This window comes from Ahaetulla prasina, chromosome 3 (assembly GCF_028640845.1).
Source record: "Ahaetulla prasina isolate Xishuangbanna chromosome 3, ASM2864084v1, whole genome shotgun sequence".
NCBI classification, from domain to species: Eukaryota; Metazoa; Chordata; class Lepidosauria; order Squamata; family Colubridae; genus Ahaetulla; species Ahaetulla prasina.
In genome coordinates this window covers 85,431,516-85,503,604 of record NC_080541.1, presented here as the reverse complement: position 1 = coordinate 85,503,604, position 72,089 = coordinate 85,431,516, and the positions used below count along the sequence as shown (strand labels likewise).

The 72,089-nt window shown below is 40.9% G+C and overlaps 2 protein-coding genes across 2 annotated transcripts; one reads left to right on the top strand and one right to left on the bottom strand.

The window, feature by feature from the left end:
- Nucleotides 1-30,713: 30,713 nt before the first annotated feature.
- LOC131194971 (serpin B11-like) lies at nucleotides 30,714-42,463 on the top strand. The gene is made up of 7 exons (XM_058176601.1): nucleotides 30,714-30,770; nucleotides 32,888-32,938; nucleotides 35,085-35,228; nucleotides 35,603-35,720; nucleotides 36,544-36,686; nucleotides 36,918-37,073; nucleotides 42,050-42,463. Exons 1-7 carry the CDS (start codon nucleotides 30,714-30,716, stop codon nucleotides 42,461-42,463), a joined length of 1,083 nt encoding a protein of 360 aa, XP_058032584.1.
- A 14,368-nt stretch (nucleotides 42,464-56,831) lies between these two features.
- Nucleotides 56,832-70,840, bottom strand: LOC131194392 (serpin B3-like). The gene is made up of 8 exons (XM_058175324.1): nucleotides 70,737-70,840; nucleotides 69,539-69,720; nucleotides 68,652-68,702; nucleotides 67,651-67,785; nucleotides 62,473-62,590; nucleotides 60,687-60,829; nucleotides 60,274-60,429; nucleotides 56,832-58,051 (listed from the first exon to the last, which is right to left on the bottom strand). The coding sequence occupies exons 2-8, from the start codon at nucleotides 69,704-69,706 to the stop codon at nucleotides 57,650-57,652; spliced, it is 1,173 nt and encodes a 390-aa protein (XP_058031307.1). The 5' UTR covers nucleotides 69,707-69,720; nucleotides 70,737-70,840; the 3' UTR covers nucleotides 56,832-57,649.
- Between the last annotated feature and the right edge of the window lie 1,249 nt (nucleotides 70,841-72,089).

Below are 72,089 nucleotides of genomic sequence, written 5' to 3'. Positions count from 1 at the left end.
TTAAAAACTTTTTTTCCTCTGGCCCACCCAATCCCCCCTCCTTACTTATTTAATTAAGTAAGCTCCTTTTGGGCTCCCTTTCCTTCGGCTTCTCCAATCAGTTGCATCAGCTGCAACTGATTCTGCCTTCCTGCAATCCATGTCCTCAGTGCCTTTGCTGGCTGAGGAACTCTGAGAGTTGAAGTCCACAAATCTTAAAGTTACTAAGGTTGGAGGCCCCTGATCTAAAGAATATAAATAAAATAATAAAATATTTGTGCAGCTTTCTGAGATTTGGTGTGTTTCTGTAGTGTTTCACTCTAACTACACAAACACACAGAATCTCACAAAGCTGTATGTGGCATTTTGTGTGTGTGTATGTGTGAATCAGTTGTGTTGTGTGTGAGTCAGAGGTGGGTTTCAGCAGGTTCTGACCAGTTCTGGAGAACCGGTAGCGGAAATTTTGAGTAGTTCGGAGAACCGGTAGTAAAAATTCTGACTGGCCCTGCCCCCATCTATTCTCTGCCTCCCAAGTCCCAGCTGATCAGGAGTAAATGGGGATTTCGCAGTAACCTTCCCCTGGATTGGGGGGGGGAATGAGATTTTACACTATCCTTCCCCTGGAGTGGGGAGGGAATGGAGATTTTATAGTATCCTTCCCCTGCCGTGCCCACCAAGCCACACGCACAGAACCGGTAGTAAAAAAAAATTGAAACCCACCACTGGTGTGAGTAAAGTGAGAAAGTTGGTTTTTGAGCTTTTTGTGGCTGTGTGAGGTCCCTGCTTGTTGCAGGGGCCATTTTGGGTGAAGTACAGTTGCTTTTGAATTGCGTGTGAATCTGTTGTGTTGTGTTGTGTGTGTGTAAAGTGTGAAAGTTGGTTTTTAGTACCTCTTATTGTTTTGTATACTTTGTTTATTATTTATTTATTTATTTATTATTTATTGTTATTAGCCACGGCCACCCAGTCACATGATGGCCAAGCCACTCTCACCCAGTCACATGATCGCCAAGCCAAGCCCAGTGGCACATGACCATCAAGCCACACCCACAAAATAAGCCACACCCACAGAACTGGTAGTAAAAAAAATTAGAACCCACCCCTGGATCAAACATATTATTAGGCATTCCCTAATGCTTTGGGGGCCCTTCCTTCTTATTATTATTGCTATTTCTGATTTATAGTGATTAGATTAGATTCGGCCGTTAGGTTGTGAAAATGAGAAGGAAATGCAGTTTCTCACCCCAATTCCTCCTTAAAGCAGCAACTCTACTCACGTGCTTCTCTGAAGCAAATCAGGAAGAAATGCAGGCAGTTTCCACCCATTGCTTCTTGTTCTACCCTCAGGTGCTTTGGAGAACAGCCTGACTCCCTCTTCTTTGTGGCAACCCCTGAGATATTGGAACTCTGCTATCATGTCTCCCCTAGTCCTTCTTTTTAATACCCATCAGAAAGAAGCCTAATCAACGCCATCTCGGATGGTATGAACATGGGGCTAGCCTCAGAGTGGATAGCTCAACTACACAATGAACGTGCACCAGAAACGATGTTCACGGATTTATGGCACTGCTTCGCAACTGATTTCAAGATGATGACCTAATTGCAGAATGTGAAACCACCTTAAAAACGATGAAGCAAGGTAACAGGCCTCTAAAACAATTTGTATGGGATTTCCAAAGGGTTGCTGGTAATCTTAGACATTGGCCAGATCGCATCCTCCTCCACTACTTCAAAGAGGCAATCGATCAAAACATCAGAAAAGCCTGCTCCACCAGAGGAATCCCAGAAAAACTAAATGACTTGTACAACGTGTCCATAGCTCTGGACAGAGAATTCAACCCCCTCCAAACCTAATCACCAACTACAACTCCACAACGACCACCTATAAGACCCTCCCTCTTAAGACCAACCACACCCTCCACCTTTCAGCCTTCAACAATAATCAAATGCTACCATTGTGGAAAACTAAGACATCGGGCGTCAGTTTGCCTAGCCCCAACACCCCTCCCACAGTATTTATTTATTATTTATTTTATTTTATTAGATTTCTAGACCACCCTTCTCCCAAAGGACTCAGGGCGGTGTACAGCCAAGATAAAAATAAACAATGTACAATTAAAAATAAATTAAAAAACTTATTATACAGTTAGGCCGATAAATTAAAATATATAATCTAAAAAACCCCAATTTAAAACTAAAAACAGTTAAATTTAAAATCTACCCAATTTAAGAAAGCCCCGCGCGAACAAACAAATATGTTTTCAGTTCGCGGCGAAATCGAAAGTATCGCCCACCAACTGCTACCCGACCACGCAAACCCCCTCGAAAAAATCCGAATACCAGTCACTTTGCAAGACAAGCCATAGACCTCCCTACTGAAGTATCCACTAACCTTCCGTCATCTGATTCACCTGCTAACGACTCAAACCAAGCAGAAAACGACCCAATGGTGAGTGCACCCATTCCTCCTTTTGCTATCAAAGTAAACTTAATAATTCCAGGGGGAGGGGCCAAAAAAGATTTAGAGGCTATTGTGGACACAGGATGCACCAGATGCCTAATTTCAACCTCTACGGTCGCCCAACTCCGTATAAAAACATTTCCCTTGAAACACCCAATTAAATTCCACCAAGTAGATGGAACCTTGATTGGCGGCATTCCAGCGACCCAAATCACACAACTGGTTCGCTTAGAAATTGGAGCCCATCATGAACTTATAAGATTCATAGTAATTCCCAAGATGTCAGAATCCATCATCCTGGGTTTAGCTTGGTTGGACAAATGGGAACCCACAATCAAATGGGAGGATGGATTCAGGAAAATTATATGGACTTTCAGACCCTTAGACCCAATTCCCCCTGCCAAAAAAAACCTTATCCAAAATGATCACCAGAGGGAACCAACAACCACCATATCCAATCCATCTCCTAATGAACCACGCATCTCTAAAGCATACATGGATTTATCAGACGTTACTTCTTACCCCCCCCACCAACAAACTGATTGCGCAATTGAATTGCACCCGGGGGCAAAATTACCAAAACCCAAAATGTACTCAATGACGCCAGCTGAAATGTCTGAACTAAGAAAATACATTGACACTAACCTAGCCAGAGGGTTCATTGAACCAGCAAAATCACCTGTAGCTGCGCCGGTGCTATTTAAACAAAAGAAAGATGGTTCGCTTAGATTGTGTATTGACTTCAAAAATATCAATGCAATTTGCATACAAAACACATACCCTTTATCACTTATGCACGATTTGTTGAACCACTTATCAAAAGGCAAAATTTTCACCAGATTGGATTTAAGGGAAGCCTATTACCGGGTCGGCATCAAGGAAGGTGATGAATGGAAAACGGCTTTCAACTGCCCCTTGGGCAGTTTCCAATACCGTGTCATGCCTTTTGGCCTCCAAGGGGCTCCAGCTGTTTTTATGCAACTAATTAATGAAACCCTGCACCCCCATCTCTACAATGGGGTTCTTGTCTACTTAGATGATATTCTTATCTACACAAACAATATCGAACAACACATCAAATTGGTCAGACAAGTCCTTAAAAAGCTCCTAGCGGCCAAGCTATATGTCAAACTTTCCAAATGCGAATTCCATAAGGAATCCCTAGACTACCTAGGTTACCGGATATCAAACAAAGGTATCGAAATGGACCCAGGAAAAGTAAAAGCGATGTTGGATTGGCAACCGCCACGCACACGTAAGCAACTTTAAAGTTTCTTGGGATTCGCAAATTTTTACCGCAAATTCATTCCTTCTTTCGCAGAAGTAGCTCTACCATTAACAGAATTGCTAAAAACTGGGCCATTACCCACCAAACCCAAACCTAACTAACCCCTACCTTGGACAATAGACTGCCAACGTTCCTTTGAACACCTGAAACGCCTATTCTCGATGGAACCAATTCTTCAACACCCGGATCCAAATAAACCTTTTGTGGTCCAAGCTGATGCAAGTGATGTAGCAGTAGCCGCTGTCTTATTACAATGGAATACCGACAACAATCTTATGCCCTGCACGTACGTGTCTAAGAAACTGACGGACACTGAATACAGATGGGCAGTTTGGGCAAAGGAAGCCTTTGCAGTGTGCTGGGCACTCCTCTCCTGGAGACACTTCCTTGAAGGAGGAAAGGAACCATTCGAGGTGTGGACGGACCACAAAAACCTCGAATACTTAAAAACCCCTCGAAAGCTTTCTCCCAAACAAGTTCGATGGGCTCAGTTTTTCAAACGGTTCCATTTCACCCTCAAATACATCCCCGGTGACCAAAATCTACTGGCTGACGCCCTATCTAGGAAACAGCAATTTGACAGCCAACGCAAAGAGGTAATACATGCGATGATTCCCGATAGCGAACTGGCCAGCCAAGCACTTACTCGACCGCGATTACGCCATGGTACTAACATCCCACCAAATAAACTACTAGCGGAATTAAAATCAGCACTCACTGACGATGCTTGGTTTAAAAAAACTTGCCAGACTTCACCTTAAGGGATGGAATACCCTGGAAGGGAACCAAGATTTATGTACCCATCGCTATGCGGCTGCCTATACTACAGAGAAGCCACGACTCTCGCCTAGGAGGTCACTTTGGATTTTTAAAGACTCTCCACTTGGCTAGAAGACAATTCTGGTGGCCAAAAAATGAAATCAGATGTCAAAGACTATGTGCGGAGCTGTGCTACCTGCGCCACCATGAAGTCCAGACCAGGGAAACCCCCTGGACTCCTACAACCCATAGCCGAACCCAGCAGACCCTGGGAAGAGATTGCCATGGATTTTTTTTTTTGTTTACATTTATACCCCGCCCTTCTCCGAAGACTCAGGGCGGCTTACAATGTATAAGGCAATAGTCTCATTCTATTTGTATATTTTTTACAAAGTCAACTTATTGCCCCCCCAACAATCTGGGTCCTCATTTTACCTACCTTATAAAGGATGGAAGGCTGAGTCAACCTTGGGCCGGGCTCGAACCTGCAGTAATTGCAGGCTTTGTGTTCTAATAACAGGCTTCTCTATTGCCTGAGCTATCCCGGCCCCTGTTCATTTTCATTTTATTGTTGAACTCCCATCTAGTGGGGGAAATACGGTGATATGGACCGTAGTGGATTTGTTCTCTAAACAGGCCCACTTCACTGCGTGCAGCGGATTGCCATTGGCGAGAAAATTAGCAAAGCTCTTCGTGAAACACATCTACAGACTGCATGGAGTTCCTAAAAGGATAATATCCAACAGGGGTGTTCAATTCACAGCCAAGTTCTGGAGGGAGTTCCTACAGTCCATTGAGTCGTCTCAAGGACTTAGTTCTGGGTACCATCCGGAGACCAATGGGGCGGCTGAAAAATTGAACTCGATGGTGGAACAATACATATGGTGTTATGTAAATTACCAACAAGAAAACTGGTCAGATTTGTTACCATTTGCAGAGGTCGCATATAATAATGCTGTACACAGCAGCATGGGGTTAACCCCTTTTCAAGTAACCACCGGCATGGACTTCGTTCCAATTCCTGAACTCCCTGTGCAACCCCCCACTTCCTTTTCTCTAACGGACTGGATGAATTCGTTGAAAAAAGGTTGGGGAAAATACAAAAAAGGCCTTAGCTGTGACAGCTCGGAATTACAAAGCCCAAGCTGACAAACACCATTCCCTTTAACCCCCTTTTCGCATTGGAGATAAAGTCTTTTTATCTACTAAGTATCTGAGGTTGAGAATACCCAGCAGAAAATTCGGTCCAAAATTTTTGGGCCCTTTCCCCATTGTAAAAATTATTAATCCCGTTACCGTCCAACTCAAGCTCCCTCGAATATTGGGGAAAATACACCCGGTATTCCATACCAGCTTATTAAAACGTGCTAGACAATCTGGTCTGAGACCTCAACCTGCCGCTCCCCCACCACCCTTGATAATCCAAGGTGAAACCCACTATGAAATCAAGAAAATCCTTGACTCTAGACTATACAGAGGTCAATTACAATATTTAGTCCATTGGAAGGGATATCCATTATCTGAATCTAATTGGGTCAAAAGTTGGAAAGTAAATGCGGACAATTTGATTAAACAATTTCACGACACTTTCCCTGACAAACCTAAAAAACCTCTTGGAGGGGGGAGAGGGGGTAGAAGGGAAGTATGGACCACTGACACTCTTCTTTATTAATTCTTTGTTTTCTTTCCTAGGATATAGCTTCTTTTCCAAGGGGGGGATGCCTGTCAGGCCTGGAAACCATACTAGACTTTAGGGTTCCAGAGGCTGCCACATTTTTCCCCTGAGGGGAAGAAGGGGGGTTGAGGGGTATGGTAACATTCTTCAAACGGTCAAGGTCGGATGGTGTTCACATCTGCAGGAAGAGTGGCGAGAAGATATTCGAATGAACTGGGAGAACGTGGGACCATGTGACCATCAAAGGGGTCAGGGGGGTGGGACTCTTGGGGTTTGTATAACTGGGAAAAGAATCCGGAAGTTCAGTTTTGGAATTTCACTCATCATGTGCCAGTTTCCTCATGCTAGTAAAGAACTCTGAAAGACAATGGCTTCTGAGTTTTTTTTATGCAGAAGAGGTTTTTCTGGAACCCTGACAGCGATAAGATAAGTCTGGCATGATCTGTTTTTGACAAACCCATGTTGGCTTTTGGTTATTACTTTGTTTGCTTCTAGGTGTTCGGTGATTCATTGCTTCATCAGCTCTTTTCCAGTCCTCTGGCAGCTCCCCTGTGCTCCAGGATCTTTGAAAGATATAGTTCAGTGGTTCTGAAATCACGTCTGCCAGTTCCTTCAGAACCTTGGGGTGTAATCCATCTGGTCTTGGTGATTTGAACTCGTCTAGGGTAGACAGGTGTTCACTTACCATTTTCTTCCCTATTTTAACTTGTGTTTCTAATCTGTTTTTTGTAGTGCTGTTTTTGATAGGTTGAATTGTTTTTTCCTTTTGTGTAAAGAGAGATGCAAAATATGGGTTAAATAGATCTGCTTTCTCCCTGTTGCTTGTCATCTTCTTGCCACTTTCTCCCAGCAATGGGCCAATTGTTTCCTTGACTTTTTTCTTGTTTTTAACATGTTGGAAGAAGCTTTTTTTGTTATTTTTTACTTTTGTCACTAGCCTTTGTTCATTGTGAGCCTTAGCTTTCCTCACTTCATCTTTACAGGCTCGGGCTATTTGCTGATATTCTGCCTTACTTATTTGCCCCTCTTTCCACTTTTTATATTTGTCCTTTTTGTCTTTCAATTTGTCAGATAGTTCTTTATGCATCCATGCTGGTTTCTTTTGAGATCTATTATTTTTCTTCTTCATTGGTATTGTGTTAGACTGCGCTTTTATAATCTCACTTTTCAAAATTTCCCAAGCTTCTTGAGTTGTTTTCCCCCTGAGGATTCTCATCCATTGAATCCTTCTCAAGCTCTCTCTAAGTTTATTGAAATTAGCTCTCTTAAAGTCCAAGACTCTAGTCTGACTTTGTTCTACTACTTGTATTTGCTTAATGTCGAATTCCAATATTGCATGGTCACTTGCCCCCAAGGTTCCTGTAGCTTCAACACCTTCTATCATTTCATCTCTGTTAGTGAGAATTAAGTCCAGTATGGCAGATCCCCTTGTCGCCTTCTCTATTTTTTGGGAAACAAAGTTGTCTGCTAGGTTTGTTAGGAACCTGTTGGATTTTCCACTTGGTGCAGAGCTTGTTTCCCAGTTGATGTCAGGGTAGTTAAAATCCCCCATTACTACTGTGATGTGCTTCCTACATACCTTAGTTAGCTGACTACCAAAAAGTTCATCTACTTCCTCTATTTGGTTGGGTGGCCTATAGTATAGACCTATGGCAATATCGTTTTTCACCCCTTTTATATTGACCCAAATACATTCAAGATGATTTTCATCATTGTTGTGCTCTATTTCTGTAGAGATGTAGTTATTTCTTATATATAGTGCAACTCCACCTCCTCTTTTATTTGGTCTATTTCTTTTAAATAATTTATATCACTCTAGCTGTATGTTCCATTTGTCAGTTTCATCCCACCAAGTTTCCGTAATGGCAACAATATCATATCTGCCCTCATTTACTTGAATTTCTAATTCACCCTGTTTATTCCTCATACTCTGTGCATTGGTGTATAGATATTTGGGTCCATTTGGATTGACCTTGTGTTTACTGTCTACATAACCTGTGTTGACTGCCCCTACTTTCTTGCCACCTGTTGGTTTAGTGCACATGGTATGGCACTCACTGTTAAATGCTTGGTTTTGCTTGATAGCAGGGCTGATAGTCTTACCCGTACAGACATCTATGTTACATGCACTGATAACCCTTTTAGTTTTCGATTGCTGGGGACAGAAATTTTCTGTATCAGTTAATTCTCTGTCCCCACTGTTCAGTTTAAATGTTTATCCAGAAAATCTGTGAATGTATTGCTAAGTAACTCAGTACCTTTCTTTGATGGATGCAATCCATCTCTTTTGTACAATTTTTCATTGGACCAGTTGCAGATATCGTGAGTAATAAAAACAAGGCCTTCCCTTTTACACCACTCCTTTAGCCACACATTAAACTCCACTACACGCTGGCCTTTACCTTTTTGTTTCTTATGTACTGGTAAAACCTCTGAAAAGTTAAGCCTACAACCTATGCTATTAAGTTCATACCCCAAGCTCTGGAAATCATTCTGCACAGAAAGCACATCCTTTTGGGACAGATCATTTGTGCCAAGATGTATAATAGCATCAACATCAGAATCCTTACTGGCATTCTTGACTATCTTAAGAATATGCCTCTTGTCTCTGCTGGCAGTAGCACCAGGTAGACACCTGACATCTTTCAAAACCTCCATATCCTTTCCTAAATTTACATCCCTTACAATTGAAACACCAATCAGAAGGTGGCTTCTCTTTTTGGATACCGTGCTCTTCTTGTGTGACCGATCTGTAATACTTGATACACACTTTTCCAAAGTAGGTTCACACTTTTCCAAAGTAAGTTCTTCATCTCGGACCATAATCCCTTGATTGTTTGAGTTATCAGTATCACAACTACCTTGATCTGTCACTTTAGTGTTCAATTAAGGTCAGCAAGGGCATTATATCTGTTATACTGGGACACTGTAAAAGCTTTGTGTTTATGGTTCACAGCTCTCACCCTGCCAGATCCCATGGTTGTCCATACTGCCCTTTTCCTGCAGGATCTTTGTGGTAGAGGGGGCTGATGGCACAGCAGCTGGAATGGTTGAATTGGGTACCTAATGTCTGCTTGGAGAGCATAGATTAAAGATTCTAGATATGTAATCTGTCCACGTAGACTGCTAATTTGTTTACAAAGAGGACAGTACCCAAATTTGAAAAGAGTACTGCGAAAGACAGCTGCAAAACAAGTATTGCACTGAACTAAGCCAGTCATTTTGAATAGAATAAAATCGCAATCTCAAGTGGACCAACCCTGAATATATTATTGCTATTTCTGATTTATAGTGATTAGATTAGATTCGCGCGCCGTTAGGTTGTGAAAATGAGAAGGAAATGCAGTTTCTATCCCCAATTCCTCCTTAAAGCAGCAACTCTACTCACGTGTCTTCTCTGAAGCAAATCAGGAAGAAATGCAGGCAGTTTCCCACCCCCATTTCCTCCTTAAAGCAGCAACTCTACTCACGTGCTTCTCTGAAGCAAATCAGGAAGAAATGCAGGCAGTTTCCCACCCCCAATTCCTCCTTAAAGCAGCAACTCTACTCACGTGCTTCTCTGAAGCAAATCAGGAAGAAATGCCAACATTAATATACATGAAGTTCACACATTGCAATAATCTAGAGTGAAATTTATTTGATTTTTGTTTCTTGTGCTGCCTAATTCCAGTCACTGGGCCACACTTCATGGCCTAGCTGCTGTGTAAACCAACCAGAGGTGCTTAACCAACAAATAACGATTAAGCTAACTATGACTTACTACAGTGTATGAATCAGGCTGCTGTGCAAGTAAAGATGAAATTACTAATATTACAGCAACTATTTGTATAAATCTTTGCAAAACAAGAGACCAAATTGTTCTCAGTGGTTTCAGTTTGCAGATTCTTACCTCAACCGATCAAAAGATATTATTGGGCGATACAGTTCATTTCCTCTTGATATTTATTTAATGTTTTTTCTAGGAAGGATAAAAAATGGAAAGAATGGTGGGAAAATAGGAGAGGGTAATAAGTGAAAGAAGCTACTTTAGAAACCATCTGTAAAATTCCCTGAATGAAGCAGGATGATTTCACAACAAAACCTTTCTTCCGGACTTCCTGTTTGGCACCGTAGGTGATGGTGGTGATCTTTACGATCACCAACCTCTGGATTATGTGGAATCGCTAGGACAGCTTAAATCTGCTGTCCAGCGGTTCGAAAAACCCTCTCTTCGGGAGAAGAAGAGATGGTGAGCTGAGGGCAGAGGTAGAATTTCCCTAAAGCCCCTGAGAAAAATGGGGTTTGAAGGGTTAAGTTCCCTCCAGCAACCCGAAGTGCTCCAGATCCGAGGATTTTTCTGCTTTGGCGGAACCAATCACCACGACCAAACACCGAGATTTATTTTGGACAATAAAGGATTATACCGGACAGAACGAAAGTGGGAGAACTTTATGCAAGTAGCCAAGCCAATTCCCCGATACTTTGTAACAAGCTTGAAAACAGCAAGAAAATGGAGGCGAATTGTTAACAAGCTAATGAGTGGAACGCGAAAGTGATACTTTTAGCGTTCGGCCGCTGTTTGCTGCTGGTAAATTGCATGTTATTTGCTACTTTAACTTTTTAACTCTTTGCTGCCTGCTGATAGAATCTAGGGGAGATTTTTAAATATTGCTTTAAAAGACTGTGTTTCTCAGAGCTTAAGAAGATTTAAAGTGAAAGTGAATATTAACTTGGAAATAAATAAATAAATAAATAATTTTATAGAAGATGGCAGCCAAGCAATTAAAGTCTACTGTAACAAAGGGCTCTGGAATTTCATCAGCTGGTGCTTCTCCAGTTCATACAGCAGAGACTAGAACATTGAACTTAGAGGCAGTACAAGAGAATTTAAAAGACTTTATGCAAGAAAAATTTAAAGTAATAACTGATGAGATGTCTGAAATGAAAGAGCAGATATCAGAAATTCAAGTGGGAAATAAAGAAGTTAAGGAAGGATTTGTAATTGCAGTACAAAGTTTGGCAACAAATGTGATTTTATTAGAAGAGGAAGTTGAAGAAATTAAACAACATAATTCAAAATTAGAAAATAAAATGGATGAATTTCAAAGTAAAATGGAAAAAACAGATGATGAAATAGTTTTGATACAATATAGAAATATGGAATTTGCTCTAAGAATCCGTGGTTTGAATGAAAATAAAGAAGAGAATTTAAGGGGAATTTTTCTGAAGTATTTGCTGAGATATTAGCAGCTCGTCCAGCAGATGTGGCTTATCAAATTGATAAAATATATCGTGTGAATTCTTGGATAGCAAGGCAAAAAAAGTTGCCAAGAGATGTTGTTATTTATTTTACAAGCAGAACAGTGAGAAATCAGATTCTGCAAGCCTCATATAAGGGGGAGAAGATTCAGGTTGCTGGTCAAGATATTTTAATATTAAAGGAAATCCCACCAAAAATGTTAAGGGCTAGGAAGGAATTTGCCTTCCTGGTGAATGAACTTAAAAAACATCAGATTGAATATAGATGGGATATTCCAACTGGTATAATAGTATATTATGCAGGGAAAGTACATCGTCTCAATACAGTTGGAAAAGCAAGAGAATTTTATGTTGAGGCATTAAAAGTTGGAAGTCTTCCCCCATTGGAAGCTAGAAGAAGGGAGGTTGAAGTGAAGGAAAGAGAAGTGAAGCAGGTACAAGAACAGATTGTGATGGAAGAAGATTTATTACAAGTGTTGGAAATACCTACGACGGGTTCAGATTCAAAAGAACAAAGGCTGACAAGAGCTGCTGCTAAACGCAAGGAAAAAGAGATGAAGGCACAACAACAACTGGCAACTACTACAACGGAAACAATGGGAGGAGCAAGGCCTAAAGCAAAATGTGATCTGCGGCTAGTGTTCCAAAAGTTTCCTTTGGCCGATAATGGCAATTAAACTATTATCTTGGAATGTTAATGGTTTGAATTCACCGCAGAAGAGAAGGAAAGTATTTCATTATTTGAAACAATTTAAAAATGACATTACCTGTTTACAAGAAACACATATTAGATCTTTAGACCAGAAATATTTGATAAACTCAAAACTGGGAGTACATTTTGTTGCCTCCTCTTTGGAAAAAAAAAACGGTTTAGTTATATATATAAAGAAGGATATATCAGCAAAATTAATTGAGGTGGATAAGCAAGGAAGATACATTGCTATTGAACTTTTGTTGGAGGGAAAGAAGATATTATTAATAGGAGTTTATGCTCCGAATCAACAACAAGAAAATTTTTTCAAGTTTTTACATAAAAGAATAGTATTTTGGGATTATAAATCATATATATTAATGGGTGATTGGAATGGTGTGTTGGATACTCAAAAAGACAAAAAAAGTTTAAGGAAAATGTCAAGCGAAATTACCAAAGGCTTTTTTTGAAATGATGGAGGACTTGGAATTAAGAGATATTTGGAGAGAACATAATACAGAAGAGAGGGATTTTACCTTCTTTTCTGACAGGCATCAATCATTTTCGAGGATTGATTTTATTTTGATTTCTAATGATTTGTACTCTAGAGTGAAGAAGACGAAGATTTGTTCAAGAACTCTATCTGATCATAGTCCGGTTTGGATTGAATTTGATCGGGAAAAGGAGGCTAGGAGATCATGGAGGTTGAATGAGAATTTGTTTAAATATGAACAAATGTAAATGAATGTAAAAAGCAAATGAAAGAATTTTTTATTATGAATATGAAAAAAGAAACATCTATAGAGATGATTTGGGACGCTAGTAAGGCGTATATGAGAGGAAATCTTATACAAATGAATATTAAATATAAAAATAAATTGCAGAAAAAGAAAAAGGAAGAGGAAGAGGAAATTAAAAAGAAAGAACAGTTATTGATAAATAGCCCAGGAAATAGTAAAATAAAAGAATCAATAAATATATTAAGAGGTCAGTTTAACATGTTGATGGCAGATCAAGTAGCAACTAATTTACAACATGTAAAACATAATACGTTTAATAATGCCAATAAGCCAGGAAGATGGCTTGCTTATTTAATAAGGAAAAAACAGAAATCACGAACGATTGATAAAATAGAATATAGGGGTAAGGAAGTTTATCAAAAGAACTTGATTAAAAAAGCATTTTTAGAGTATTATAGTAAGTTATATACTAGGGATATGATTGATGATACAGAGATAGAAAGATATTTACAACAACAAAATATTTGTGAGCCTACAGAAAATCAAAGAGAAGAACTGAATCAATTAATTACTTCAGAGGAAATTTTGTTAGCAAGTAAGCAACTTAAAATCGGCAAAGCACCAGGTACAGATGGTTTAATAGCTGTTTATTATAAAAATTTACAAAATGAGATGGTTGAACCACTTAAAGAGTTATTTAATAAAATTCAAATGGGAGGAGATGTTCCCCCTTCATGGAGGACAGCCTTTATTTCGTTAATACCGAAGATCGAGATGGTATTAAAGCAGAGAATTATAGGCCTATATCACTTTTAAATACTGATTATAAGATATTTGCCAAGATACTTGCTAATAGATTAATGCCAGTGATGAATCAAATAATTCATAATGATCAGTCAGGATTTATTAAGGGTAGGCAGATGAGATATAATTTGAGGAAAATTGTAAATTTACTTGAATATTTGGAACAAAACAACCAAGTCTCAGCGGCGGGTTTTTTTTTGGATGCTGAAAAAGCTTTTGATAGATTGGATTGGCAGTTTTTATTTAAAGTAATAGAAAAAATGCAATTTGGGGATTATTTTATCCATGCAATTAAAGCAATATATCAGAAGCAAACAGCACAAATAATATTAAATGGTGGGTTAACAGAAACTTTTAAAATTGGGAAAGGGATGTCCCCTGTCTCCATTACTTTTTATTTTAACTTTAGAAATCCTTCTGAATAAAATACGTGGTTCCGATCGAATAAAGGGAATTAGAGTTAAACATCAAGATTACAGATTAAGAGCTTTTGCAAATGACTTGGTTGTTACTGTATCTCAACCAATATACTCAGCTACTGGTTTAAAAGATATAATTGGTCAGTATGGCAAAGTATCTGGATTTAAGGTGAATCAGCAAAAGACAAAGATGATAATTAAAAATATGAATATACAACAAAAAGAAGAGTTAGAAAGAACTACAGGTTTTGAAATCGTTAAAAAGGTTAAATATTTAGGAATATGTATTACAGCTTCAAATGTCAAATTATACAAAAATAATTATGAGGTATGGTGGCAGAAGGTATGGAAAGAAATGGAGAGTTGGGAGAAGTTACAACTATCCCTGTTGGGAAGAATGGCGGCTATAAAAATGAATGTTTTGCCCAGATTTCTATTTTTGTTTCAAATGATACCGGTGCTTAAGAATGACACCAAATTACAGGAATGGCAAAAGGGGGTTAATAACTTTGTATGGATGGGCAAAAAGCCAAGAATAAAATTAAAAATAATGCAGGATATAAGGGAAAGGGGGGGGTCTTAAAATGCCTAATTTAAAATTGTATTATGAAGCAGTTGTCTTATCATTAATTACTGATTGGATTAATTTGACTGAGGAAAGAGTTTTGAATATAGAAGGTTATGGTTTGTTATATGGGTGGCATGCCTATTTATTATATGATAAGAAAGTAGATAAAGTATTTAAAAATAATATAATTAGAAATGCATTATTGAGGGTTTGGAGGAAATATTAAATATTAAATTAGATGGAAAGATTCCAATATGGGCAATCCCGAGACACATGATAGAAAATATAAATATATATCAAAAGATGGAGGTAGTTACCTATAAAGAACTTCTTTGTATGGAAAAGGGGGAATTACAATTAAAGTCCAGAAAAAAGATGGGGGAAGAAGGGAAAAGTTATACATGGTTCCAATATGGACAATTACAAGCTAGATGGAAATTAGGTCAAAAAATAGGTGTTAAGCAAACTGAGGATAACTTGTTAAAACAAATGAGAGATCAAGGTCAACAGCATATTAAGAGGTTGTATAATGTATTAGTAGAAATAGACTCAGAGACTGAACTGGTTAAGGATGATTAAGTGGGCACAAAATTTTCAGCAACCGATAATGTTGGAAACTTGGGAAAGAATTTGGGTGAGGAATGTTAAATTTACACAAGCACAAAATATGAGAGAAAATTTTTATAAGATGTTTTACAGATAGCATTTAGACCCCAAAAAGTTGTCATGTATGTATTCTAATGTACAGGCTAAATGTTGGAGATGCGATTGTGAAGATGCCACTTATTACCATATAAGGTGGACTTGTAAAAAAGTTAAAGCATTTTGGATTAAAATATGGTGGATCATGCAGAATATTTTGAAAAAGAAGATTAAGTTTACTCCGCAGTTCTTTCTACTAGGAATAATTATGGATTATTATAGAGACTAAATTGTTTTTGAACTTAATAACAGCCGCAAGACTTTTGATTGCTCAATATTGGAAGAATTACCTACAATTGAAGAATGGACACTTAAAGTATCAAACCTGGCAGAAATGGCAAAAATCTCTGCTTATTTGAAAAACTATACACAAGAAAAATATATTTTAGAATGGAAAATGTGGATTGATTATATTCAAAATAAGTATCAGATAAAAAAATATCAAATAGCATATGAGTAAATTTAGGAAATATTTTGTATTAGATATATTTCTGAAGGAGAGGGGAATTGAGAGAGTGATTAAGTGTGGAGTGACTAGAGATTATAATTTAGGAATTATTTTAGATTATGATTGTTAGTTTTGATACCCTGCATTTTGTTCTGGGAAGTCGGGGTGGGGGGTGGGGGGTAAGGAGGAGGGGAATTGGGGGGTTGAGGCTAGAGATGGAGTGATGGTTAATGTACAGGGATTATTGAAGATGTATAAATATAATTAATGTAGGGTTGGGTCTGCCCAGTTACCATTTTAGAACGGTGGGGAGGGAGAAAAGAGAGAGTAGGAGGTAGGAAAGAGGAGAAGAGGAAGGAAGAGGGGTAGAAGAGGGAGAAGGAGTGTAGGGTGGAGGGAGGAGAGGATGTAGATAAGAGAAGGAGAGGAAGGTTTGGAAAATAAAAGAAGGTAGAAGAGGGAAGAGTGTTAAAAAGGGGAGTGGTGACTGGGCAAGCCGAACTAATTGTATATAACTGTACATTGGATGAATTATTTGATATGATTGTAAAAATAAAACTTTTTTATATAAAAAAAAATTCTTCCTCAAGTAAATGTTTGTGGAAAGCCTTTAGACATTTGAAGAAATCATTCATTTAATATCTTGCCGCTGGTCTTTAACTTGGACACTGCATTAGTTTTAAAAGGATTGTTACTAATACTATGATCATCTATCATCATATCTAATAAAGCTTGTAATTAGCTTTATGCAGAGGTGGGTTGCTGCTGATTCGCACTGGTTTAAGCGTACTGGTTGTTAAGATTATGTGTAGTTTGGCGAACTGGCAAATTCCATCACTGGTTGACCCTGCCCACCCTGCTTACCCCACCTACCCCACCACTCCTTATCTCATCTTGCTGCCTTGGCCGGTGCCTAGAGTCATGCCTGAGGCATAGCTACTTCTACTGTCTGGTTCCCTCACTTGCCTTGACCACGCAGCCCAGCTGATCTCTGCCTGATGAGTCTTCCTTCGTTTCTCGCCCAGCTGCCTCCCAAGCAGTCCCTATGGCCCAGCCTGCTTGCCTACCTTCCCACGCAGTCCTGGCAGCCCAGCCTGCTTCCCTGCCTTCCCTGTCATGTTGTCCCCGTGGCCCAGCCTGAGAGAAAAGGTATTCCTGATTCCTGGGCTTAGTGGCTTCTTCTAGGTAGCTCTTGCTCTCAGTGCCAGCCAGCAAAGATGAGGTTTTTGTGGGCAGAAGAGTTTTCCCCACCCATCACCGCCCAGATGCCCTCACTTTCCCCAAATTCCCCAAGGATTTCTTTGCCTGTATGATTTCCAGCACCACTGCATTTCTCGTCATCATCTGCAGGGGAGGAAAAAGTTTGTGGGGCTAAAAAAAATGTTCAATCAATCCAAAATTCTCGTGAAGAAAAAGATCTCATGAAGTTGGAATTGATGGAGTGAATTTTTTTTAGTCCCACAAACTTTTCTTTCCCTGAACACAATGGTGAGAAATGTGATGGAACTGGAAACCAGGGAGGCAAAGAAATGCTTGGGAGAAGTGAGGGCATCTGGGCGGTGATGGGTGGGGAAAGCTCTGTGGCATGGCGCTGCATTTGGGCAGCGAGGAGGCCGCTTTTCCTCTCTTCTCCCTCCTCCTCCTGCATCCCTCGTGCTGGTCACTCCATTTCCCGTTTCTACATTGAAGTCAGTGGCTCCGTCAGCAGTGAACAATACAGACCCATCATGCCATCAAGCACACCCAGTCTTGCATGGCCTTTCCTTCGCCCGTGCCGTTTCCCACTTGCCATGCTGTTTGGGAGGTAGGCCGCTGGCCCCTGCCATTTTCCACCATTTCCCGCCATTTTCTGCTTGCCCGCACTGTCCAGGAGGCAGGCTGCTGACCCACGCTGTTTCCTGCTTGCCTCTGAATGCCGGTTGAATGCTCTTCTACCAGACCGCTTGCTGATGGCTTCCTGGCACTTCTTCTCCTTGCAGCAGAGCTCCTTAACTTTTGAAATCCAGCGCCGCTTCTCCAGCGGCTGAGCCCAGGCAGCTGATCCAAGAGTGCTGGATTTCAAAAGCTAAGGAACTCAGTGTTACAAGGAGAAGAAATTCAAATATATATAATTTGAATCCAAAATGTAGTGGTACAGTAAAGAGGGCAAGTAAGAATACTCAATCAAGAAATGTTATTTGAAATGGGTGCTTTGTAAACTTATCTGTGACAAGTGTTCCCAGCTAATGCTTTTGCAAAAGCATTCACAACAGTATCCATCAGAATCCAAATATAGGGTTCCGACTTTAGATGACATTTATGGCTGTCTATTTTGTTTCTACTACTAGTAAAGAAATGAATGAAAAATCATCATTTTTATTATTATTTCTGAAGTGGAATTATATAAAAGGCTTCTAATTTAATTGAATATATAATTGCAATTAAGCGAAAGATGCAATTCCAGTAAGTTAGAATTTGCTCATAGAAATTCCCAGATAAACCCATGACATCTCCAGCAAGTAATAGGAAAGCTCTTTTTCCACCTAAGGCCCAGAAGAAATAGTACTAAGTTTAATAGAGTATAAGCATAAAGGTAAAAAATGATATATGCAGTGTTATCTTCATTTTAAACGTCTCAAGGGTTTTGTGGCTCCTTGTGTTTTCTTTTCTGTGGGAAATGGGTCCAAATGGCTCGTTGAGTGTTTAAGGTTGCAAACCCCTGCTCTGGGGGGGGGGGTGTATAAAAGGCAGCACTGATCACTGATCATAACAGCACAAGAACAGGCACTAAATACCAGATCCATAGAAGCAGGGATTTACCACAGTAGTAGAACCCAAGGGGTGTCTCTCAGCTGAAAGATGTATGGACTTTAACTCCCAGAGTTCCCCAGCCAGCCATCAAGGAGTTTCCACAGAAGATTGTGGAGAATAATAGAGCTAAGAATCTGTGGGAGTTCCGCTTCCAGAAGGCAGGCAAGTATTATATAATCAACCAGACGCTGTAGTAGTAGACAAATTAATAGACGAAGACCAGAAGGGCTCAGAAAGCCAGGCAAGCAGGGCGAGGCAAGGCACCACTCGATGAATGTTATGTCGAGTTGGCCACACCCACCCGGTCACATAACCACCCACCCACGCCCACCCACCCAGTCATTAGGGCAGAGAACCAGTTGTTGAAAAATTTGCAGCCCACCACTGGCTTTATGACAAATTAATATGATATAATCTTTGACAAGTTAGCAAATTCATTATCATCAAGTACCTGAAGGATCTTATAAATTATTAAGATTTTCTTCCTTAGTCATTTTTTACTCACGTGTTAGTCTCATTTAGACTTGAAGGCTCTTAGGCAGACTAAAAACAAATTGCTGAAAATTATAAGAAAGTTGGAGTAGATAGTGTGTCTTTCAATATGTAAGTAGAAGATAAGTAGAAAGTAATCCCTGACCTTTTCAAGGCCCACAGAAGGAGGGCAGAATCTTTAAATAGCATCTATTTTTGTTTGCTACTTCCTTGTGTTCACATGGATTGAAATATGAATCACCCTTTATAAGCACAAGTTATCCCAATGTTTGCTATTATAAAAAAGATGCTAAACTGTATGGTTTCAACAAAGAGCTAACAACTAGAACAGATATTGACTGGAACAGATGAGAAATTGATAAAGAAATTATATTGTTATCTATTAAGTATTAAACTTGAAAGTGAGATGGTAAAGGAGACAATGATTGCTTGAGCTAAAAATATTGAAATTATGTTAAGGAGGACAGAATTCCATCTATTCATCTGTCAGCAGGATAAGAAAATGAAACCAGACCAGATTTAGTTTGGGGAGCCAAAGAAAGATCAATCTGAACATGGGCCAAATCTGATGATGGAGGAAGGGCTAGAGAGAGGAAAAAAACATCACTCCTTCCCAGCGCATCTCTATGGGAGGCACAACAATTCAGAATATTGATGGCTCCTCCATTCTAAGACCCCTCCCTCTCCCTCCCCAGTCACATGACCTACACCACTGATATTTTAAGAGGTTGGAAAGAAATTCAGGAACCATACTTTCTGATTTGAAGGGACTATAAAACGAGGGAGGAAAAATGGCAACCATGTTGTGGCAACCATCTGAGGAGAAGTCTTTAAGAGGGAAGAGAGAATCCAAAGAGCTGGGGAGAAGGGGCAAGGCAACAGTCCCTTCCAATGGACTTCCAATCTACAGTTTTAGAGAAAATATTGTGGCACTGCCTTCTTGACATTTTCTTTCGCATTTTGATCTGAAAAGTAAACAGGTCAACCCACAATGCCAACAATCAGCCCAAGATCATTGGCACTGTGGGAAAGCAGAGATACAACATTGAATCTGAATCGTCGCAGCTCAGCATGTGTCAGTTTGGAAGGGACTCAAGTACACTGTCATGTATTCCCATTGAAATGCACGAACTTAAGTGAGCTTTGCATTGGGTTAGTAATACCATGTAAATTTTATTTATCCGAGAGGTATTCCATCATAATTTTGATACAATAATTAAGAGACATCAGTTTAGATGTCCTGTTTTTCAGCTGGTGTTTTTCAGTTCGGACACTCTGGACATCTTTGCCTAGCTGCCTCCACAATGTCTCAGTAGGGATATTTTCCTATTAGACAACTCATCTCCATGCATCATTAAGAAAATTCAAGTTATAAGACAGGAACAGACTCCTGTATCTCCTGTATCAATGACTATAATAAAAAGGGTCCATGTGCTTATTAAAAAGGAGGACCATGATTCACTGATTCTTACTAAGGTGCACAATAAAAAATACTTGAACTACAGCATTAACGTCCATTTGCTATTGTATTTGAAATTTTCATAAACTACTTTGTAGAATCTGGAAAGCGAATACAGGTGTGAAATAAATTGATGTTCGCCCATCGCGTTCGAAGAGGACCTTGATTTCTAACAGGTTGTGGGCTGTCCACAATGTATCTGCTGGTGGCTGGTAAGGCTATAGGTATGAAATGTTCAGCCGGACAGACATGTGTGGGCACCATTGTTGCAGTATTTGCAGCTCTGGCTTTGCAGAGTGCTCACTTCTCTTGTATTATGGTTGTTCTTCTGTCCTCAGATGTCTGGCAGCCTTGGTGGAGCAACGTGCGCCATGTTGATCAATCTTATGCCAGGGTTTCCCCGGAGGTAGTGTCGATATCCAGGGACTTGAAGGAGGCTTTCATCGTGTCTTTGTATCACTTCCTTTGTCCCCCGTGCGATTGCTTTCCTTGAGGCAGCTCACCATAGAGGAGCTGTTTAGGGATGCGATGGTTTGACATCCTTGCAACATGGCCTGCCCGGCGTTCCTGGGCTTTCATCAGCAGGATGTGAACCGATGGCAGGTCTGCTCTGGAGAGGACTTCTGGCACCTTGTCCTGCCACCGGATCCTCAGAATTCTATGGGGTGTGTGATGTGTTCAGGGAAGGGTAGCACCTCTGGTGTAGGGGCATGTCGTATCCTTTTAGGGCAGCTCATTTTAGGGCAACTTTTAGGGCAGCTCATCCACCTTTGGTTCCACTCAGCCCTGACCTGTGGCTCCTAGTAGCTGTAGCATGCGCAGTGGCCACACCCCGGGCAACAGCTTTGACAGGCTGGCCAAACCAGGTTGAGAGTAGCCATTGGGTCACTGACATATGGTGAGATAGAGACTTGTCTAACTCGAGCATGTGAAGACAGATTCTGGCGGATTAAGCAGATGAAACCTACTAGAATAGGACAACGGTGATGAAGGCGGTCTCCGCAAGCAATGTGGTATGCTAAGAGCATGGCAAGACATGAAAGATGTCCTGGTCAACCACTGCGCCTAGCCCATCTTCAACTGTCTTGACTCTTCTCCTGCTTTTGGAGCAAGATGGAATCTGGGAAGAGAGAGTGAGGCTGACTATGCACACCTCTCCCTCGCTTTAATCCACTTCACATGCAAGTCTTGACAGGTAAATAAATTATGGCATTAATGTGTATCAAACAGACTAATCTACATAAATAATTTAACCTGCATACGATTAAAACATTTGTATTCTACTCACCCGCGTTCAGTAGTTAATCCTACTAAATTCACTTCTACTTACCTTTAGGCAACTGATGCATAATATGGCTGTTATTTTTTTATAACTCTCTCGTGCCCTACTTCTCCACTAGGGGTCGGAATATTTTTCATTATAACTAAAGATGTTTAATTACAGGGAGATAGCTCAAACATACTGAGTTAGTTTCAGAATTATGAAATTCCAGCTCTGCTATTTAGAAATTGCAGAATTGGTTAGTTCTCATTTAGAACTTTCCACTTATCCTTCAGTTGCATTTTATTAGAATAATAGATGACATTTGGCACTACCTGGCAGGGCAAAGTTCTAAATAGCACAGTCTTGGAACGTGCTGGAATTTCTAGCATGTATATACTACTGAAACAGCGATGTCTACGCTGGCTTGGGCATGTTGTGAGAATAGCTGATGGTCGGATTCCGAAAGATCTCTTGTATGGAGAATTTGTGCAGGGAAAGCGCCTCAAGAGGGAGACCACAGCTGCAATATAAGGATATCTGCAAGAGGGACCTAAAAGCCCTGGGAATCGACATTAACAACTGGGAAACCTTGACCTCCGATCGTTCAGCGTGGAGGCTAAAGATGCAGCATGGCCTTCTCCAATTCGAAGAGATATTTGTTCAGCAGGCTGAGGCAAAGAGGCAGTCCCGGAACCAGTGAAATCTGGGGGCTGGGCAGGGGACAGAATGTATCTGCCCTCAGTGGGGAAGGGATTGCCACTCTTGAATTGGCCTTTTTAGCCACACTAGATGCTGTTTCCAGAGCACGATACCATAGTTTTTTGAGACTGAAGGATGCCAATAGAATATTACTCTAGATCAGGGGTCTGCAACCTTAAACACTTAAACACTCAAAGAGCCATTTGGACCCGTTTCCCACAGAAAAAAAAGCACTTGCGCAAAGCGAACCGGTTCAAACCCACCACTGCCACACATGCACACACAGGAAAGGAAATGGATTTCTCCTTCTAAACATTGTTTTTTCACTCCATCTTTTTTAGCTTTTTGCAGAATAAGCAGTACATTGTATAATATATGCAAAGGATGGGCATTTACAACACAGCCACTGCTGATATAGCCAATATGCAAGTACGGGTGTTGGAGACACCTGTACTTGCAGTGGGACAACTTGCCCCACCTCACTCACCCCAGTCATCTCACTGCAGGCACCTTGACCCGACTGACTCACCATGGCCAACTCATCACAGGACAACTTGTCATTGGACAATTCAATGTAGGACAACTCAAGAGAGGGACAAGTAAAATTACAACTCATCCCAGTCTCAAGGATTCTAATTTGAGATGGTTCAAATCAAAAGCAAGATAAGATCCACTGCAATTCACTTTTCCTTCTTTTAAGTTATCCCATATTGAATTGTCTCACAATTACAGCGAGTTGGCCATGGCAAGTTGTCCCATGTGTTGGCCACAGTGTTGGAGATTCTCTACAAAAACAGTGAGCTGAGCTTTTCTATCCTGCTACCAACAGACTCCAGTGCTGAGGTTCTTCAACAGTGAAGAACTGTTGAAGTTCTGTTCAATATAAAACGTACTTTTTAAGAGAATATTGACTCTGTGTAATTATCCAATGAAATCACTCCTAGCACCCCATAACCTAACTTTGGTGCAGAAATCATTTGGTATCATCTTGGCTTTGTAGTCCTCCTGATTTTTGCCTCTTGCTATTCAATCTGTTTGTTCCGCCAGCTAGAAGATGGACTTTGCTACAAGAACCTGCATGAGTGGTCCTAGATTCTAAAGCATGAAGAAATGTTGGTATCCATTTCAGTGTTCATTTTAGAGGGGAGACACTATCTTGTTGAATTCTTGGATCTTCAAAATCTGTCAGATCCTGAAAGAACAGATTTCTCTAGCAACCAAAGAAGGTATGACTTTGAAGCGGTTCCCCCATGGTACTTTTGTTGCGATTGATGAAGATGATGGTGAGGCCATTTCCTTGGCAGCTTGCATCAGGCTCCATTGATGATCATAGTTTCCCTTTATTTTCCAAATTGTACATAAAGCTTCTAGGGGCATCCTTGCCATACGCAGATTTGCCATTCCAGAGTAAAACAAAATGTTATTAGGAATAAGAATGACAAACTCCAGTAAGGTGAATTACCTTAATGTTCCACCCCTGTCTAATATTTTGCAATGCTAGATTGTATAGATTTGGGCAAAGAAGCCTTTTATGTGGTGGTAGAACTGATTTTCATGATGCCTTTCAAGCATTTTGTCTTTATTTGGACAATTTTTTGTAGAGTTTTACATTGGGTCAACCTTTGGCTTGTGTAACAAGAACATAACAAGAAATGTCAGCTATATATCCATCTCTTTAAGATCTTCTAAAAATGCAGTAGGTAGAAATTGCATTTTTCTACAGCTCATTAGCAGGAAATGCTGCTTTGTGGGATTCTTAAATAGGCCTGTTTCTTTGAGATAAAATGACTCAATTCAGTCTTTCCCCCACCCGCTTGGTATCCTCTAACTATATAGACTTCAACTCCCAAAATTCTCAGTTATGCCCATTCATCAGAGAAGGCGCTTCAAATTAAGTGCAATGTATTTGATTTATTTATTTATTTATTTTATTTTATTAAATTTCTATACCGCCCTTCTCCCGAAGGACTCAGAGTGGTTTACAGCCAAATATAAAACAATATTCATAATAAAAATTAAAAACACTCTAAAAATCTAATTAAATTTTGGCTCAAATTAAAACTATTTAAAAAACGATAATAAAATCCCAATTAAAAACCATAACACAATTAGGCCAACCCTGCGCGATGAAACAAGAGGGTCTTGAGCTCGCGTCGGAAGGCCCGGAGGTCGGGGAGTGATTGTAACCCCGGAGGAAGCTCATTCCAGAGGGTAGGGGCCCTCACAGAGAATATCTGTGGGGGCCCCTACCTGTTTATCACTTAAAGGTGCTAGCTGTAGATATTTTATACATCTGATACATAAGAGACCAAAGGATGCCACCGCTATTAAGAATTATAATCAGAGAACCATAAAGTTAGGGAGAATCTCAGCTGCTATTTAGTCCAACCTTTGCTGAAAGCAAGACCTGCTAAAGCAGGGGTGTCAAACTCTATTTCATTGAGGACCACATCAGGGTTGGGTTTGACCTCATGGGGGGGGGGAAGGGGAGGTGGGCATGGGCAGGGTGGGTGTGACCAGCATGACATCACTTGTGGGGGGCACCTGTGATGGCCCAAACACTTGGCCAGCAAAAATGGGCTCCTGAGCTGCGTTTTTGGCTGTGACAGCCTCCTGCAACCTTCTGCCAGTGAAAATGGAGCTCGGGGTAGCCATGCACAGCCGTCCCAAGCTCCATTTTCAGCTGGGATAGCCTCCCGCAACCCTTTGCCAGTGAAAACGGAACTTAGCCCTCACAAGCTCAATTTTCACTAGCAGAGGAACCACGGGCTGGTCCTTTGCTATTTCCAAGATGGCCCTGCAGGCCAGATCTACGCACCCTGCAGGCCAGATGCTAAAGCATTCTCAACAACTGGTATTTGAGCTCTGTTTGAAAGACTCCAGTTTCTTCATCATAGATGACAACAAATCTAGATGAAGCCAAGAACAGGAAATGAATAGAAACTGTTTTGGATACACATTAAGATGTTGCTTTGGGATACAGCTGCTTCAAAAATGATATGAAGTAAGATTCTGCTCTCTTACTTTAACTAAAGTCAGTGTTGGTCCTGTATTTTTTTACATGAGGGTATGCCCGATTGAACTGAATGGGATGCACTTTGGAACAAAGTTGTATTGTAACTAATATAATCTGGATTTTTCAAAGAGTGGATTTTAACCACCAATACTGTTTCTTTGAAGCTTCTGAGATGCTTGCTTTTCATGGAATGTATGAATGTCTACTCCTCTTTCTTTGTTCCTGCTAACCGGAACACATTTCAATAAACAAAGTATTTAATGACTCAGGTTTTGTAATCATCATTAGTCATTTTCAGATTCACATTTGAATATGTATGTTAAACATATTAAATAAGGATTGAATAACAAACAAATAAACAACCTAGATGGTTACAGTTTCTGGATGTCCTGGCAGTACATCAAGTAGTGCACTACGTCAAGTATTTTCAAGGACCAGCTTTTGATGTTCTGCTCTCTAAACAGTCTACTGAATATGTAGTAAATTTCATAATACCAGAATTTTTAATAATTAATTTTAGATAATTACAAATGTTCAACTTGCACAGCATGCTGTTTTCATAATTTTTTTGTATTTAGTCAAATCGTTGCAGATTTATATATGCAATCATTGTGTAAATGGACTTGGGTCTTGAAATAGTTCATTATAAATATCTGCACTTCACTACTGAAGGCATCTCACTCACTGACAGCCTCAGTTTAAAGCATCACATCTGAAGTGAGGAAGCTTTGGGTTACCTTTGCTTTGGCATCAAGACTGAATACAGTAAAGAGGTAAGACAAGAGAAAGAGGTCTCTGCTGGAACATCAAGGTATCCTTATGTTGGCTCACGAAATAATGGACTGCTGTTCTTTTCTTTTCTTTTATGTTCAACAAGCCATTGTTTGCCAAAATAACAATTTTGGCAACCACTGTTTGGCAAAAAAAAATCATTGCTGACCAGTAATAAATTGAGGATATTATAATTCACTCGTGGATAAATGTTAGTTGTTGTTAAACATAGCATCCAGAGTTGCTGTGATGAGATGGGTAGTTATATTAATGTAATAGATAGATAAATAAGCAAGCAGGCCTTAAGATGTGAGAAGAAAGTCTTTTTAATACCAATATTTAATAAGAGGTTCTTGGATTAAAAAATATTGTTTAGGAATTAAAAAATATTGTTTAGGAAAAAAAAATCAGCGTATATATTTATGTAACTGCTGCCCGCAATTTAATGTAGAATTATATTTCCTCCAGGTGTTACATTTATTAACAGCTAATACTATTTCAAAGACTTTTGCAGGATCCAATGGTATAAGTGCATGTTTGACTCTATCTATCCTTATTTAAATCAATCAGTCCTACAGAGAAAATATTATCTGATCCATGTCAGTTTTTAGAAGCATTAAACATTTAAGATACTGGACTAAGAATAGGGAAACATGACTTTTTAGTCTCCAATTAAGCAAGAAGGCAGTTGGGTAATTTTGGGCCAGAGAAATACTCTCAGTTGAAGGAAGAAGGCAAGCCATGTCTGAAACGTGTTGTCAAGAAAACTGTATCGACTTGGGCTTCCGGTTTGGCACCGTAGGTGATGGCAGTCATCTTTACGATCACCAACCTCTGGATTATGTGGAATCGCTAGGACAGCTTAATATAATAATTAAAACACAAACTATGAACTTTACCTAGTTTTGGTACAAAATATAGCTTTACTGAACGCTAATAATAAAATATGTTCTTCCAAAACATTTCATAAGCCATAACACTGAAGAAGAATGTATCAGAAAACATCTACCATTCCACATAAAATTGATCTTGGTGATTTGTCACTCAAAGAAAGTATCACAATTTTTATTTCATAAATAGTAAACGGATCTACTATCTCCTCTTATAAAAATCTTTGCTGGGAATTGATCTGGCAGCAACATATTAAAGCAAAGTCATATCTTTAGAAGATATGATTTAACTTAAATTTAGTTTACTGTGTATTTCTGTATAAAGTGTTTGTGGGATCTCTAGCTATTTATGAACAAAATGTTTTCAATTTAGTTTTTAGATTGGTCTCATGGAATTTTTTGGGGTGTTCTTTTAAATACAGATGCATAGCATATAATTGAACTAGCTGGGCACGTATTTAATTCAAAATCTTGAAAAGTTTCTGAATCAATCTGTTTTAGAAAATTGACATTATTCAATAAATCAGTAATGAAATAATAATGACAAGAGGTTAAGGATATTGTTGAAATTGTATTTTTATATAATTGAACTATGATCCGAAAGGCATATAGTCTCAATATTAAAAGGAGAAGAGATAAAAAATTATAATTGAAAAATGATTTGGTGAAATGTTGAATAAAACCTGTATCCCCATTGTTTAAGATTTGGGAATCACCAGTGGTAAATCAAATTTAATCCTACCATCAATGTTTGAATTGTAGCTTTCTGAAAATTATTGTTAGGTGATTTCTGTCTAGTTTAAAGACAGAAATATCATGAAGGCTCACTTCCATAATAATGTAGGATATGATAGCTCTGCTAAATAGTGAAAGTACTTATGCAATATATTAGAAGAGTCCAAATTAGGCCCCTATATATTAATCATGAGTATAACCATGTCATACTCTTTAAGAACCAAAAATAAATTTATCATTCTTATCGGTTATAAGGGGCTGAATCTGACATGGGAAGCTTACATGATATATAGTAGGTTCGTTTGCTCTGATTAAAATATCAGTTGGATAGATGTATGTAAAATGTATCTCCAGTCCGATCAGTGGTGGGATTCAAAATTTTTTACTATCGGTTTTGCGGGTGTGACTTGTTGGGTGTGGCCTGTCTTGGTGGACAAGTCTTGGTGGGCGTGGCAAGGGAAGGATACTGTAAAATCTCCATTCCCACCCCACTCCAGGGGAAGGTTACTGCAAAATCCCCATTTCCTCCTGATCAGCTGGTATTCGGGAGGCAGAGATAGATGGGGACGGGGCCAGTCAGAGGTGGTATTTACCAGTTCTCCGAACTACTCAAAATTTCCGCTACCGGTTCTCCAGAACTGGTCACAACCTGCTGAATACAACCTCTGGACCTGAGAGGTACTTTCAGATTTTCAAGATTCTGTTAATGAAATCTTGCAATAAAGAAAAAATTAGCACTCCTGTCTCTTTTTCTGGACCACCCCATAGGTCTGATGGAAACACAGTGGCTCATGTAGTTAGGACACTGGGTTGCCAAGTTAGCAAGCCTGTGTTTGAGACCAAGTGAGGCTGTGGGACAGTCCGCTCTCCAGTCATTGACAACCTAGCAGTTCAAAAGTGAGCAGTTGCAAGTAGCTAGAGAGGCACCCTTTGGTGGCATATTAATGGGAGTATGAAAGGGGCTTGCAATCGGATGTCCCTTGAGCAACAGTGATGTCACTGGTTAATTCTTTCAACACCTTGTTGCTTCACAATTACATGCATGCCTAAGGCCGGCAACAATCTTGCGAGTCTGAAGATACCCTTCCCAGCCTTCACTTTGGTTCTCCCGTAACCTGCATCCATAAGCAGCTTGAAAGGAGGTGATTCAGTTTTCAGCTCACCCAGTTCAGTGATGAATGAATGAAGACATGGTTTAGCATCAGTTTTGATTGATGGGAACTTGGGAAGCAAAATTGAAGTTTTGATCGGATGGTGTTTTTAAACAAACAAGATTGCAAGCTAATCATGATTTTTCCTAGTTCAAACATAATGACAAAAAATTATGATTCCTTAAAAAATGCCTTGAATGCTTAGAAGTTCCAGTTCTCAAATATATTACAAGAGGTAGATACTTAAGCTTCAGATATATTTATTTGGCCCACCTTCACATTAGTGGGAATGTAGACAATGAAAAGGGAAGGGCTAAGCTGTGAAAGATACAATCAGTATAGTCTGTTCATGCAGTAGTTATAGATTAGCTGGTATTTTTCATTTTTCCATTACTCTCTCTTGTACCAAGGAAAAAAACAAATGTCGGTACAAACTATTGATCTCATTTCTTTACTGATGCAGGTACTATTAGCTCCACCATGAAACACTTTGCTGAGGCTTGTGACATATTTGCTATAGAAGTTTTCAAACATCAACTGCTAGAGAGATTTGGCAGAAATTTCATTTCATTCCCAGTCGGTGCGGATCTAGCATTAGCCTTGGTCTTGCTTGGCAGTGGTGGAAACACTGCTGATGAAATAAGAAAGGTAGGTGTCCTCAAGTACTTGTGTTCCTTAAAAATAGTTATTTTAGGTTTTATTAAATTATTAACTATAGGTCACACATATAATCCCATCTACATTATTGCTAGAAAATGTTCCTTCTTGATATCTGTCACCTGAATATCTGCATGGAACCATGGAACCAATCTTTCCTGATTAGCAGCCTTTCTTCCCAACTGGACTTTCCAAAATTCCTTGGAAACGAACCTCTATGGATCTTCAGTGAGGAAATGATATAATAAATGTAAAGAAAACTATGCATTCCGGCTTGCGGGACAGGGTGTCTGCCCTCTGGTTGTGACCACTAGGATTGTAGGTCACATGGAAATTGAACCAGGTGAAAAACAGCGACCACCGGATCTGCCGCTGGTTCAACTTCTGAGCCGTGGTGAGGTGCTCGAGGTTCTGATGGTCCGTTCAGACCTCCACCTGATGTCAGGCCCCCTCCAGATGGTGCCGCCAAGCCTCGAACGTGGCCTTGATAGCCAGCAACTCTTTTCCCCAGATGGTGTAGTTGTGCTCGGAAGGATTGAGTTTCCAGGAGTAGTAAGCACAGGGAAAAAGAGTGCCACCATTCGCCAGGACCTGTAGCAGCACCGCTCCAAGGGCCATGTTGGACACATCCGTCTCCACCACAAAAGGCCAGTGCGGGTCGGGGTGCCTCAGGATGGGTTCCGTGACGAAGGCCTTCTTGAGGGCCTCGAATGCCTCCTGCTGCGGGAGACCCCACCAGAAAAGGACTTTCTTCTGGAGGAGCTGGGTGAGTGGAGCTGTCAGCGTGGCGAAGCCTGGGATGAAGGTCCGGTAGTAATTGGCGAAGCCCAGCAGCCGCTGGACATCCTTCACCTGACACGGGGCATCCCAACTGCACAAGGCCTCCACTTTGCATGGGTCCATGGTGATCCCCCTGGGCGAGAGGATGTGCCCGAGGAACTCTTTGGAAGTCCAGAAGAAGAAGCACTTCTCCAGCTTTGCATAGAGCTGGTGCTCCCATAGGCGTTGCAGAACCCGATGGACGTGCTGGAGATGGCTTTCCCTGGACCGGGAGTAGATCAGGATGTCTTTCAGGTAGACCTCCACAAACCAATCCAACATGCCCCGGAACACATCGTTCATATAGTGTGTTCTGTCCTCCTCACCTGTGTCCAAGTGATGGCTTAATTAGTCGGCACTATCAGCTCTGGCAGCAGAATAGCCAGCGTTTGCCAAGAGCCTCCGTTATCTTCCACGATGCTGGGGAGTCACCTAGGAACAAACATCAGCTCAATCAGTGGATTTTTCTGTTACAAAGAGACACAGCAGCTCTCGCTGCCTTTTATATCCTGTGGGGTGTGGCTCCATGACTCAGAACTTCCTAGGCTTGCCCCACCCTTGCTTCTGTTGTTCCCTCTTCTCCTGCCTACGAAACCTAGGGTTCAACCAAGCCTGATTGCCATCAGCTGGGTCTGCAGGTGTGGCCTGTGGGAGGGGGGAAAAGAATCGGGACGGAGGCCTCGTTATCTCTTCCACCTGGCCTGTTTCTGGCTCCTGGAGCTGAGCCAGGGAAGCTGGTGGTCGTGAGGTAAGTCCTGACGGCCCTTCCCCCTCACTGTCCAAATCACTTTCTGGCAGCAGGCCCGGCTCCAAGTCACTTTCTGGCAGCAGGGCCAGCTCGGGGGGCGCAGACTCAACAAAGTGTTGGAAGACGGTGGGGTGTTGGTCAGCCCGAACAGCATGATGGTGTACTTATAGTGTCCATACCGGGTGCCAAACGCCGTCTTCTATTCGTCCACCTCATGCATCCGTACCAGGTTGTAGGCCTCCCGGAGATCGAGCTTGGTGAAGATCATGGCCTCCCGCAACCTCTCCAGCAGCTCTGGGATGAGCGGCAGGAGGTAGCGATTCTGCACCATGATGGCGTTCAGCTGGCGGTAATCGCAGCACAAACGCAAGTCCCCCATCTTCTTCTTCACGAAGAGGACCGGGGCCGAGAGAGGGGACTTCAAAGGCCGGATGAACCCTCAGGCCAGGTTTTTGTCCAGGAAGTCCCTGAGGGTGGCCAACTCGGGCTCCAACATGGAGTTCAGGCGCCCCACAGGCAGTGGCGTGTTGGGCAGGAGGTCCATGGGGCAACCGTAGGGCTGATGCGGGGGCAATCAGTCCACCTCCTTCTCGCTGAAGACATCGGCAAAGTCCATCAGTTCAGGAGGCATGGAGATGGCCGGGGTGAAGCCATCCTGGCTGGCACAGGTGTGGCGGATGTGGTCGACACACTGCAGGCTTGGGAACGAGATGGCATTCCGCAACCAGGCCACCCACACGAGCGATGACTTAATTAGCCAGCAACTATCAGCTCTGGCAGAAAACTAGCGAGCGTCTGCCAAGTGTCTCTGTTATCTCTCTTGATGCCGATGTGTCAGCCAGGAAACCAGGAACAAACAGGACTTCAGCTCTAATTCTCCCTCTAAGCAGTTGATTTGCTTGCTATGAAGTGTTATAGCAGCCCTTGCTGCTTTTATATCCTGTGGGGTGTGACTCCATGACTCAGCACTTCCTAGGCCTGCCCCACCCCTGCTTCTGTTGTTCCCACCTCTCCTGCCTACTAAACCTAGGGTCCAGCCAGGCCTGATTGTCATCAGCCGGGTCTGGAGGTGTGGCCTGGGAGGGAAGAGTCAGAGGACGAAGGCCTTGTTATCTCTCCACCTGGCCTGCCTCTGGCTCCTGGAGCTGAGCCAGGGAAGCCAGTGCTCCACAGGTAAATCCTGATGGCCCTTCCCCCTCACTTTCCGAGTCACTTTCTGGCAGGGGGCCTGGCTCGGGGAACGCAGACACAATACCTAGGCTGGCAGACACTAACCAGAGAGACCAAAGTCGCTAAGTCTGGATTCAAAGTTGATTCCCAGAATAGGCAGGGTTTGGGACCTCAAAGTCATTGCTCTGTTGATTTAAAAGTCTGGTAGCTGTTCATAGGATTTGCAGAGGGATTTCTTATGTGCTCAAGTTCAACTTCTTTTGTCTGGTTCAGGTGACATTTTTTTCCTTTGTTTCTTTAACAACTTTGTTCCATCTTTACTATTTTCCCTAAAGGAGCTTTTCTTGGCCACCCTGTTTCCATGCTTGCTTCATCTTGAGGTATGTCAGCTTCAGCCCGATCTTGTACCCAAAAAAGACAAATTGAGACACAACTCCTATATTTTGTTTTGCAGGCTCTTCACTTCTGGAAATGGGCTGAAACTGTGACCCCTACAGATGGGCCTGTAAGAGATTTATCAGATGAATTTCATTTTACTAGCTCTACTAAATGAACTATTTGGTATAAATAATTCTAAGCAATTGAAAAATAGAAAATAACTTCTTTCTTAGTAAAGAAATATTACCGTATATACTCGAATATAAGCCGATCCGAGTATAAGCCGAGGTCCCCAATTTTACCCCAAAAACTGGGGTAAACTGGGGACTCGAGTATAAGCCGAGGGTGGGAAATGAGGCACCTACCGGTTGAAACCCTCCTCCCTCAGCTGAGAAGGCTGGCGGCCCCCGCCCGCCCTCTCACTGCACCGCAGGGCTTCAGTCCGCAAAATGTGAAAAACAAAAAACTCGAGTATAAGCCGTATATACTCGAGTATAAGCCGAGGGGCTTAAAAAAAAACAAAACTTGAGTATAAGCCGTATAGACCCGAGTATAAGCCGAGGGGACGTTTTTCAGCACAAAAAATGTGCTGAAAAACTCGGCTTATACTCGAGTATATACGGTAAATATCGGCAATTGGAATTGTATATCCTAACCCAAATCTGTTATGATGTTTAAATGATTGGGCCCAACCTGTGTTGTCCACAAAGTAATGGATAAGAATAATTGCTCACTTCCTAGACTTGCATCTTAAAGGAGAATGTCTCAAGAATCGGGACAATGACCTCTAAGAGGACTTCTGCTGTAAAAATAAAACATATATTCACATCCTGAAACCATTTAGCTAAGAATTGTCATATATGAGTTGTTATGAGCCATGGTGGAGCAGTGGTTAGAATGCAGTACTGCAGGCACTGCTGATTGTCAACAATTTGGCAGTTTGAATCTTACCAGGCTCAAGGTTGACTCAGCTTTCCATCCTTCCGAGGTCAGTAAAATAATGACCCAACTTGTTGGGGGCAATATGCTGAGTCTGTAAACCACTTAGAGAGGGCTGTAAAGCTCTGTGAAACAATATATAAGTCTAAGTGCTATTGCTAAGTGCTATTACTATTATGAGTTACTCTGTTATGAGTTATGGTAAATGTAAATATTAGAATAGAATAATATAGAATAGAATAGAATAGAATTCTTTATTGGCCAAGTGTGATTAGACACACGAGGAATTTGTCTGTGGTGCATATGCTCTCAGTGTACATAAAAGGAAAGAAAAAAAAAAAGAAAAGAAAAAATACATTAATCAAGAAACATTAGATACAATACTTAGTGATAGTCATAGGTTACTAATGAGCAATCAAATCATACTAGGAAACAAACAGAAAAATATCAATCGTAAAAATATAAGCAACCTGGTTATAGTCATGTGGGAGGAGGTAGGTAATAGGAAGGATGAGAATAATAATAGTAATACAGTCTTTGGAAAATATTTTGGAGCAGCGGTCCGAGGACCGCAGGTGGTCCATAAAAATTTTTTGGTGGTCCGCAGAAAAATTATTTGTATCTTTATAGTGCATTAAATCAGGGGGGCTCAAACTACGGCCCCTGGGCTGGATACATGCAATGAACATTTGCGTTGCTGCAGAGAGTCTCCCGCTTCAGGGTCTTCTTGTGTGGGTCAGAGTGGGAAGAATTCTGACTTGGGGTCTCCTTCAGCCTCCTGGTATGGGGCTTTGGGCAAAAGCTGGAGGGTCTTCTTCCAGTGGGACTGCATCATGGCCATCTTAGCCCGCTGAGCCTCCAGACGCCAGTATCTGGCCTTGTACTCCCGCAGGTCTTCCCTCTGCTTGGAAAGCCTATGCTCATAGTTCTCAGTGAGGTGCTTCTGCTGAGCCTCCTTCTCAATCAGATCCAATTTGAACTGAGCTGTTTTGCCAACTCTTTCTCATGGTGGCTGCTTAGCTCCAACAACTGCTTCCTGTTGGGGCCCTAAGAGCCCGGGTGAGGAGGCAAAGCTGGGAGGTGAGGGGCGAGTAGAGGCTGGTGAGGCACCCTTGACGTGAGTGACATCGAGTTGACCACGCCCACCCAATCACATGACCACCTAGCCATCCCCACTCAGCCGGTCATTAGGCATATCATATTAGTGGTCCGTGGGATTTAAAATTATGAATTTAGCGGTCCCTGAGGTCTGAAACGTTGGTGACCTCTGTTTTGGACGATGTTAGCAAATATATTTATATGATTATAAATCTGCTATCCTTTGCTGCTTGAAGCATTCTGGGACTGATTGTGATAAACCTGGAGGATTTCACAGCCAGTTCAAGCAAATCCTAACAGTCCTCAACCAGCATTCCAAACATCATATGCTGAGGATAGGCTGCCGGCTATATGGATCAAATACTTATGATTACATGGAGGTAAGAAAGAACACTTTTTCTCTCTTCCCTTATTAATCCAATGTTGATGGATTTTAGTGGTTTACTAGAAATTCTACAGATATCATGTTTTGTGAAGCAGGAAATTAGGTTAGGTCAGGTATAAGACTTCTGGCAAACTGCAATGCACATGTGGGGAAAAGTTTGGGTTAACATATTAGGTTTAATGTATGTGAAAATGTTCCTTCGCCTAGGGCCAATAACATGCATTGCCCCATTATTAGAAGTAATTTCAAAATCTAGGACCATGTTCGTTTCCCATTGGCCAATAACCAGTGTCAACTAGATTTATTGATTAAGTGCATGTGATAATAGGTGAATGAACATATTGATATGTCTTCTTTCATTTGGTGCAGCGATACATACAGTGCACTAAAGAGCTATACAATTCGGAATTGGAAAGAGTTGATTTTATGAATGCAACTGAGGAAGCTAGAGAAAAAATTAATTCCTGGGTTGAAAGGCAAACAAATGGTAAGATATCATACACCACTCATTGGATCTCCCACACTGAATATCAAGAAGCAGAACGTTTAATCATTGCAAAATAATGGGAGAGGACAGACAATGGACTTTTTGCTGCAAGAAAAATCAGTGATGTGCTTATGGACTGATGTGCTTTGGAGTGAGATGAAGAGGATGACTCTCTGAGCACGAGGCCAGCTCCTGTATACTTTAACCTGCCACTTTAAATGCCAAAAAGGTCATTCATGAATTTTAAATAATACAGATGTACATACAAAAAGATTTGTAGAGCAGAGAACGGTCAATGAATATGCCCTGCCCAGATGCTGAAGAAGATAAAATTAACCTATGGTCTGGGGTAGACCTGAATGTATTGCCAATCTGCAATATATCAGAGGCTCAGAGTTTCAGGCCTTCAGCTCAATGAACCATTGTGATTCTCATCCATGACTTTAGATAAAGGATTTGCACAGTTGGGTCCAACCTTCCCTTAGACACAGGGAACCCTCAAGATGGCTCCATTATGTCTGAGTTTTTAAACACTCTCTGATACAATGTGTGTCTCTGGTGACATTCTTTCTTTAAGTTATTGTGGTGGGGTTTTTTTAACTGTATACTTCCCAGAGTGAGACGGGTGGCTACATAAATGTGATGAGTGAATGAAATCAGGTCATTTTAGGCTTACATTTTCACGCTTTCATTTATTTTGGATTTTGATGTTTTGTGCATTCTTTTCTATTTTCGGACTCAAAAATTGTGTTGCAGAAAGAAGTGATTTATTGACAGTATTCCACCATTTGCAGATATTTTCATTCAATTTCTTTTCCTAAAGGTGATATCAAGAATTTATTTCGTCCTAACTCCATTGACCCATCAACTGCCATGATCTTATTAAATGCAGCCTCTTTCAAAGGAGAGTGGAAATCACCGTTTAATCCAAGAGATACACACAGAGGAGTCTTTTGGACTTGCAAGGTACAGTATATAAAAAACTAGGGAAAATCACAATTCGGTCAAACAATTAAAAGTAACAGCCTTGTTGGACAGGGTGGGAACACAAAATCTATATATTAGGTGGTATCCTGAATTATCAGAGTCTGAGATGAAAAATTGGTATTGCAATTGGCCTACTATACACAACATTTCATCTTGAAATTCCTGATATTGTTATTGTTTTATTTTTAAACATTGCTTTCCTTCTTATAGGATCAGAGCATCTATGTGGAAATGATGACTCAAAGGGGCAGATTTAACGTAGCTAATATATCGAATCCACCAATGCAAGTGCTGGAGCTTCCTTATGCTAATAGCGTGTTGTCTATGTACATTTTTCTGCCAGCAAAGCACCTATTTATAGATGAGGTGATTTGAGTTTGAATCTATATTTTAATTACCGTATATACTCGAGTATAAGCCGAGTTTTTCAGCACGTTTTTTGTGCTGAAAAACGTCCCCTCGGCTTATACTCGAGTCTACGTCTTCGGGAACCCTGCACAGGAGGGGGTACCGAACGGACTCCCATGGGAGGGACGGGGAGCGGGCCCGCCGAGGTCTCGCGGGATTTGTCGCCCCCAGGCCGGCCCCCATTCCCGTGTCTGGTGGGCGGACGGCGCAAACTTGGCGGGCTGTGCATTGGCGCGGGGAAGCCCTGGTGGTGCAGTGTTCCCGTTCGCCCTGGCCTCCGTCCTCCGATCTCCTGCGCTGGGAGCGGCGGCGAGCCAGCGAACGGCCGGGCACCGCGGACTTTGGCAAGGAGGAAGGTGGGAGGAAGCGGAGCTGCCGGCTGTGGGGGTTGAGGCGTGCAAGAGGAGTGAGCGTGGAAAGGCCTTTTGTGTGTGTGTGTGTGTGCGCCTGTGTGTGCCCTAGGGAGGAAGCGGAGCTGCCGGCTGTGGGGGTTGAGGGGCGTGCAAGAGGAGCGAGCGTGGAAAGGCCTTTTGTGTGTGTGTGTGTGTGTGCGCGCCTGTGTGCCCTAGGGAGGAAGCGGAGCTGCCGGCTGTGTGGGGGTTGAGGCGTGCAAGAGGAGCGAGCGTGGAAAGGCCTTTTGTGTGTGTGCGGGGGTGCGCGCCTGTGTGCCCTAGGGAGGGAAGCGGAGCTGCCGGCTGTGTGGGGGGGTTGAGGGGCGTGCAAGAGGAGCGAGCGTGGAAAGGCCTTTTTGTGTGTGTGTGTGCGCGCCTGTGTGCCCTAGGGAGGGAAGCGGAGCTGCCGGCTATGGGGGGGTTGAGGGGCGTGCAAGAGGAGCGAGCGTGGAAAGGCCTTTTTGTGTGGGGGGGTGTGTGTGCGCGCCTGTGTGCCCTAGGGAGGAAGCGGAGCTGCCGGCTGTGTGGGGGTTGAGGCGTGCAAGAGGAGCGCGCCTCCTCCTCTTCCTCCACGCCGCTCCTCTTGCACGCCCCTCAACCCCCACAGCCGGCAGCTCCGCTTCCTCCCACCTTCCTCCTTGCCAAAGTCCGCGGTGCCCGGCCGTTCGCTGGCTCGCTCGCTCGCTCCCAGCGCAGGAGATCGGAGGACGGAGGCCAGGCGAACGGAACAGCCCACGCTCCGAAGAGGAAAGGAGCAAGTGGGTGGGTGGCTGGGACGAGACCCCACCACAAACACACACACACACGCCCGTGAGACGTCTTGCTTGCATGTCACACACACGCACCGCTCGCTGGGGGAAAAAAAGGATGGATGGATGGATGGAAGTAAGGAAGGAAGGATGGATTGATGGATGGAGGCGACCGCTTTGAAGCGCAACCCTTCTCCCGCAACTAAGGGGGGGGTCAATGTTTTCCCCAATCCTAGGGTGTGGGGAAACAGTCATTCTTTCTTCCGCCCTAGTCTCCCGAGATCGCACTGCAGCGCCCATCATCCCCAGCCGGCAATCTGAGCTCGTGCCATGGCCGGCGTGGAGGGTGTGGTGGTGGTAAAACGGCCAGGAGAAAGCTTTCGCTCTTTTCGAGAGGTCCTCTTGGAAGGCTGCCTTGGAAAGGGAAAGTGGGGAGGGGGCAGAGATTTCTCCCTCAAAGGTCCCCTTGGAAGGCTGGGTTGGAAAGGGAAAGTGGGGAGGGGGCAGAGATTTCTTCCTCGGGTCCTTCTAGAGTCCTTGAGAAACTGATATCATACAAGGTTAATAAATTATACTCCTCCTCCTCATTGATGAGTTTTTCATCCTGAAATTGATTGAAACATTGTACCATCATATGCTGCCATAGTATAGTGTTAACAACATCTGTAAAGATGATATATGAGCATGACACTAAGTTTTTTCTATATTTCCCCCTTTATTGAAAAACTTCCATCATGCTTCTTTCTGAAAACAAAGGTCATTATAATATACCTCATTATATATTTGATTTGATGATATTTCAGTTAATAAATACCATTTAAGGTGTTAAGCTTCTTTTCTTTTTCAGCAGCAAAGTGAATTACAACTTTAAAGAACTTTATTACTTTATATTCATTTATTTTAAGTATAGATTTTAGATTTTTAAACAAATATGTTTAGAGCTTTTATATCTTTCAAGTTATTCAAATTATCCCCTCAGCAGGTATATAATGGCATCCAATTCCAATATCATGTTGGGGCTTTTGAGCAAGGGAGGAGGAACGTGAGCACCGCCTTTCGCGCTGGCATTCCGGGATTTCCCTTTGTTTAGAGCTGGGAATCCTCCTTCCCCCTTTTGCACTCCCTCTCTCTCTCTCTCTCTCTCTCTCTCTCTCTCTCTCTCTCTCTCACACACACACACACACACACACACAGACTTCTAAAGTCGATTGGCACAATGAAAGGCAAAGACCACAATTGTTTTAAGAAAGAAGCTTTAGCAGGGAGGGGGGATGGGAGGGTGTTTTAAGTTTTGGCAAACAGCCAGGCCAACTGTATTGGAGAAGGTCACACAACTGGCCTTAACATTTTAGCTGCTGTCTTTTTCCTCACACTTGGGTTTAATGATATTAGAGACCCTTATTGCCCTGCCAAAAAAAAAAAAAAAAAGAGCCACCCCAACGTCTATGAAAATTAACCTTCTCTGCCAAGAGACACTGTGCAGGGTATTTTCACTATTGGTGTGCATACAGGCTTAGATTTGTGCTGGGTTCTTAGTGCTTAGAGCACTGACCTTCAGAGGCACCCTGGTCCCTTGGAAGCTAAAGGAGGACTCATTTTCATGCTTGCAGTTGTATTGTCAATTTCTGTGAGACAATGTTGTTGAAGTAACTCACTCACTCATTCATTCATTCATTCATTCCTTGTGTGTCCAATCACACTTAGCCAATAAAAATTCTATTCTATTCTATTCTATTCTATTCATTCATTCATTCATTCATTTTATTTTGTCAAATACATATTAAATAATTATATAAATATAAGCATGAATTGAATACATAATAGCCGGATAGCTCAAGCTGGTAATAGCCTGTTATTAAGAACACCGAAGCCTGCAATTATTGCAGGTTCGAGCCCGGCCCAAGGTTGACTCAGCCTTCCATCCTTTATAAGGTAGGTAAAATGAGGACCCAGATTGTTGGGGGGGGGCAATAAGTTGACTTTGTAAAAATATACAAATAGAATGAGACTATTGCCTTATACACTGTAAGCCGCCCTGAGTCTTCGGAGAAGGGCGGGGTATAAATGTAAACAAAAAAAATAAAAAAAATAAAAGGAATACAACTAAAGGGAACATTAGGACAGGGACGGTAGGCACGCTGGTGCTCTTATGCACGCCCCTTACAGACCTCTTAGGAATGGGGTGAGGTCAATACTAGATAGTCTTTGGTTAAGGCTTTGGGGATTTTGGGAAGAGACCACAGAGTCAGGTAGCACATTCCAGGCATTAACAACTCTGTTACTGAAGTCACATTTTCTGCAATCTAGATTGGAGAGGTTCACTTTTAAGTTTGAATCTATTGTGTTCTCGTGTATTGTTGTGGTTGAAGCTGAAGTAGTCATTGATAGGAAGTACATTGTAGCAGATAATTTTATGAGCTATGCTCAGGTCATACCAAAGGCGGCGTAGTTCTAAATTTTCTAAAGCTGGGAATCCTCCTTCCCCCTTTTGCACTTTTATTGTTTTTCGTTCAAATAAATATTCATGTTATTTTACTTGGCTCTATCTTTATTTTTTACATTGACCAGTAGCTGCCTCATTTCCCACCCTCGGCTTATACTCGAGTCAATAGTTTTTCCCAGTTTTTGTGGTAAAATTAGGTGCCTCGGCTTATATTCGGATCGGCTTATACTCGAGTATATACGGTATATGCTTGTTTTTTTTTAATTGAAAAAGTTTTACAACAATTAAATTTTTCCCCTCCCCTCCCCCCTCCCCTCCTTCCCCCCTCCCTCCAAAACCCCCCTCCCCCCCCGACTTCCCAGAGCAAACACAATGCTTAACAATATGCTTATTAAAAGATCTGAACACACATCCCTAAATTTATATCTACAACTTTTTAAAAATCATAGAATTACAGGAAATTGTTAAAATTTATATCTACAACATTTTAAAAATTACAAGAAATTGTGTTTCCTGTAGAATTACAGGAAATTGTGTTTCTAGTCCTAAATAATTCTCAAATCTCAGCTTGGATATTTTTTTTCTCATATTGTTTATCAATGTAATAACTAACTGCAGGATTCTAAATCTGTCGGTATACTGAACATATTCCTTAGTTTGTGGCCAACAATATACTAGCTTGCAAAAGTTGTCTAGAGGTCAATGTTGCTAGCTATCATAGAGTAGCAGGAATTATTCTAGTGACACACTAGCCAAAATTTGCTGACTAATACTGTTCTGGGGACTTCCCATTATCAAGGGGGTGGGGGAGAGAAAAAAAAAAAGAAATCCACTATCCAGAATATAGCCTATTATCCAGCATCAGCAAAAATACTGTTTCAGACAATCTTTCCTTAAAGCCACTGATTGGAGAGTTTTCCAGATTCCTGCCTTCTCTCATTATAATTGGGAAAGCAGGTGTCAATTGTTCTTTTGCAGTGGATGGCTCTCTGCATCCACTGGTATTTGTGATTTGTCACATATATCTCCTTACATTGAATGTCAGAGAAATCTCCCGTACAGGGAATGCATAAACTGTGAGTGCCTGGCAGCCTATGAGACTGTGACTATCCAGTGTAAGCAGACATATTCACAACCCTGGAGCAAGATACATTCTTCCTAGATGCACTGCTCAGCATCTTGAAAAGAAGTAGCATTTCAGCAGATAAATTTATTAGATTATGTCAAAACGATAATGTGGTTATTGTGAAGATGTTTGGGATTTTGGAAAAATCATTTGTCTCTTTTGTTCTTTTTTCCCCTCCAATATTTTTTTTTCACACTTGGATTGGTTTCTATTTTACTTGACAGGTTATAATGAATCTCTCTTCCCAAAACTTTCAAGAATGGACCCGTCCAGAAAATATGAGAATCGTATCAACTAAAATTTACCTGCCCAAGTTCGAAGTGCAAAATGACCATTCACTGAAATCTGTATTTTCAAAAATGGGGGTGAGGGATCTGTTTATTCCAGGCAAAGCCGATTTATCTGGCATGACTGGGAATACTCAGTCGCTTGTGTCTCGTATTAATCAATCAGTTATCTTTACTGTCAATGAAGAGGGTGCAGAGGCAGCTGGAGCCTCTCCTACAGCGGTAGTAGATGGGACTCACCCTGAGATTAAAGTGAATAGGGATTTCTTTTTTGTGGTGAAACATAAAGAAACTGGCATCATGCTTTTTTTGGGCATGATTTCTGAGCCTAAGTGGCCGGGGCTGCCATAATAACAAATGTCTTTCCAGGTGTTGTGAACAGTGGCGCCTTCTATATTCTTAATTCTATTTCAACTTGGCTAATATCTTGTCTAAATTTATAAGCCCAAAATCAATTTCCTATTTGCTATCCAGGTTAAACAAAAAGCTTTTACTTTGTGAGTTTATCTTTCAATTCCTCTCCAGTGCAAAAGTGATGTATCCATAATAAAGTTTTTCTTATACTGTGCATTAAACTCCCTTGAAACAGCAAAATGTGAATATTTGGGATTTCATACATGGAATACGGAACAATTGGGGAGAATCAATAGAGCTACTCTGAATCCTCCTTAGAGAATAAACCTAAAGTAAAAGAATATCCTCAATCACCAGGTCAAGTCCAGTTGCCTTTTAGAAAAAAAGCCTTTGGGACTAAAGACCTTGGATGCTGCTGGGCAAAAGAGGGCAAATACAACTATTTACTTGTTTTAAGGAAAAAGGTCACCAGAATCTTTGTGAAAGCTGACTGCCTAGTGGAGCAGCACATTTGTATAGCGAGCATACAATCTCCAAACTTTCCTTTCAGCTGGCTGTTACAGAAGGATGGGGTACAGTGATGGGATTCAAATAAATTAACAACTGGTTCTCTGCCCTAATAATTTCTTCCAACAACCAGTTCACCAAGTTGGAAGTTCACCAAGTCAGAAAGTTAACAACCGGTTCTCCCTAAGTGTTGCGAACTGGCTGAATCCCACCACTGGGTAGGAATCAGTGGTGAAATCCAAATTCTTTTACTACCGGTTCTGTGGGCGTGGCTTGGGCATGGTGTTGCTTGGTGGGCGTGGCTTGGTGAGCGTGGCATGGGAAGGATACTGCAAAATCTCCAATCCCACCCCAATTCAGGGGAAGGATATTGCAAAATCTCCATTCCCACCCCACTCTGGGGCCACCCAGAGGTGGTATTTGCCAGTTCTCCGAACTATTCAAAATTTCCGCTACCGGTTCTCCAAACCTGTCAGAACCTGCAGGATTTCACCCCTGGTAGGAATACAGAAGGAGGGGAAAACTCCTTTTTCTTTTTCTCCTCGTTCCTCTCTCACTCCCTTTCCATCTAATTTGATTTAGTTTCTAATTGGGTGATGAAGACTTTTGGAAAACTCAAAAGTATGCATGCCACCTGTGAAATAAATTGCTCTATTTTTCTATTGGCATGCCTCCGAACAGATTTTTACAAGATACATCACAATAAAACAATGCTAGATAAGAAGTAACTTTTGCTTTTACAAATGTCAGCAGCATTTATATTGTACTGAGGAATTATGGCAATCAGACAAATGATCAGAATCCAAACACTGGATTTATTAAAATCTTGGTTTGGAAGATGTCCAAAGGTGGGAATGACAAATTGTAACTGATGCAAATGGAACGTACATGATTCTGTAAATTTGTCTGATGATGTTAATGACGTAGTGTAATGTGTAATAGGTTTTCTGATCGATAGCCAAGATGATTTATTTTGGCTGAGCTGCAGTTCATTCAGTTCATTCTGTGTGGTTGGTTCTTCCTTTAAAATAGGTGACCTCCTGGGATGGTGGAAGTAGCTTCTTTTTTGGTGGTCAAGAAATCCTGCCTGCTGGAAGCTTCTGATGTTTCATGGTCCCATTTCCCTCCGTGAGAGATTCAAATGTGGTGGCATATCTCTGTGCACTGCTCTTAACTTTTAATCAGCGGATAGTTGGCAGCAGTTAATAGATATAAATAGAGATAGATATATGATAGATAGATAGACAGAAAGAGGAAAGCAGTGAATCAATCTATATGATCTATATATTCTATGTATCTTTATCTATATATTTCCCTGAGACAATCATTCCTATAAAGCAGACCAAATTAGGAAACAACAATAGGATTTGCAACAATACAGTTTTGGTAGTCCCTGTGATGGCTATTTCCTGACCTGGCCTACCTCAAAGGGCTGATTTCTCCAGATTTCACTGCATAGGTTAGGACTGGAGGCAGAGTTGGACAACCCAATGTTTATGTGTAAAGAAAGGGAGGCCAGAGAAAAGAATGTGTCAGGTGTGAGTTAGCAGAAGAACTTTCAGCATAGTTGAAAGAAGGAGGGCTAGGTACAATTTTCTCTCTTGAGAAATAGCTTCCTGCTGAAATCAAACCATGGGTTTGGTGAATTATTTCTCTCTCTGTGTTTTTTTTTTTAAGTTTTGCAAAGCTTCTAAATGTCAGAATGGAATTCTTATTCATTTCTCCGAGTGGTAGGTATCTAACAGCGACATTACACGTCGAAGTCCCTGCAGATTGATTGAATGGACCAGCCCCATAGTGAGTGGGTTCAAAGAGATGAAAGCTAAGGTTCTGCCAGGAAGATTCTGAATCAGCAAAAGGCAACTCTTATGAGACTCTGTCTATTAACGCTACTGTAAAAAAAAAGCCTAATAAAGCTCTATCATGCAAATACTTTTCAGCATCAGTATGAATTTATGGTTTCCTTGAAAAAATAGTAGCAATTCACTGTATGGACTAAGCCAGGCCTCTCCAAACTTGACAACTTCCTTGAATTCTGGGAATTGAAGCCCACAAGTCTTAAAGTTGCCAAATATGGCAACTAAACTCTGGACTAAACTATTCAACTCACTGCATAAGACAAATAGATGAAAAAGGCTCAGCAGATCTAAGCAAGCAAGGTATGAAGTGTATACGGTAGTTTACAGGTTTCATATCTGCTAGTTTCCTTGTGAAAATCCGGCTCATGTCACATATTAGAAACAGAAGTTTAATGGAAATGATATTGAAGGATTTTACCCAGAGCTTCAAAATTAAAGTGCACACCCATCAAATTAAGCATAGACATTTCTACTACAAGAAAATAATAGTGTTTGTCTTAATGTTGCCAAAAGACAAAGATAGAGAAGTTGTCACCAAGATTTTTCTTGCAATGGGAAAATAATAGTGATTTAGCCTTCCTCATAAAGCAAAGAGACAATACTTCTTTTCTGACCTTGAGCATCCATAAGAATGTTTTTGGATTTATTTTTTTTGTGTGATGATCAAACATGTTATTAGGCATTCTCTAAAGCTTTGGGGGTCCTTCCTTCTTCTTCTTCTTTTTACTATAAGTGTTATATACAGAATTTTCATATTTGAGTAAAACAACTGATGGATATTTTATGAACTACCACCAGAGTTCCTGGAAGTAGAAGACTGTTTTTCATGCTGGTTATTTTTTATCTTCTACCTGGAAAATATTAGGTCAGAAAGGATGACAAACCCTTGTGCCCTAATAACCTTTAGATCTCAGATATTTTTCTACCAACCATTAATAATAAAATCTAGATAACAATGTGTATGGGACTTCACAAAAGTGTTAGCCTGGTCTATCCAAGATAAATGAGCATGCATGGGCTCCTTCTTCTTTTAAATTAGAAAAAAGGTGCCATGTCAAACTCTTCTTTCAAGTGAAATCTGAAATGGCAAATATCATTCTGCCATCTTAGAATTCCACAACTCTATGTATGTAATGGATATAAATAAGAGATGAAAATTAACCCCAACCATTTTAATTAAACAGATGGGCATTGATGTTGCATGTGATTTCAACAAACAAGCCTGCATTATTTCTAAGACCATTTGCTGCCTCTAAAAATGAAGTTCTTTGTGCTTCGTGTCCAATTCAACCAACTTTACAGTTTAATATGATTGTGATGTTTCTGTACAGCTTTTCTTTAAATTATTGGCTACTGCCGTTGGAAACATAAGAACCAGCTTAGGTGGAGGGAGAGGGAGCAGGCGGAACTACTGCTTTTAATAAGGAATCAGGGCTAGAGACAGATGTATGTAAAATGTATCTCCAATCCGATCAGTGGTGGGTTTCAAATTTTTTTTTATTAAAAAGTTTTACAAAAAATTCCCCCCCCCATATCCACCCCTCCCTCCCTCCCCCTCCCTCCCTCCCCCTCCCTCCCACCTTCCGCCCCCCCCACCCGGGTCTTCCCAGAACCGAATACAGGATATAAAACTAACAATCAAAAATTAAAATATAACATAAATCATAATCCATAGTCACTCCTTAAAACCTTAACCCCCCTTTCAGAAACAAAGAAAATACATTCTTCTTCCAGTCCATTATATATCAGTCCATTCCACTCCTAAAGACTTCAGAATCTTCTGACTGAATTGGGATTTATTCTTCAATAAAGTACATAGTTTTTAATATCCAATCTTCATCGATCAATGCCAAAACAACGTTCCATCTTCCAATATTCATCAGGAATTCTTCTGTAATGTCTTTCTTCCATAAACAGTCTCTCAAAAATAGTTTATATTTCCAACTTAAGTTCTTAAATTTTACTGTCCAATCTCCAAAAATAAACAATATTCCATCTTTTCATATCTTTGGTATCATTTACATACATCAAATAGTATTACTAATATTAATATTAATTTTATATTGTATCCACAATATGTCAATTGTAATAATTAATAATCTTTAATTTACCTTGCTTATATCAAATAACATCACTGAAATTACACCTATAACTTATATCCAAAATGTATCAATTATAACAATTAAATTCTATTTAACCAAATAATAACATTACATCCATAAACAATCTCTCAAATATAATATTTAATCCAAATTCATAGATTTTATTGTCTATCTTCCAAAATTAAACAATATTCCATCTTCCTATTCCTTTATACCTCCGATATATCAAATAGTACCCCTAAAATTACACATTTATATCCAAAATAAATCATTTACAAAGATTAACCATAATCATATGTAGTAGAATTAATTCTCCCTCCCCTTATCTTCTATCTTACACATTTTCCACCATCTGCTCACCAATCAGCTTAGCATCTAGCAATAAAGGATTCCCAATCTTTAATACATTGGTATAGAAATCTCTTGCTTTGAAAACTGTATTGAGAAAATACTTTCTTCCTTTATAATTCACTGTTAAGCCAGCTGGAATCTCCCATCTAAAATATATCTGATGTTTCTTAAGCTCATCTCCTAAAAAGGCAAAATCTTTTCTCTTTCTTAACATTTTAGGAGGAATTTTCTTCATCATTATTATATCTTGTCCTAATATTTGAAATTTATTTATAGAATGCTTGCAAAATTTCATACCTAATCTTCTTAGTTGTAAAATAAATAATCACATCTCTCGGTAAACACTTCTGCCTTGCCCACCAAGAATTAACACGATAGATTTTTTTCAATATTAACTTCAAAATCTACTGGTTCCACTCCATCTATCTGAGCAAAGGCCTGAGTAAAAATCTCTTTCAAATTTTCCTGATTCTTTTAGTCCCCTCACCCTTATAGCATATTCCATTAATTTCAGTTGTAATATAACCCTTTCTTCATCTGCCCTATCTACCTTAACCTGAATATAATCTATTTTATTTTCTAAATTCAAATTAATTTGAACTTCCTCTATTTTCCTTTGCAAATCTAAATTAATTTGGTTAAGTTCTTCCCATCTTTCCTCCATCTGAATACTAGATACCAATAATGGCGTAATTGATTCCTTTACTTTTTTCATCTCCCTCCTCTGCTCTTCCACCATATCTTTAAAATCCAGTATTTCTTTCTCCATTTCATTAAATTTTTGATCTATTTCTAAAAGATGAGCCTCCATAAACTCCTGTAAAAAATTCCTTAAACCTTCCTTGATATCTTCTTTTAATTTCCGTATCTGAGCTGAAGAAATTTCCAGTATTTTAGAAGTGGTTAATTCTCTTTGCTTAAAAGCCATTTTTAAACTATGCAATCTACCAAAAAGAAGAAAAAAAGAAAAAAGAAAAAAGAAAAATTCAATAAACTTTTCTTCTTAAACACTGGAATAAAAAAAAAAGAGAGACAAAGAAAAATCATAAACAATTATTCATTCCATTTAAAAAATATTTTGTTATATTCTTCTTAAAGCTTCCACACCAGCAATTTTAATAAGCATTTCCTTAACTTTCACTTCCAATACACAAAGCGCCATTTGCTTTCTTCATCTCCAATTTTGACTACAAATACATCCTCTGTCAGGGAGTTAAAATCTTCTTACAAACAAATGCCGACGCTCCTGTTTCAGCTCTGTGCATGTTAGCAGTCCATCACTAATCAATTTCAGTCGCGGAGATGGGCGCTGCGTTTTGTTCCACCATTAGGCAGAAACGTTCCGGATTCCAGAGCTTTTCTAGGGCTATAGAAGGAGTGTTCCCATCAAGCCTCCAGAAATCTTTCTGGGGCTTTCCTGGGGGCTCTACTTCAGCCCAAATGCTCACCTCTCCCTCTTTGCCCGAGGGAGAGATTTTCAAGCCGCTAGACAGCTGATTAGTGCTGTCTGAGCGGCTCTATGGAATCATAGAGCTAGCGGTCTAAAATAGACAGCCATCAACGAAGTGGAGCCACCGGAAGTCTCAGGTTTCAAATTTTTTTACTACCGGTTTTGTGGGTGTGGCTTGGTGGGAGTGGCATGGGTTGGTGGGCGTGGGTTGGTGGGCATGGCAGGGGAAGGATACTGCAAAATTCCCATTCCCTCCCCACTCTGGGGCCAGACAGAGGTGGTATTTGCCAGTTCTCCGAACTACTCAAAATTTCCGCTACTGGTTCTCCAGAACTGGTCAGAATCTGCTGAAACTCACATCTGAACCTGATGTAAAAAATGTTGCGACTCTAGAAAGAGTACAGAGAAAAGCAACAAAAATGATTAGGGGACTGGAGGATAAAACATATAAAGAACGTTTGCTGGAATTGGATATGTCTAGTTTAATGAAAACAAAAACTAGGGGTAACATGATAGGGGCTGCCACAAAGAAGAGGGGGATAAGCTATTCCACAGAGCACCTGAAGGCAGGACAAGAATCAGTGGATGGAAATTAATCAAAGAAAGATCCAACCTAGAACTAAGGAGAAATCTCCTGTTAGAACAATTAATCAGTGGAATGATTTGCTTCCAAAAATAGTGGGTGCTTCAACACTGGAAGTTTTTATGGAGAGATTGGAAAACCATTTGTCTGAAATGGTATAAGGTTTCCTGCCTGAGCAGAAGTTGGACTAGAAGAATTCCAAGGTCCCATCTAACTCTGTTATTCTGTTAACCCAATCTCTAAGTTAAGTCACATTTAACCTACGTTAATAAGATGCTTTTTCTTTTCAAAAGAAACATGGATGTTGTTGGTGATAGAATTTAATTTGTAGACTCCCTTCATACTGTATTCTAAATGAAATATTCTATACCTCAATTAAAAACCCTATCTTACCACAAAAAAGAAGAAATAATATTAATATTAACATAATTACAGTACACCAAACATCTCACTCTGATAGAGTTCTGGACCTGCTCACATCTTGGTTTCTGTGGTGATCTGTATAGGCTAATTGCAAACAAAATGCTATCCCTTACATGGGCATGTGAATACATGTACGATACACCTGATTCAAAATCCCAAGTGAAAGAAGAATATAATTCTTAAAATGAACCGACTGATTGGGATGCTGGAAAAAAGGAGAGTTGAAGTCCAACTCCATTGTTAGTCAGACAAAACTCAAGTCAGGCAAAGAGTAAAGAGATGTCCCATTAAACAGAGAAGAAGATCAAAGCAAGAAGACTTCCTTTACAAGAAATCTGTTCAAGAAGAATCAGAATAATCTCTGGCCATTGTGAACAAGGTGTAACCTCTATTGGATTTAGTTGTGTTCTATTAGGCAAGCATTCCTTTTTATAGCAGTTCATCATGTTAAATGTTCAAAATGAAGAATATAAAAGCTATAAATACTTGGGATGTCTTAAGAGCACTGAAACACAGTTTACTGTATAAATTGCATTTGGCCAACTTAAAGAAACTTAGGAAGCTGTCGTGTATGTATCCAAATGTGAAAGCAAAATATTGGAGATGTGATTGTGAGGATGCTACTTATTATCATATATGGTGGACTTGCAAAAAAGTTAAAGCTTTTTGGATTAAAATATGGTGGATTATGCAGAACATTTTGAAAAAGAAGATCAAGTTTGTTCCACAGTTCTTTTTATTAGGAATAATTCCAGATTGCACTGTTATAGAGACAGAATTGATTTTGAATTTAATAACTGCTGCAAGATTATTGATTGCATAATATTGGAAGGAAGAAGATTTACCTACAATTGGAGAATGGATTAGTAAAGTATCAAATTTAGCAGAAATGGCAAAAAATTCTGCCTCCTTGAAAGACTATACACAAGAAAAATATATTTTGGAATGGAGAAAGTGGATTGATTATATTCAAAATAGGTATCAGATTAAAAAATACCAATTAGTTTTGAGTGAAGTTAGGATTTGCTATGTATTAGAGTTTAAGAAAGAAGGGAATTGATAGTGTGATGGTGTGAAATGAATTATGTTTTATGTTATATTTTAGATTATGTTTGTTAGTTACTATACCCTGTATTCTGTTCTGGGAAGTCTCGGAGGGGGGGAGGAGGGAGGGGAAATGGGGGGGGGGGAAGGGGGAAGATTATAAATTGATTGATTGCCATTGTACAGGAATAATGGTAGAATTAAACAAGTTGGAATGGTGTAAAGTCGGGACTGCTTGGTAACCACTCCTGAAGGGAAAGGGTAAGGAAAGAGGAGTAAAGAAGGAAGAAAGTAGGTAGGCAGGTAGGTAGGTAGGTAGGAAAGAAGGGAGGGGGAAGAAAGGATAGGAGGAGAAGAAGGAGGGGAAGATAGAGGGTTAGAAAGGATGGAAGTGAGAAGTGGGAAGGAGGAGGGGAAGTAGGAAAGTGAGGAGGAAGATGGTGGGGAAAGTAGAAGAAGAATGAGAAGGGTAGAAAGGATTAAGGAAGGGAGTGGCGACTGAGCAGGCCCGATTGAGCATAATTTGAGTATAGGATTGATTGTTGGATAGTGATTGTACTGTACACTGGTCAAATTGTGGGAATTATTATGGAAAATAAAAAAACTTTTTAATATATATATTAAAAAAAAGAAACTCAGGAAGCTATACTGGGGTTTGTGCGAACCCAAATCCAATTGCATAACTAACTTTCATCTAAACAAGCCGCTGGATTGGGTTCTTTAACTGATCACCCTGCTTCTAAGACAGATGCGCGGTATCCATACTCAACTTCCCTACCTATCTGTGCCTTCTGATTAAACTTCATGAAGGCAGCTTTTCTTTCTATTTCAGCTTTACTACTCCACCCGATATTTATCCTGAATCTTGTCTAAGAAAAATCTAAATTAGCATCATTCCCACAGTAGAGTAATCCCCATAGGGCTGGGATTGTATAGGAAGTAGCCAATGGAGGCACAGTCAGTAAAATCAGAAAGAGAGAAGCCTTATGCTTCTGTTGCAGACAATGAGGCTTCTGCTTAACCTTGTATTAATTGGGTTTGTGTCTTTCTTGAAGGAAGAGACACAACTGAACAACGGTTCTCCATGAATGGTTAGCTCACACTTTATTTAAGGCTCTGCTTCCTTCCTTTCCTTTTAATCTAGGACAGGGGTGCCAAACTCAAGGCCTGGGGGCCGGATTTGGCCCACGGGGTGCTTAGATCTGGCCCACAGGGCTGCCCTGTACAGCAAAGGTCTGGGCCATGGTGCCACTACCAGGGAAAAAGAGCTCGGGAGGGCCGCATGCTGCTCACCACCCCACTCCTCCGCCTGAGCTCCATTTTTGCTGGCAGAGGATTGCAGGAGGCTGTCACAGCCAAAAATGGAGCTTGGGAGCTGGGAGCTGGTTTTCTCTGGCAGAGCACTCGGACCACCAAGACACCCCTGGCATGAGTGACATCAAGCTGGCCGTTCCCACCCCTGCTGTACCCAGTCTAGCCCCTGAGGTCAAACACAACTCTGATGCGGCCCTCAATGAAATCAAGTTTGATACCCCTGATCTAGGAGAATAGATCACAGGACAAAAATAGGAGCAAGTTTTTTAAATCAGAGTTAATCAAATATGGCTTCAAACTTGTTAAAGAAATTGCACTGCAGTGTTCTATCATCTATACCAAAATAGTTTAGCTTGAACACAGAAACAACATTTGTGATCCCTGAGTTTTATTTCCTGGAAAATAATGAAGACAATGGGGTAGTGATCTTATTGCCATACAAGTATATGGCTATCTAATAAATGGAGAGGTGGGTCATGGTTTTCTTTTTTTTTAAATATGGTTTTGTCTTTTCTTTTGTAATGGTATGTTAGGATGATTTGGGAGACAAGGAGAACAGATGAAGCCAAGACAAAGATGGGATAAACCAAATTTGAGTCTGAACAGGGAGGGGTGGCAAAAAGCATTTCAGAAGGGACCTGTTGTGGAGCTGGCAACGGAGTCAGACAACGGAGTCAGTGAGGAGGCTGGGGAGGACAATGGGCCAGTCCTGGAGTCAGGGGAAGGCCCGGACGAGGGCTCTGCATTGGAGGCAGAGATGGGGCCAGGGCTGTCTGGGAGTGATGCACAGACTCCGGACTCTCCAGAGGCTGACAGCAGAGAGACAGAGGAACAGGAGGAGCCTGTTCCTAGAGCATGCATGCAAAGAGCTTCCAGAAGGTAAGAGCAGCTGAAGAAAAAAGGACAACCTGGGAGTAAGTCCAGAAGATGATTGGCCACTCCCATAAGGCTTAAAAGAGCAGCAAAAAGCCGTTGGGTTCTTTATAGAAAAGCAACGTTGATTTCCATGCTTCTTGTCAGTATCTCTTGAACTTTGTGAGGGTTTTGCCAAGAAAAGCCTTTGGTAGGTTGCCAAAGACATCAAAGGTTGATGATAAAGCCAAAGGACTGTTTATGAAGAATTTTGTTTTGGACTAAGCTAAGAATGAATTAATTCTCAGCTGTTTTAATAAAATAAGTTTGTTGAGGACAGAATTGTGTTTAGTAATCACTACTTGGGCCTTGGTCACAACACAACCCTCTCTAGTTTTCAGGAGAGTGAAAGTGAGGGACTGGAAAGGTATTTTCAGACTTGCAAGATTCTGTTAATGAAATCTTACAACAAAGATGAAGTTACTACTCCTGTCTCCTTGTCTGGACCCTCCCCATAGGTCTGATGGAAACACAGTGGCTCATGTAGTTAGGACACTGGATTGCAAATTTAATAAGCCTGGGTTTGAGTCCAAGGGAGGCTGTGGGACAGTGCTCTCTTCAAACATTGACAACCTGGCAGTTCAAAAGTGAGCAATTGCAAGTAGATAGAGAGGCACCCTTTGGTGGGCACATTAATGGGAGTGTGAAAGGAGTCCAGGGAGGAGTAAAACTCCAACTCAAAGTTGTTGGACTACAAAACAATTTTATGGAAGCCTTTGCAAAGACTGGTGGATCTCAGTACACACACAGGCAAGAGACCTCACCCAAGTAAGGAAAAAGCATACTTTTATAAACATCCTACTCCCATCAGTTTCCACCACATCATTCCTTTCCAGGCCCAGTTGTTCCTTTTCTTCTTCTATCAAATTTTGTTAGGCCTAAAGATCCAGAGATGCTCTTTTGGGCAGACGCCACATTAAAAAAACCCCAATAGGGTTGCCAGTCTCTAAGCACAACTCATTTTTCAGAAAAGTCATATAGACAGATCCCAAAATGAGTTTGCAGGAGATAGATGGAAGTCATATTTATTATCTCATGCTTTTTTACATTAAATGTAGAGTCTGAATCAAGGCAATTTTGGATTGTTAACACTTTAAAAGCAAAAATATTAAAATAAAGAAATGATATACCGTACATAGGTGGAAAACACACATAGCTTACCACAAAACAACCAACAGTGTCATGTCCATTCTACCCTTGGGAAAACTCATAGGTTTCAAGGACTTTTGTAAATATCAGGTAGAAATCATATACTGTAGATCTCCAGGGCAATGCTGTTCCAGATAAACATAATTTCATTAATATTCAATTTTAAAATGAAGAGATATTCAGGCAGATTCACTAAACACCTAATTAAGAACAGGTTTTGTTATATAAACTGAAAATTAAAATTATATTATACCTTTCAGCTGAAATTAAACTTAGCTATTATTAATTCTGATTGTTTCCTGATTAATTATCTGTCACTCTGGAGTCCATGTGACTTAAAATGTTGAGAAAAAACAACTTAAAGCTAAGAATAGAGTATGTTGCTTGGGCTCCAGCTCATAACTACCAGTCTATAACAATGCTATTGAAATTTCAGGTCATTTAGAAAGCCTGTTGATATTTTTGGTTACTTTGACTACGGTTGTTTTCTCTTTTCTTCAGCTCATAGTCTCTGAAAATGGAAAGATCTTTAACATTTAATTCTAACTTATAATAATGAAATCACATTAATAACATCTACACAAACCATTATAAATGCTGGGATCTGTATTTATCAGCAGGTGAGTTATGAGCCACTTGTTTGGTCATGGAGAATCAATGTCTCTGCATGTGCCTCTCCTTTTTGCTACACATCACAGTCCCTCAGGTTATTGAAAATTGGCAGTGCCATTTTTGATGCCCAATGGAGGCAGGAAAGTCAGTTTAAGCTTAGCATATGTTGACAAGGAAAAGGAAACTGTCATGGAAAAGCACAACACTGAGGAGGAAGGACCATTTATTTCAACATTTGTTGAGTCCCAACTTTAGTAGAAAAAGCCCAAATAAGAAATCTGTCTTGTGGAAACTAGGTGGGTCCTTGTCCCTTTACCTGGGGGTTATTTCTGTTGTTAGGCAAAGCAGCCCTTTCAGTAGAGGCAGCAGAGCTGGGGAAGCCCATCATGAAGGGGATGGAATGTTGAGGTAATCAGGGCCGTGACACTGATTAAAGTTGGAAGGTTGGAGTTTTTCTACAGTATGTTGCAATTCCCTTGTTTAGGTTGCCTTTGGGGTGTGCTGTGAACTGTTAGGAGGCTTCTATCCTTTGGTCTGGATAGTATTCCAATGCGGGGGGCTTCATCGGTGGGGATGTCTAATGAAATTAGGCAAAGAGATGACTGAGTTTCTCTCTCATCATGTGCAAAAGATTGAAAAAAAGGTACACCCTTCAAGTTCTTTGTTAGATCTACTTTCTCCAATACACAAACATCTTCTCCTCGACCCAAAATGAACATCATCATCCCGTTAGCCGCATCACCAATCTACCCAGTGCATCCCTCAGCCCTCGATGTAGTTTTCAACAACTGGAATAGATCAATGGAATATAATCAAACAACTCTTCAGGTGTTGCTTAACTAGAGCTTCTGGTGTTTTTGGCAAGGGCTGTATTGGCTAAGGTTTCATTGGCCAAGGTTGTATCTGGAGGAACATATGAGTGAAAGAGGCATTAAAGTTATGGGAGAGTAGTGTCTCTTATGGTTCTATAGGAACATTTAGAATTGAGGAAGGAAATTAATGCTGAGCCAATAAGGATGTTACAAGAGTGATATAATTGACCACAACACCCATTTCCTGTCCTTGCTATACTTCTACAGTTTCAACTGATATCTAATTATAGGAAGAGATCATACTTTGTGGAATTGTTGGTATATTTACTATGGGTTTTTTTTAATTAAAAGCTTCTATGTCACCAAATCATCGAAACTTCTCTTTACTCACTTACCTCAGTTTAGTATATTTGACTCTGATGGTGTATACTTTTTGAGCGAGAGAGCTGAGACTTTGCTTCAGACATTAAGTGGCACTGACTTTTCTTTCTCAAAACCAGAGAGACATTTTTCAAGCATATCAAACTGTCCACAGTTCTGCACAAGTCCTGGCTTCTAAATTCTAAGCTCCATTTTCAGACAACGAAGGGGTAACCCAGGGAGAATGTCACCATTCATTTTGTGAATGTGTTCATTTGCACAGGCTTCTTTTCTTTTGTGTCAAGGGTAAGTAAGAATAGTCCCAGAGCTATGGTGCATCAAGAAGCCCGAGTCACAAAGTATTCTTTGCCTGGTCTCCCTGCACCATTCCCAAACCTCACACCTGGTCTGTGCTGGGCCTCCCCCAGCTGCTATGGGAACCCTGTGCTCCATACGTGGGACTCTCTCTGCTTCCCATTAAATGACTATGCATCTTACAACAGCAAGCATACATGCCAGAATTGTGGTCACCAAGTCATATGATCATGTAAGGTCACACTTTACAACTGCATTGAAATCCCAATCCCAACTGCAGTCATGAATCAAGGACTTCCTGTACAGCTAATGCAAAGAACAGTAGGAATTGTGATTCAGCAATATCTGGAAGTTCTTTGGTTCATTGTCCTCTGTCTGCTACTGTTCTGGTCAGATTGTGGATGTTGGAGCCTACAGTGAATATTTGGAGCAAGTCTAATGAGAAGTGGGAGGGTGAGATGTCAAATAGGCAAGACCTAGATTGGGGGACAAGGGTTGTTTCTTTAGAAGAGTTTTGAAAGTGCAGAAATAAATATGAGTAACAAATAACCTTTAGACTATTTGATGTACTGTATATGTTTATTAAGATACTACTGTAGTTTTATACTCAAGAAATCACAAAATATCTTTAGCCTGGATAGAGGACAGAATCAGAATAAAACCAACTTGAAACATAAGTAGTAATCCTAAGTGACAGGCAAGCCAAAACGTCTTTCCACTGATTTTTAGTTATGAATGGAAGACAAAGCAGTTTACTATGTACTCAAGCTTAAATTTTATAATCAGAAATCAGAAAGTACCTTAAGCAAGCCATCCACTGAAGCTTATATATTCAGAAACAACAACAAGGTTAGTAGTGGGTTTTACTGCACTCTTCAATTGAAATCATTGGTTTCATCTGTTTTTATTTAACAGAATGCATATCTCACATTTCTTCCATCACAAATATATTGTGTGGTGTGTGTGTGTGTGTTTGTGTGTGTATGCTAATTAATTATTGGGATATTGATGAGATCCAGGCCTTCTTTATGAGATTTCAAACTTTAAATGGGATATTTCTATTGTTAAAAAAATACACATTATCAATCTTAAAGAGGTTGTAAAGTTCTCTGCTTGAGGCTTAATTTGTGGGAGTTAGTTTTAGGAGTCACTAAACCCCCACTCCCCATTTCCTTTGCTTCCTGTATGTCAGGCTCTCTATAGTTAAGGGCCCTATGTCACAAGGAACATACAGATTTGTATACTTTGGATTCCGCACACATATCAAGGTAAAGTGGATAATTCTTAAGAGGAAATAACTTGTTAGCCAAGTTGAGAATGGAATTTGGAATGCAGAAGTCTTGGTTGCTTACAACAGATGCTATATTTTTAATGTAGCAGCACTTGGTATTTAGGGTGAGAAAACTTGGCCAGCAAAAAGAAGGTACTTGGTGGCATTTCTTATAAAGAACAAAAAAGGGTGATCTACAATAACCTGGCGAGCCATTTGAGCACTTAAAGGAACTACAACTACACCAGTAGCAGCAGCTGCTTCAGTACCTTCTTCGTTCACTTCAACATAGGCTTTATGATGAACCTGAGATACAACCAGGTCCCGATGTCCAGATATGCCAGATAAATCAGCTTTGCCTGAATTAAACACATCCTTCATTCCCATCTCACTTAAAGTAGGTTTGAGCAAATATTTTTCTTCCAACTTGAATTTTGGCAGGAGAATCCTGATCACTGTCTTCTGCATGCTTGTTGAACTGGTCCACTCTTGAAATTTTTCATAAGTGAATTGCCTCGCAATCTGTCAGGTAAAGGAGAGCCATTGTGAAGGTGTACATGAATGAAAAAATTATTTGGAAAAAGGGATCAAGAAACATTAAAGTATCACTTCCTGTACTTCCAATTATCAGGCAAATAGATGGGGAAGAAATGGAGGTAGTGACAGATTTTATTTTCCTGGGCTCCAAGATCACCGCAGATGGGGACTGCTGCCAAGAAATTAAAAGACGCTTGAGCTAGACAGCATACTAAAAAGCAGAGACATCACCCTGACAACAAAAGTGCATATAATCAAGGCTATGGTTTTCCCAGTTGCAATGTATGGCTGTGAAAGCTGGACCATAAGAAAGGCTGAGCGCCAAAGAATCGAGGCCTTTGAACTGTGGTGCTGGAGAAGACTCCTGCGAGTCCCTTGGACTGCAAGGAGATCAAACTGGTCAGTCCTAGATGAGATCAACCTTGACGTCTCTTTAGAAGGCCAGATCCTGAAGATGAAACTGAAATACTTTGGCCATCTAATGAGAAGGAAGGACTCACTGGAGAAAAGCCTAATGCTGGGAAAGATTGAGGTCAAAAGAAAAATGGGACAACAGAGAACAAAATGGCTGGATGGAGTCACTGAAGCAGTAGGGGTGAGTTTAAATGGACTCCAGAGGATAATAAAAGACAGGAATGCCTGGAGGAATGTTGTCCATGGGGTTGCGATGGATCAGACATGACTTCGCAACTAACAACAACTTCCCATTATAGCATTATTTCTTCATAATAAGTAAACTGCAAATATATCTGCAAAAGTATTCCTTTTTTAAAAAAAATAATTTGCAGGATAGTTTTAAAGAAGGGAGCATCAGGACACTTAGCAGCACATGCCAAAGCTAAAACGAATATCTCTATTCTGGAATCCTTATTGTACTGCCTGGGGATGGAAAATCTGCCTTCAAAACCATACATAGATGGACATCTATAGGACCAAGCCACACTCCGAAATGGAAGAATCTCTGACTTAATTGCCTTCCTTCTCACTGAAGTTTGGGAGCCAAGAATTGCTTACATCTGTTGGGAAGCTGTATCAGAGTGGTTTTTTAAAAAAAACAAATTTCTTAAAACAGCATTCAAAATATAGACAGTTTTGTGTACTATTATTATTATTTTCATATTTTTTGGTGGAGAAAGACTAGAAGAAAACATGGTGTGTCGGAAGCCATAGGTGCACAGACTTCTGCCTGGGTCAAAAGCTGAAGTTCAAAAATGTGTGCTTTGACTTTTGCTTGGTAATGGTTCGGATGGTATCTGGACAAGAATATTAACGCTGTTGGCATTCAGGAAAGCCATTTCAGAGCCCAATTCCTGGAGAGCTTTCTTTAAGCCAAATGTAATAGGATTAACTATTGGTCCAGGTTTGGATGACAAACTCTAGCTAGTCAAAGGCAGAAGGAAATATTCCAAAAATCCTCATTCGGAAGCAGAAGGAAGGGACATGAAGAAGATAATAAAGGGCTGTTGCATGATAAGCAAACATTGCTAGTAAGCAACTGAATTTTTAAACATTGGGCTAAATACTTGCAAAACTTTCTTCAATATCAAATTCTATCCTCGGAAAATTATCAAGGGATGAAAATTGGTCATAATAAGCCTGTTTCTGCTCCCTAGCTCCAAAATTGTGCCAGTATTAATGGCTAGGTCTGCCTGATATGGAAAAACAATGGAAAAATAGTGGACTGGAACTGGAGAGACCTGAATTCAATGGTCACATTCACACCAAAATACCTCAGTGGGACGCATTCTCTCTCTCTCCCTCTCTCCCTCTCTCTCTCTCTGAAATATATATATATCAGCAAATATATATTTGAGATGTATGTATGTATGTATATATCAGTGGTGAAATCCAAATTTTTTTGGCTTGGTGGGCGTGGCAGGGGAAGGATATTGCAAAATCTCCATTCCCTCCCCACTCTGGGGACAGCCAGAGGTGGTATTTGCCGGTTCCCTGAACTACCCAAATTTCCACTACTGATTCTCCAGAGCCTGTCAGAACCTGCTGGATTTCATCCCTGATATATATAAATACATTTGTGTGTGTAAAAATAAGAAATGAATGAGAAAAATAGAGAAAAATCATAATTAACATTTGGTAACCTCTTAAGAATATGTGATCAGAGGCCTTTCTTAGCAATAAAATTATTCAAAAGATACATATCAAGTTCATTTGAATCTCTTTCTAAATGATTTCAGAACTCAAATTACCTCTTTTGTGGTCCCATTCTTGTCCGGTAGAAAGATGAACATGCTTAGGTCTCCCTTATCATAGAGAAGCTCAAGCACTTCCATTGGTGGGTTTGTTATTTTAGCATAGTTAAATTTGTCAATTTGAGCCATCATTTGCACTTTTTTGCTGTGCTCCTATAACAAATAAAGTAATGCTCAATATAAAGCAATAATAATAATATGAGAAATTATAACATGAAATATTGATTGCAATTGCCAGCTATTATATCAGATTTCCTTTTCAGACCCTATTGGTGCAGGACAAAACTCATTGTATAAACAAGGATTTTACGTTTCCATGATGTTCAACAAAATTATTATTTTTAGTTGTTTAATTCAATTGTGCAGCAATTGATACATTTCCATTCTCATGGATTTTTCAGGTACTATACCTTACTGGTCCAAAAGTCTGCTTCGTGTGTATCCTTGGGATTAAATTGCCTCATCCACTTTCCTTTGAAATATATAGCATTTACCAAGACCAATGCAGTATTTTGGTCAAGCGAGTTAAGAGGAAGCAGGTCCTTGATTTTACCTTTTAAAAAAGTAATAACATTAAAAATGTTATCAGTAGGTGACAGACATTTATCAACAATACATGCCTTTCTACAACACATTTTTTTGAGTAAGAATACTGGGGGGAAAATTAAAATACCAATGTAATCCAAACACCTATCAGCAAACAAAAAATGAATGAAAGTTTAAAACAAGCTGAAATCTTTACTACCTTCATACATTTTAAAGTTTGATGGGTACAAAACCTTCATCCTAAAGTTATAGAATCAGTGACAATTCTGATCCTGTGTAAGCAGAAAAATACAATTTTGGATACACTGCAAAAACTGCACTGCACAACTTTGGATACACTGCACATCAAAAAAAAAAACCTTCAGGTCTTGAGCTTCCCTAGAGAAGCAGATTCTTTGTTTATTTCTGTGTTTCTGCATTACATCAGGAATATTAATTGAGTATGCTTGGCTGTGCAAATGAACATGTTGGGTAGTACTGGCTAAAATATATATTTATAAAATAAGGACCACGTATGAATTCATAAATGACATTTTGATCTTCAGAAATCTACATATTGAAGAGGCATGGGGCAACTATATCAGAGGTGCCAAACTCGATTTCATTGAGGGCCACATCAGGGTTGTGTTTGACCTTGGAGGGTCAGTGGGTATGTGTGTGTATGTATGTGTGCTGGTCATAGTAAATGTGGCCAGGGGTTGGGCATGGCCAGGATGGGTGTTTGACACAGGGTCGAGATCCATTTTTTCCTCTTCTTTCTTTCCACAGTTCTTTACTATAACCATTTTCCTATCTTTTCTACCAGATATTACTGGCAAATATTTATTACTTATTCTTCATACTCCACTAAATTTTTAATTTCTAAATATATACCCCATTGTTTAATAGTAAATTGCTTTTCCAGGCAGAAAAGCTATTGATGCTATTGTATTTTTATTATTCAGCTAATAATAAAAATACAATAGCATGAATAACATGATCTAATACAAGATCTAACAGCAGAGGTCAATTTGCAGGATAGTAAATAAAAATGGCTGTCAATTATAGATTGTTGATTGTAGATGAAATGGACCTACAATGTATAAAATTTGGCATTAAACTGTAGTATTAACATACTTACATAACAAGTGCTTGTTTTCTATCCAGATCAAGCACTTACATGAGGCCACATAATTGTAATCCAATCCAGTCCAGTCCTCTTGCAGCACTCTGCCAGCCAAAAACAGGCAATGCAGAGCCCCTGCATGGCCCATTTTGGGCTGATAGAGTATTGCTGGAGGTCAGGTAGGCCAAAACGGGAGTGTGTGGGGCCTTTGTGTGGTCCTTTTTCGGTCGGTAGACTGCTGCCGGAAGCTGTGGAGGCTGAAAACAGGCCTTTTGGCTGGCAGAGGCACTGTAGGCCGGTCCTTTGATATTTCCAGGATGGCCTCATGGGCCAGATTTAAGCACCCCATGGGCCGAATCTGGCCCATGGGCCTTGAGTTTGACACCCCTGAACTATGTGATCACATGCAATCTTCATGATGTAATATTCAAGGAGACACATAGAGCTAAAAATTCTGCTTTTCTGCCATTCACTATGGGAAACCCAATGAGCCTTCCTAACTGATTAATGGCAAAGAAAATGAAGATTAACCTATGCCTTCTTACCATTTGTTTGGCTTTCAACCCAGGAATTAATTTTCTTTCTAGCTTCCTCAACGGCATTATCAAAGTCAACTCTTTCCAATTCGGCATTATAAAGTTCTTTAATGCACCTTAGGTATTGCTACACAGAATGAAAGAAAATGTTTCAGTATATTAATTCCCTCATTATCATCATATACGGTCAATCAGGAATTGCAGTTGGTACTGGTTATTTGCCAGATTGGACCCTAACCAACTCTGACCGATCCTGTTAAGTTCGGGAAGTAACGAGGCTGGAGACCAGGGTAGTGACAACAGCTCTTTAATATAGGGTGAACCCAGCAACAGGCTGGGTGAAAAACCTCTCCTTTTATACAGTACTGCTGGAGGCTTCGACCAATCAGCAACGTGCTGATTTCCCGCTCAAATATTTAAAGGTACAAACATGAATACATAACACTCCTCCCCTCCCAGAAAACACTTTGCCTCTATTTACATATTTATTTACATGTTATTTTTCGACGTAGTCACGCAAATAACCTGGGCGTCTCCTCGTTCTTTCTGACCTGCGCGGTTCAGTTCTGGGTGGTGTTTTGAGCTGGTCGGAGGGGCTGTTTTCTCCTCCCAGCTCTTTCTCTGGGCCAACGGGCTCTGGATTGTTGGCCGACTCTTTTTCTTGGCCCTCCGGCCTTGGATTAATTTTGGAACTTTCCCTGCTGCTTCCCTCGGGAACCTGATGGCGTCGCTGGAACTCTGGGACCTCAGCTAAGTCTTGCGCCTCCCCCGGGTCATTGTCAACTGTGGATTCAAATTGGTATTGGTCATGCTCTATGTCAATTGGTTCGGTTTGGTCAGTTATTCGTTTCCTTAACTGATCTATGTGGCGCCTCCACACTCGGTTGTCTGGTAGCTCTACCACGTACGATTTTGGGCCGGTTATCTTTATTATTTGCCCTGCGAACCAACTAGGGCCGTCCCCATAGTTTCGGGCCCACACCCGGTCGCCTATGCTCATTTCCCTTGTCTTCTCTAGTTCGCCCTTGTACCCATCGGGTGTGTAATGGGGGTTCAAGCGGTCAAGTGGGCACCGGAGTTTCCGTCCCATTAGCAATTCGGCTGGGCTTTTCCCGGTGGCCGTGCTTGGGGTTCTGTGCTGGACGGCTAGGAAAAAGTCTATTTTTGTTTGCCAGTCACCTGGCTTGAGCCTGGACAAGGCCTCCTTAGCGCTCCGGACGGAACGCTCTGCAAGGCCATTCGACGCAGGGTGGAAAGGCGCAGAGAGGGCATGTCGGATGCCTTCCTCTGCCAGGTATTCTTCGAACTGGGCTGCCGTGAATTGGGGCCCATTGTCGGACACCAGAGTGTCCGGCAACCCGTGAGTTGCGAATAGGTGGCGCAGAGTTGCGATTACTGCTTCGGCCGTAGTGGATTTCATGATTATGATTTCCAGCCATTTGGAAAATGCATCTACAACCACTAGGAATGTTTGGCCGTGAAAAGGGCCAGCAAAATCAATGTGGATTCGTGACCAAGGCCCTTGGGGCTTTTCCCATTCTCTGACTGGGGCCGTTGGGGGAAGAGGTCTGGACTCTTGGCAAGCTTGGCATTTCCCTACTCTCTCAGCAATCTCTGCGTCCATGAGTGGCCACCATACATAGCTTCTAGCTAACCCCTTCATCCTTACGATCCCTGGGTGACCCTCGTGGAGGAGGTCCAATACCTTTCCCCTTAACTTCTCAGGAATTATTACACGATCACCCCATAACAGGCATCCCCCTTCAGCCGAGAGCTCATCTCGTTTTTAACAAATTCTTTGAACCGTTAAGCGGTGCCACCCTCTCTGTACCCAACCGAGTACAGTCCTTAACACAATGTCCCGGTATGATGCCCGAGCCACTTCCTTTGATGTGACTGGGCCAGAGTCCAACGAGTCAATAAGTAAGATGGGCGTCCCCGGAGTGGGGTCTTCGGTCGCCCCTGGTAGTGGGCATCGGCTTAACGCGTCTGCATGCCCCACTTCTTTTCCTGGCCGATGCTGCAGCTTGTACGAATAAGCGGCTAGAAATATAGTCCAACGGGTCAAGCGTGGCGAAAGTGCCACAGGCGTTGGGCGGTCGCCAGCCAGTATCCCTAGTAGTGGTCTGTGGTCAGTCACGATTTCAAAATTCCGCCCAAAGACATACTCGTGGAATTTTTTGACCCCTGATACAATGGCTAGTGCTTCTTTGTCTAATTGGCTGTAGTTCCTCTCTGGGGAGGACATTGTTCTAGAGTAGAACGCTATGGGGGCTTCTGTGCCGTTTGGAAGTCGATGGCTGAGTACAGCCCCCACCCCATAAGGGGAGGCATCGCAAACCAATACTAGGGGTAATGAGTCGTGATATTGGATGAGCAGGCTATCACTTGAGAGCAGGTTCTTTACTGCTTCAAACGCCCTATTTTCTGACTTTCCCCAAGACCAAACAGTATTTTTCCTAAGAGCCTATGCAGCGGTTCCATAGCAGTCGCTTTGTTCTTTAAAAGACCGTAAAATTAACCAATCCAGGAATGCCTGCAGCTCTGCTTTGTTTTTGGGCGCTGGAGCCTTCCTAATTGCCTTAACCTTGCTCTCAGTAGGGTGAATTCCTTTCTTGTCTATCCGGTAGCCCAAGAAATCGACGGATTCGACCCGATCTGGCATTTGTTTGTCTTGACTTTTAGTCCGCTGTCCGGAAAATGCTCAAGACCTTTCTTAACCGCTCCCCAATTCCTCCATGTTTTCCCTGAAATTAGGACATCATCAGTAGGAACTACCCCTGGGAGCCCCTGCAGTAGTCGTTCCATCAGGTTTTGGAACAGCCCTGGTGCCACACTGACCCCAAATTGCAATCGGGTGCACTTGAAGGCCCCCCTGTCTATCGTTTGGGCTTCGGCTGTGCGGGCGTCTACTGGCAGTTGTTGGTAGGCTTGGGCCAAGTCTAACTTTGCAAAGACTTGCCCTTGCCCCAAAGGGTGGAATAAGTGTTGCACCACGGGAACCGGGTAAGCGCTTTTCTGTAAGGCTTTGTTAAGCGTCGCCTTGTAGTCAGCGCAAATTCTAATTGACCCGTCCGGTTTGATGGGGGTGACGATTGGCGTCTCCCACTTTGCGTGGTCGACTGGCACCAAAATTCCCTGATTAATGAGCTTATCCAGCTCCTTATCGATTTTTGGTTTTAGGGCAAAAGGGACTCTCCTCGCCTTAAGCCTAATGGAGGCTACCTGGGGGTCTAAGTTGAAGGAAATAGGGGTCCCCTTGTACTTGCCCAGGCAGTCCTTGAAGACATCTTCGAACTCGTTAAAGAGAATGTCTTTCAGGTTACAGTCACTTCTGTAGATGCCAGTCACTCCCATGCCCAGGGCACGAAACCAGTCTAGTCCCAACAGACTGGGCAGAGTTCCTTCGACAATCGTGATGGGCAGGGTCTTTTTATGTGGACCGTACTCGACTCGGACGGAGGTGGTCCCTCGAACAGGGATGCGATTCCCCTGGTAGTCGTGCACTCGTAGCCGTTGTGCTTGCAGGTGGCGCTCATGACGGACGGCAGCGACTTCGCCAAAGTGTCCCAGGACATGATGGTGATCGCTGATCCGTGTCTACTTCAAGCCGCACCGTACTCCCTCTATTTTGGCTTGGTGAAGATCTTCTTCTCCACTTTGGTCGAGGCGCGCCTATAACCACAGTTGTTTGGTTGGAATCCGCGCCTTTTTGTTTGAGCCAATCGCGGGCCGCCTTGCCGATTCCGCGCCTGATTGGCCGATTTGAATTTTCAGCGGGAAGGTTGGGCCGCCGACAGACTTGAGCTAGGTGCCCTTTCTTCCCACACCGACATGTCGCGTCTTTAAACTTGCAGCGTTGGCGCTGGTGTTGACCCCGCAGCTTCCGCATTCGCCTCGGTCCCCTTTGTCGCGTTTATCGGTGCGGCAGACCCTTCCTCGCCTTCACCGTCGGATTCGGTCTGAACCTCCTCCTGGTGCACCGGAGTTGCCTTGCGCCGCCTTTTGTGGGACCGGCTTCTGCAGTGTCTCTGCTGCCTGGGATGACATTTCATGCTCTGGCTTCGCCCAGAGCGCTGGCTAGCGTGAGGTTGCTCTTTGCCAGCAGCCGCCGCAAACGGATGTCTTTGACCCCTCGGATGAGTTGCTCGAGGAGCACCTCGTCTAGGTCACGGTATCCGCAGTCCTTGGATGCTCTTCTTAGGGCGGCCATGTAGTCGCCTATGGATTCGCCCTCCATCTGCCTTCGCTCTCCGAATTCAAACCGCCGCACGTATTTGGACGGCGTGGGTGCGAAGTGGTTTCTTAGTAATGTCTGTAAGGTTGGCCACGACACCGACTGCAACGGCATTGGCTCTGCCAGGGCTTCCGCGATGTCGATGACCTCCGGACCGCAGTGACTTAGGAAATAAGCCCTCTTTCGGTTATCTGGAACTCCGTGCAGTTCGTTGGCTTCTAGAAAGCTTTCGAAACGGGTCATATACGTTCCCCATTTCTCTTTAGCCGGGTCAAACGGTGCGGGCGGAGTGTAACTGGCCATCTCCGCTTTTCTGCCCTGGGTTTGCTGGGTTCGGGTCTATCGTGCTTCAGCTCGGTTCTGGTTCTCCTTAGCCTCGAAATCCCACCCTCGTCGCCAATGTTAAGTTCGGGAAGTAACGAGGCTGGAGACCAGGGTAGTGACAACAGCTCTTTAATATAGGGTGAACCCAGCAACAGGCTGGGTGAAAAACCTCTCCTTTTATACAGTACTGCTGGAGGCTTCGACCAATCAGCAACGTGCTGATTTCCCGCTCAAATATTTAAAGGTACAAACATGAATACATAACAGATCCCAAAAAACTAATTAGGATCAGAATCAGTAGGGCATACCGGGAACTTGAAAATAAACACTGAGAAACTGCATTGTTGTTTACAAAACTGCATTGATGTCAGTTGCATGCAACTCAAAGAAAGCATCATTGCTAATATGATCCCTCTTTTGAGCACCCACTATTTTAACTATTTAATAATGTCAAAATGGAAATTTCCATGAAAAAGGAAGGGAGAACAAGATTTTGTCCTAACACCCCACCTATCTAATTTGGCTATCTATGCTTACTTCTAAGGATAGAGAAATAAATTTTACTTGCACCCTCAATAGGTCAGAGTTTCACATAGAGTGGAAAGAATGGGAAGTTTCTTGCTCACCTCGAGAAATTCATAAACGTTCGATCCATACAGCCGATTGGCTATGCTCAATGTATAGTTTTTAGCAGGTTGGTTAATGGCTGATAGGAGTTCCTTGAACTGGTTGTGAGGTCCACCAGGTTTGTCACATTGAACCTTCAAGGACCAAAGGACAGGACATTACATCGAAGACTACTTCAGCTTCAATCGCAACACTACACGAGCACACAATAGATTTAAGCTTAATGTGAACCGCTCCAATCTTGATTGCAGAAAATATGACTTCAGTAACAGAGTTGTTAATGCTTGGAATACACTACCTGACTCTGTGGTCTCTTCCCAAAATCCCCAAAGCTTCAACCAAAAACTATCTACCATTGACCTCACCCCATTCCTAAGAGGTCTGTAAGGGGTGTGCATAAGAGCACAAGAGTGCCTACCGTTCCTGTCCTATTGTTTCCTTTTGTTATATCCAATTAATATAGTTATTACATACCCATACTCATATATATGCTTATATATTGTATAATTATTTCATGCTTCTGCTTATATATACTGTGTGACAAAATAATTAATAAAATAAAATAAATAAATTCATAGGCACATATCTTGCCCACAATTCCAAGGCATTTACACCAAATGCTGACACACATACAGCCCTCCCCCTGCTCTGTATGGAGAACTAGGCAAGAATAGATGAAGGCTTGGGTAATATAACATAACACCTCATTTCTAACTACAACAATAACTAACGGAACAAGGCAAGCTCCATGCCAGCTAACACACTGACAAACTAGTTGCCGTCTGACAGCTGTTTAAATAGGGAGCTGTCAGATGGTTGGAACTAATAATCGCACTGTGTTTTCCTGCTATTTGGCTGCATGCATCTCAGCCAATCAGGGACAGCAGGAACTGGGCCGGCTGGGCGGAGTCATAACTGCAAGGACTTAACACCCCCTATATGTGGGTGTATATGTGTGTAGAATTAGCAATAATATGAAATTTAATAAAAATTCTCTTACAAGCAAGTTTGTAGACGTCCTGGATTCTGTGATTTTATCAAAATGAAGGACCTGCAATACAAAATAGATGGGAGGTTGTGAACTATGTCACCATTTCCTTCTGTCATGATTCAGTTTCCTTGGAAGCTGCTAGAACAAAGGCATCCTTTTTTCCCCAGGGCCACCGAGAAACATGGAAGGGACTATCTTTAAGAGTGATTCTAATAGATACCACATAGACCAGCATTCTTTCACATGTTATTGTCCAAATGTTTGAGTCACAATCTCTATCACCCCAATTAATCCTACTTATCAGCAATAGCAATAGCAACAGCATTTAGAGGTTGGGGGTGGGTGGGTCTAGTCTAAGTGATCTGAGAAAATTAAAATAAAATAAAATAAAAATTATGAGCTGTTTTTCTGACTTTTTTTTTTTTTTTTTTAGAAATGTCACTTTAGTTTAGCTTATCAATTACATTTATGAGTTCTGGATTTGCCTTCACTTTAAGTACTCCTGATTTCCTGATTGCTAACTCTCAATCTTCTCTGAATAGCATTGGTGGGTTTCAAATTTTTTTACTACCGGTTCTGTGGGAGTGGCTTGGTGGGCGCGGCAGGGGAAGGATACTGTAAAATCTCCATTCCCTCCCACTCCAGGGGAAGCTTACTGCAAAATCTCCATTTCCTCCCAATCATCTGGGACTCGGGAGGCAGTGAATAGATGGGGGTGGGACCAGTCAGAGATGGCATTTACCGGTTGTCCGAACTACTCAAAATTTCCGCTACTGCTTCTCCAGAACTAGTCAGAACCTGCTGAAACCCACCTCTGCTGAATAGAGAACAGACAGGTTCTCTAAAAGGAAAGTCGTAAGTAGAAAATACTTCCTGATTAACATGAAGATTCCTACCTTTCTCATTTCAGCAGCAGTGTTACCTTTGGCACCATAACTGACCATACCTAAAGCTGCTGAGATACTAAGTGGAGAGAAAAAGATGTTCTTATTGGGTTGCTCTTCTTCTATCCTTTTTAAGAAGTCCACAGTGAAGTTGATGTTTGCTTCAGCAAGACTGTCCATGGTGGAACGAGTACCTAGAAAATTTTGAAATCATTGTAATGGCTTCTATAGCTTTATTTAGTATTTTATATATTATATCTTGGTGGAATGATTGAATAGGAAAAGAAAAACAACTACCAGTAATTAACCAGTAATGCTGTTCTCTCACTGCATAAACACTGTAACTGTGATTTCAAAGAATTTTTGTATGGCTTAGCACAGTGAGTAACCTCAGCCAATTGAGAATTATGTTTATCTGCTGTCACACTAAATGTAAAATAAGGTTACAGAGATGAATCTTTAAATTATACACCATGGTCCCTATATTTGGGGTCATTAATACAAAGGGGAAATTTGAAGAGTCAGCTCTAAACACAGTTTACATCTGAAGAATTTAACACTGTTGTCTACAATCCCAATTTGTCATTAGATTTGAACTAGCAAGCAACCACTTGTTTAAACCCTTTTTAACTTTAAAAAGATACATGATTTCTTGCAGATTTTAGTAGTAAAATTTATTAGTAAATTTTTGATGCTATAAGTATTCTTCCAGAATTTAAAAAAGTTTTTTTTAAATAAATAAAAAAAATTGAAATAATTGATCTTGCTCATTGTAGAACTCCTGTGAAATTGAATATGAAATTTTTGTCTTACTATAACATGAATTCCAGGAAGAATCACATTGCCTATTGCTGAGTGCGCCGTAATTTATGAGTCTACAATCACATTATTTTTTCCCAGTGGTGGGATTCAAGTAATTTAACAATCGGTTCTCTACCCTAATGATTTCTTCCAACAACTAGTTTGCCAAACTGCTCAGAAAGTTAACAACCGGTTCTCCCGAAGTGGTGCGAACTGGCTGAATCCCACCACTGTTTTTTCCCCATGGGAGCAGTTTACACTCAAGTAACATTCTTCATACTAAGCCAGTCACTCAATCATGCCGTGTATTTTCTTACTTACCTCATCTCACGGGAACCATTACACACACACACACACACAAACATGGTTACCTATACAATTGAAAGATGGATGGAAAAGAGGATCCTACCTCACTATATTTTGTCCAAGGGGAACAGCAATCTGTTACCAGATCTGGAATGGAAACAAAATAATTCCATCCCACTTTTTATTCTATATATATAGTCAACACCCTTTACTTTAATTTCCTGGTGTTAGTTGTGTATAGATGGAGAAATAATAGGATTTTGAAAGTTCTTCTGGTATTGTTTTTTTTAATTTTCATGTCACAATGAATCTTGGTTGAGTAATCCAGGATATTGCTTGTAAATTGTGCAACTTTGTCTTGGGAAAGGTTCAGCTACTTTCTTAACCAGGAATGCCTTCCTTTTCCTTTTCCTTTGGTGACCACAGCCTGATTTATAGTGGAAGAACAAATCAGCATGAACACTTGCCTTGCTGAGGAACCCAAGCACAAATGATTTTGTTTAGTATAGGGTTTTTCCCCCCCTATACATTCATTGGTATAAAAAAGAGAAATGTATTAAAAAACACTTTGAAATGCCAATGGATATGGGTCTGGAAATCATAATGGGATATGCTATCAATAGTGCATATAGTGAAATACTGGAACATTTTCATTTTAATGTTCAAATACTTTTACATTATGCAATCAGTTTACAACAATCTTAGACAAGGCAAGAAAACTTTAGCTTAATTTCCCATTTTTTCTAAACTAGGAAACAAGATAGTCTACCAAAACCAAGATTAGTTTCAACCACCTTCAAGTCAGAATTTAATATACTAGATTATTACAAAGCTGGTAATTCCGTTTTCCCAGTTGCAATGAACAGAACATTCAAGAGATCCAATATTACTGGAACTGGAAACTATAAGTTATTGAACAGACTTATCCATTCAGAAAACAAACAAAGAGAAGAGACCTAGACTCTTAATTTTGCCATCCACTGATATCTAAGAACATGGTTATAACTGGTTTTGTTGCTCTGTTAACATACTGCTGAATGGCTTATGAAATGGTACTAACTGCTTAGTCTGTCATTTTTATTATCTTTTTTTTAAAAAAATCACATGGACAATATGTTGAGAAGCTCCATTGTGTTGAAGGTGGTAAAACATTTGGGAAATAAATACAGAAATTGTATTTAGAAACCTGGAACTAATCTTGTATTTAGAAACCTGGAACTAATTTTGGAACTCATTACCTTACTCCATAGTCTCTACTTAAAATCCCAAAATCTTCAACCAAAAACTGTCTACTATTGACCTCACCCCATTCCTAAGAGGACTATAAGGGGCGTGCATAAGAGCACAAAAGTGCCTACCGTTCCTGTCCTATTGTTCCCTTCATTATATCAAATTAATATAGCTGATGCATATTTTTTTTACATACATACATACATATATATATATATATATATAT

What these genes read in the sequence shown, in the direction of transcription:
- LOC131194392 (XM_058175324.1), bottom strand. Translation starts at nt 69,706, where the DNA reads ATGGACAGTCTTGCTGAAGCAAACATCAACTTCACTGTGGACTTCTTA. An exon ending in CTGCTGCTGAAATGAGAAAG is followed by an intron (nt 68,703 to 69,538) that starts GTAGGAATCTTC and finishes TTTGTATTGCAG; the next exon opens with GTCCTTCATTTTGATAAAAT. An exon ending in ACGTTTATGAATTTCTCGAG is followed by an intron (nt 62,591 to 67,650) that starts GTGAGCAAGAAA and finishes CATTCTGTGTAG; the next exon opens with CAATACCTAAGGTGCATTAA.
- LOC131194971 (XM_058176601.1), top strand. Translation starts at nt 30,714, where the DNA reads ATGGACGTGCTGGAGATGGCTTTCCCTGGACCGGGAGTAGATCAGGAT. An exon ending in TGACCCCTACAGATGGGCCT is followed by an intron (nt 32,939 to 35,084) that starts GTAAGAGATTTA and finishes TGCTGCTTGAAG; the next exon opens with CATTCTGGGACTGATTGTGA. An exon ending in GAGTCTTTTGGACTTGCAAG is followed by an intron (nt 36,687 to 36,917) that starts GTACAGTATATA and finishes TCCTTCTTATAG; the next exon opens with GATCAGAGCATCTATGTGGA.